The sequence below is a fragment of the Schistocerca piceifrons genome, chromosome 9 (genome assembly GCF_021461385.2).
Source record: "Schistocerca piceifrons isolate TAMUIC-IGC-003096 chromosome 9, iqSchPice1.1, whole genome shotgun sequence".
NCBI lineage: Eukaryota > Metazoa > Arthropoda > Insecta > Orthoptera > Acrididae > Schistocerca > Schistocerca piceifrons.
In genome coordinates this window covers 172882567-172954655 of record NC_060146.1, presented here as the reverse complement: position 1 = coordinate 172954655, position 72089 = coordinate 172882567, and the positions used below count along the sequence as shown (strand labels likewise).

The window sequence follows — 72089 nt, the reverse complement described above, 5'->3', positions numbered from 1 at the left end:
GACAAAAAGTTGAACTTAATTATATATAGTGAAACATGTGAAGTTATCCACGTCGTTACATGATAAATTACACAAATGTAAAGGCTGCGAATTCAACTAAATACTTAATGATTACAGTGATTAGTACCATATGTTGGAATTATGAAATAGAAAATGTTGTGGGGAAGACAAACCGAAGACTACGATGTATTGGCGGAACACATAGGAAAGTCTGCTAAAGAGACTGCTTACACTACGCTTGTCTGTCCTCTTCTGGAGTATTGCTGCGCTGTGTGGGATGCACATCAGATAGGATTGACGGAGGACATCGGAAAAGTTCAAAATAGGGCAGCTCGTTTTGCATTACCGTGAAATACCAGAGAAAGTGCCACAAGATACGATAAGCGAATTGGGGTGCCAATCTTTGAGAGAAAGGGGTTTTTCGTAGGAGCAAGATCTTCTAAAGAAATTTTAATCACCAACTTGTCCGTACGACTGCGAAAATATTCAGATATTCTGTTGGCCCCCCTTCTACACTCCTGGAAATGGAAAAAAGAACACATTGACACCGGTGTGTCAGACCCACCATACTTGCTCCGGACACTGCGAGAGGGCTGTACAAGCAATGATCACACGCACGGCACAGCGGACACACCAGGAACCGCGGTGTTGGCCGTCGAATGGCGCTAGCTGCGCAGCATTTGTGCACCGCCGCCGTCAGTGTCAGCCAGTTTGCCGTGGCATACGGAGCTCCATCGCAATCTTTAACACTGGTAGCATGCCGCGACAGCGTGGACGTGAACCGTATGTGCAGTTGACGGACTTTGAGCGAGGGCGTATAGTGGGCATGCGGGAGGCCGGGTGGACGTACCGCCGAATTGCTCAACACGTGGGGCGTGAGGTCTCCACAGTACATCGATGTTGTCGCCAGTGGTCGGCGGAAGGTGCACGTGCCCGTCGACCTGGGACCGGACCGCCGCGACGCACGGATGCACGCCAAGACCGTAGGATCCTACGCAGTGCCGTAGGGGACCGCACCGCCACTTCCCAGCAAATTAGGGACACTGTTGCTCCTGGGGTATCGGCGAGGACCATTCGCAACCGTCTCCATGAAGCTGGGCTACGGTCCCGCACACCGTTAGGCCGTCTTCTGCTCACGCCCCAACATCGTGCAGCCCGCCTCCAGTGGTGTCGCGACAGGCGTGAATGGAGGGACGAATGGAGACGTGTCGTCTTCAGCGATGAGAGTTGCTTCTGACTTGGTGCCAATGATGGTCGTATGCGTTTTTGGCGCCGTGCAGGTGAGCGCCACAATCAGGACTGCATACGACCGAGGCACACAGGGCCAACACCTGGCATCATGGTGTGGGGAGCGATCTCCTACACTGGCCGTACACCACTGGTGATCGTCGAGGGGACACTGAATAGTGCACGGTACATCCAAACCGTCATCGAACCCATCGTTCTATCATTCCTAGACCGGCAAGGGAACTTGCTGTTCCAACAGGACAATGCACGTCCGCATGTATCCCGTGCCACCCAACGTGCTCTAGAAGGTGTAAGTCAACTACCATGGCCAGCAAGATCTCCGGATCTGTCCCCCATTGAGCATGTTTGGGACTGAATGAAGCGTCGTCTCACGCGGTCTGCACGTCCAGCACGAACGCTGGTCCAACTGAGGCGCCAGGTGGTAATGGCATGGCAAGCCGTTCCACAGGACTACATCCAGCATCTCTACGATCGTCTCCATGGGAGAATAGCAGCCTGCATTGCTGCGAAAGGTGGATATACACTGTACTAGTGCCGACATTGTGGATGCACTGTTGCCTGTGTCTATGTGCCTGTGGTTCTGTCAGTGTGATCATGTGATGTATCTGACCCCAGGAATGTGTCAATAAAGTTTCCCCTTCCTGGGACAATGAATTCACGGTGTTCTTATTTCAATTTCCAGGAGTGTATTTCGGTATAAGTTTTACAGAATTTTCTGAGACGATGTTACTTATGTCTTGCATTGTTGAGTTATGCCACTGTTCCCGCCGGAGTGCGATATTATCATGGTTTCTCGTCACCAGGCTTTCCTGCCCCCCATCAACGACTCTACACCTGACTGCGAAGAAAACATCTAACGCAGGAGTTTCACTCTGGGCAAGAGGGAGATTTCAACTTAATCAAAGTTCAGCTCCTAATGATACTTTTCTTTTGAGTCATCAGTCTTATGACTGGTTTGATGCGGCCTGCCACAAATTTCTCTCCTGTGTCAAACTTTTCATCTCAGGGTAGCACTTGCTATCTTCAATTATTTGCTTGACGTATTCCAATCTCTGTCTTCCTCTACAGTTTTTGCCCTCTACAGCTCCCTCTAGTACTATGGAAGTCATTCTCTCAAGTCTTAATATGTCCTATCATCCTGTCGCTTCTTCTTGTTAGTGTTTTCCATATATTTCTTTCCTCTCCTGTTCGGCGCAGAACCTCCTTATTCCTTACCTTATCAGTCCACCTAATTTTCAACATTCTTCTCCATCACCTCATCTCAAAAGCTTCGATTCTCTATTGGTTTTCTCACAGTTCAAGTTTCACTACCATACAATGCTGTGCTCCAAACGCACATTCTCACAAATTTCTTCTGCAAATTAAGGCCTATGTTTGAAACTAGTAGACTTTTATTGGTCAGGAATGCCCTGTTTTGCCAGTGCTAGTCTACTTTTGGTGTCATCCTTGCTCCATCCGTCACTGGTTATGTTACTGCCTAAGTAGCAGAAATCCTTCATCTACGTCATGATCATTAATCCTGATGTTAAGATTCTGCTATTTCTCATTACTTTCGTCTTTCTTCAGTTTACTCTCAATACACATTCTGTACTCATTTGACTGTTCATTCCATTTAGCAGATCATGTAATTCTCCATAAATTTAGACAACGCGTAATTCTTCACTTTCACTCAGGATGGCAATGTCATCAGCGACTCGTGTCATTGGTATCCTTTCACCTTGAATGTTAATACCAATCCTGAACCTTCCTTTTATTTCCATCATTACTTCTTCTATGTACAGATTTAACGGTAGGGGCGAAAGACTACAATCCTATCTTACACCCTCTTGAACGCGAACACTTCGTTCTGGGTTGTCCACTCTTATTATTCCATCTTGGTTCTTTTACATATTGTGTATTACCCGAAACTCCCTACACCTTAACCCTATTTTTATCAAGATTTCGAAAATCTTACACCATTTTACATTGTCGAACGCTTCTTCGAGTTCGACAAATCCTATGAAAGTGTCTTGATTTTTCTTTAGATTTGCTTCCATTATTAACGGTAACGGGAAATTTGCCTCTCTGGTGCCTTTACCTTTCCTGAAGCCATACTGATCGTCATCTAACACATCCTAAATTTTATTTTCCATTCTGCTGTATATTATGCTTGTCAGCAACTTGGATGCTTGAGCTTTTAAGCTGTCAGGACTTGCAGTCTTCGGAACTGTGTGGATATTTTTCCGAAAGTCAGTATGTCGTCATAGTCATACATTCTACAATCCAATGTGAACAGTCATTTTGTTGCCACTTCCCCTATCCCTTCTGCCTTATCTGATCTCAAGTTCTCCAGACCTCTCTTAAATTCTAATACTGGATCACCTATCTCTTCTAAACAGACTTCTGTTCCTTCTTCTATCAAATGAGGCATAGAGGCCTTCAATGTACTCTTTTCACCTACCCGTTCTCTGATTTTAACAGTGGAATTCCCAATGCACTCTTAATGTTACCACCCTTCCTTTTAATTTCACAGAAGGTTGTTCTGACTTTCCAGTATGCTGAGTCACTCCTTCCGACAGTCATTTCTTTTTCGATTTCCTCACATTTATCATGAAGCCATTTCGTCTTAGCTTCCGTGCGCTTCCTATTTATTTCATTCCTCAGAGACTTGTATTTCTGCACTCCTGAATTTCCCTGAAAATTTTTGTACTTTCCTCTTCATCGATCAACTGAAATATTTCCTGTGTTACCCGTCGTTTCTTCGCACTTACGTTCTTCATACTTATGTTTTTCTTTCCAACTTCCGTGACTGCCCTTTTCAGAGCTGTCCATGCCTCTTCAACTGTACAGCCCACTGCGCTATTCCTTATTGCTGTGTATGTAGCCTTAGAGAACATCAAGTGTGTCTCATGTCTCATCATTCCGTAGTACTTCCGTATCCCACTTCGTTGCATATTCAGCCTACTAATCATGACTTCTACATTATGACGTGGGTCTATGTCTGCTTGTGGATACGCCTTACAATCCAGTATCTGAAATATTCCTTTATTATCCGGCCTTTTCCAAGTATACCTCCTCGTCATGTGATTCCTGAACAGAGTATTCGCTACTACTAGCTGAAGTTTGTTACAGAACTCAATTAGTTTTTCTCCTCTCTCACTCCTCAAGCCCATATTGCTTACTCCTTCCCGTAAAACTGCACTCCAGTCCCCCATGATTATTAGAATTTCATGTCCCTTTTGCATACTGTTTCACACTCTCAATTTCCTCATATACTTACTCAATCTCTTCGGCTTGCGACGTCGGCACGTAAACCTGAACTATCATCGTCGGTGTTTGTTTGCTGTCGATTCTGATAAGAACAACCCTATCACTGAACTGTTCATACTAACGCATTCTCCTCCCAACCTTATTATTCATACGAATCCTACTCTCGTTATAGCATTTTCTGCTATTAGAATTATATTAATACCTTCAGCTGCTAACGGGCGTTGATACACTACAGGCCATTAAAATTGCTACACCAAGAAGAAATGCAGATGATAAACGGGTATTCATTGGACAAATATATTACACTAGAACTGACATGTGATTACATTTTCACGCAATTTGGGTGCATAGATCCTGAGAAATCAGTACCCAGAACGACCACCTCTGGCCGTAATAACGGCATTGATACGCCTGGGCATTGAGTCAAACAGAGCTTGGATGGCGTGTACAGGTGCAGCTGCCCATGCAGCTTCAACACGGTACCACAGTTCATCAAGAGTAGTGACTGGCGTATTGTGACGAGCCAGTTGCCCGGCCACCATTGACCAGACGTTTTCAGTTGCTGAGAGATTTGGAGAATGTGCTGGCCAGGGCAACAGTCGAACATTTTCTGTATCCAGAAAGGCCCGTCGAGGACCTACAACATGCGGTCGTGCATTATTCTGCTGAAATGTAGGGTTTCGCAGGGATCGAATGAAGGGTAGAGCCACGGGTCGTAACACATCTGAAATATAACGTCCACTGTTCAAAGTGCCGTCAATGCGAACAAGAGGTGATCGAGACGTGTAACCAATGGCACCCCGTACCATCACGCCGGGTGAAACGCCAGTATGGCGATGATGAATACACGCTTCCAATGTGCGTTCACCGCGATGTCGCCAAACACGGATGCGATCGTCATGATGCTGTAAGCAGAACCTGGATTCATCCGAAAAAATAACGTTTCGCCATTTGTGCACCGAGGTTCGTCGTTGAGAACACCATCGCAGGCGCTCCTGTCTGTGATGCAGCGTCAAGGGTAACGGCAGCCATGGTCTCCGAGCTGATAGTCCATGCTGCTGCAAACGTCATCCAACTGTTCGTGCAGATGGTTGTTTCTTGCAAACGTCCCCATCTGTTTATTCAGGGATCGAGACGTGGCTGCACGATCCGTTACAGCCATGCGGATAAGATGCCTGTAATCACGACGACACCTTTGGGATCCAGCACGGCGTTCCGTATTACCCACCTGAACCCACCGATTCCATATTCTGCTAACAGTCATTGGATCTGGACCAACGCGAGCAGCAATGTCGCGATACGATAAACCGCAATCGCGATAGGTTACAGTCCGACCTTTATCATAGTCGGAAACGTGTTGGTACGCATTTCGCCTCCTTACACGAGGCATCACAACAACGTTTCACCAGGCAACGCCGGTCGACTGCTGTTTGTGTATGAAAAATCGGTTGGAAACTTTCCTCATGTCAGCCCGCCACCGGCGCCAACCTAGTGTGAATGCTCTGGAAAGCAAATCATTTGAATATCACAGCTTCTTCTTCCTGTCGGTTACATTTCGCGTCTGTAGCACGTCATCTTCGTGGTGTAGCAATTTTAATGGCCAGTAGTGTATACATCAACGGGGACAGTTGAAAATGTGTGATCCCACCGGGACTCGAACCCGGGATCTTCTGCTTACATGGCAGACGCTCTATGCATCTGAGCCACCGAGAGCACAGTGGATAGTGCGACTGCAGGGACTATCTTGCGCATCCCTCCCGCGAGTCCTACATTCTCTCCTTATATGTCCACACACTACATTCGTAGTTTCCCACCCCAGCACACTCGTTACTTATGGAAGACATTCTTTCCAAGTCCCGTAAGAGTTCGGGAAAAATGTATGCATCCGTCAGAAGAAATAGGTCATGGCTGGTGTTGCCAGAACTATATGTTTATATGGATAGGGTGTCTGTTCTTTCCGACATGTCCGAAAGAACAGACACCATATCCATATAACTATATTTTTTGCTATTGTTGATAGTACCCTATAATCATCACACCAGAAATCCTTGTCTTCTTTCTATTTCACTTCAGTAACCCCTACTATATCTAGATTGAGCCATTGCCCTTTTCTTTACAGATTTCTGGCTTCCCTACCACATTCAGGCTTCTGACATATCACGCCCCGACTTGTATAACGTTACCCTTTCGTTGGTTATGCAATCTTTTTCTCATGGCCATCTCCCGCTGTGCAGCCCCCTCTCGGAGATCCGAATAGGGGACTTTACCGGAATCTTTTGTCAATGGAGAGATCATCATAACACTTTTTCAGTTACGGACCACATATCCTATGAATAAACGTTATGTGCCTTTAATGCAGTGGTTTCCATTGCGTTCTGCATACGCCATTGATCACTGCTGATTCTTCCGGGTTTTGGGGGGAACCACAAGGACAAAAGCGTGTGATGAACCTATGTAGATTAGATTCGATTAGTACTTATTCCATAGATCATGAATACTACGCTTCGTAATGATGTGGAACGTGTCAGGTTAATAAAAGGTGTTTATCCAAGATATTACATTATACAAAATATTACATGACACTTAATCTTTTTTTTGGGGTGGGGAGGGGGGGGGGGGAGGGAAATTACCCAGTCACTATACCCAAAAATTCATCTAATGAATAGAAGGAGTTGTCATTTAGAATTTTTTTTAATTTCCTTTTAAATGATATATGTTTATCTGTCAGACTTTTCATGCTGTTAGGTAAATGACCAAAGACGTTTGTGCCAGCATAATTTATCATCCTTTCTCCTAGTGTTGTAGCCATGTACACTGCTATTACTTTTGAATTCGTTCGGATTGTTAATAACAAATTTCATAAGTGAATATGTGTATTGTGAGGCTACAGTGAAGATCCCTAGCTCTTTAAATAAGTGTCTGATGGATGATCTTGGATGAGCTCCAGCAATTATTCTGATTACACGCTTTTGTGCAAGGAACATTCTTTTACTCAATGATGAGTTACCCCAGAATATGATGCCACACGAAAGCAGAGAATGCAAATAGGCGTGGTAAGCTAATTTACTGAGATGTATATCGCCAAAATTTGCAATGACCCTAATAGCATAAGTAGCTGAACTCAAACGTTTCAGCAGATCTTCAGTGTGTTTTTTCCAGTTCAACCCATCATCAATGCATACACCTAGAAATTTTGAATATTCTACCTCTGCTACCGATTTCTGACCGAAGTCTATATTTATTAATGGTGTCAATTCATTTACGGTGTTGACCTGTATATACTGTGGTTTGTCAAAGCTTAATGAGAGCCCATTTGCAGAGAACCACTTAATGATTTTCTGAAAAATATCGTTTACAATTTCATGAGTTAATTCTTGTCTGTCGGGTGTGATAGCTATACTTGTATCATCGGCAAAAAGTACCAGGTATGCATCTTCGTGAATATAGAATGGCAAGTCATTAATATATATTAAGAACAGCAGAGAACCCAAGACCGAACCTTGCGGCACCCCATTCTTGATTGTTCCCCAGTTTGAGAAATCACCAGTTTTTTGTATTTCATGTGAACTGCTTATTTCATCTTTCTGCACTCTTCCAGTTAGGTATGATTTAAACCATTTGAGCGCTGTCCCATTCATACAACAGTACTTGAGCTTATCTGTCCGCCCCTCTGCCCTCTTTGACAAGGTCTGATGACATATCTCTCTCTATTATGTTCCCGCTGTGGTCACTATGGTGTATCCCGCTTGATTTCTCTCTTTATTTTTGTAGCAGATACATCACATGTGGATGTCCCGCAGAGTGGAGAAGTGGAGTGTCTTCGTTCAGTCGGTGCCTGCCTGTCTCGGACAGAGGCGACAACTGACCGGTGATGGGGTGGTCACGGCCATAACAATAACAATGCCATCACTGACTTCTTTTATTTATTTACACGTCTAGTTCCGAAGGACCAAATTGAGGAACAAATCTCCAAGGTCATGGAACGTGTCAATACATGAAATTAGAACAGATAAAATGAAATGTTTATTTCTGGACTCATCTCCTCCAAAAAATGCGGCCCTACGGTAAACGATGCCGTCAACCCGCTTTACACAGTCATCTTTGCAGAATGAAGTGTACCGACAGATGAGCGTGCAGATTTCCCATTGCCCATATTCTGCAGTTCTGCCTGTTGACATGTCCTTGGAGATGGAAATTGGCCTCTTCTGTCCACAGAGTATTCTATGGGGATTCATTGGGAAGTGTACTCGTCACCACTGTTGCGTCTTGTACCATACGAACCAAGGGAGACGATGTTGTTTGGTTGCCAGTATCGTCTTTCTGCAACACAACTGCACACATATCTATTAACAGAGTTCTTTATTTACTTAAACACATAGCTGCTACTTAACTTTAAGAGGGTCCATGTGTTGTGGTACAAGCTCTTCAGTATTAGTCCACGTTAGCCTCACTGCCGGTGAAGTACGTCCCCCTATGCAATGAATCCAGACCCCCAGAAGACATAGGAGGAATGCCTTTCTTCGTACCTTTGCATATCTAGAACTGCTGCAGGGCTGCTGGCGCACAGTCATCTTTCTTGTAAAAGAGCTTTACCAGCAATGCGCGATCATTCACGGAGACAACCATGTTGGCAGTCTCAGACACAAACTGGGGAACAGTCGTGTGGCGCGTGTCATTGGTCTGCATAATCTGAGGCTTACAGTACCACCTACTGTTCAAATTTTGCGTAAAATCGTTTTTCCTCCTGCGCCAATAATACGCTGTCCATGTATTCCGTCATTCTGAGCAATGGTCCTCTTTCTACAGCGTTTTGAAACTGGAACTTAAAATGGAAACCCTGTACAAAACAGCGTTAAACTGCTGATTGCTTCACACATGGATTAATGTGTTAAATATTTGCCTTTGCGCACGCAAGCAGGGAAAACTTTAGGTTTGAAATTATGCTGAAAGTGTGTTGGAAGTCACTAAGTGCTCTCGTTCTCAAATACTGGATGAACGCAGTCTGGATATTTGTATGCCGTCATTTACGATGACTGAAGACAAATACACAGTTCCTAATTATCTTGCTGTGTAAAAATTTAACATAAAATTATACATCTTAATGAGTAGATTATGACAGAATTTTAAACTTTTAAAGCCGGTCAATGCGTATGTGGGACACTGAAAATGAGAGTGTTGTTGCCCTTGGAAACCATAACATAGGACAACTGAATTAATAATAACTGAAATTTAATAATATAGGTTAATGTGGGTTGTATCCCCTCTTCAGCTTTACGTTGCCTTGAACTCTTCTGAGAGCAAGTTCGATGAGCTATCTTTATGTGGAGGAATGGTAGCCCATTCTATCTCATGAGCTGATCACAGAGAAGATAGTGATGCTGGACGCTGGTGTCTGGAGAGGACGTTCTAATTCACCCTACAGGTGTTCCTTTGGGCTCAGGTCAGTACTCTAGGTTCTCACCAATACACTTCAAGAGTGTCACTGTCCACAAATTATTGCCTCACAGAGGCTGGCTTGTGATACTGTGCATAGTGACTGTCCAGTGTTGCCGTACGCTGCCTCGAATGTCACACCGCATTGGCTACAGAAATGTATGGCTTATGAGAGGCTGCTCGACCACTCTACATCATTCTTTCTGATTCCCTACTATAAGGTGGCGTGGTCTCCTGACCTTCATTTCTTACATATTCCGACCTCACCATCGTATTCTATGTATCAAGATGTTTCATTCGAGCCCAAACTCGATAGGGTAGAGACAATTTCACATATTTCCATTTAATCAATATGCAAATCTAATAAATACATCGCAAGTGTGCACCGAGATTAAAAAGTTGAGGCTGGCGTACACAAAAATTCAAGACATGACGGCCGCAGTAGTTTTTGTTCGGTGGAGGCAACCAGCCTGCTGGAAAGTCCATAGGAGGGTGAGTTAGCACGGAGCTGCGCCGGCCGACCGACCGCCCCCTGGCTGACCACCCACGGATCAAAACAGCTTTTGCCAGAGAAAAGGGATAATGGCCTGTGTGTTCATCTTAAAAGTAAAACCCACTGTATTGTTTCGGAGACCCCAGCAAACTACAGATGGGGGATCCGCTCCTGAACTGATTCATAGAGTTGAATCTTTCAAAGGAGTGAACAATCAGTGATTCAGAAAAAAAGAACGGTAGCTCCAAACGTTTCCCACAGCAGAGAGAGAGAGAGAGAGAGAGAGAGAGAGAGAGAGAGTGTGAGCAGAACAGCAGGGCCTCTGCTGGTCAGAGCACACTGCACGCCACACAACACAGCCAGCGCCGGCCTCTGCCCTTCTTCTGCCTTGGCTGCCTGCGTTGTGCAGTGCCCCATTGGATTTTGTGTTTCACATATGCCGTGCGCCTCTGTGCTTTCTCTGTCGCGTGCAGTGTCTGGCGTACCTTAACTTAGCATCGCACTCTGTTGGCGATCGTTTCAGTCGCACGTCCTGCCCTTTGGGCAGCTGATGCGAGCAACAGGACAGAGAGCCCCCTAGCGGAGAACATAAGAACTACTTGCAACAACCTGCTCGCAAGAGAACGGACGATTTGTCTCGGAGCGGGTGACTGGTGGCCGTTCACCGCTCCCCCCACCCTCGGAACTCGCCTGCTCAACGCTCACCCCACCGTTCTCGACTCTAGCCAGAGCGCTGAGCAAAGCAACTCAGGTGTCACTCTGGTCTCTGCGGTGTTAGCTCACGCAGTAATACAGCTCGCGGCTCGACCTGCTTGACTCTGCGCCTCTGCATCGGAGTTCGTCTCTCCTGGATATTGTTCTTCATAGTAATACCGTTATGTATATTACATAATTATGTTATGTATACATCATTTGTTTTTATTTTATTTTTATTTGTTTAAACTGATCAGATTAGGTTCCTGACGGCTCCTCTTACTATAGGAATTTTTATTATGGACACTCGAATTGACGCTTTAATTACGAGCGAACCGATAAACGTATAGCAAAATGTGATACACCAATATTTTCCTTGTTTTATTCTGTGGAAGGCTATATGCAGCACTTTGGTCTTACAGTCAAATTTATATATTCTTATTGTAGTACAGATTTTGCAATTTTAGGCGCCTTCGGAAGGAAACGTTCACTTTAAAAATATATGGCTTGCGATGTATTTGTACGAGGTTAATGAAATTTTAATACATTATAGCCAAATATATTGTTAATGTAAATCTCAATTTACAACATTTTCTGATCACCCAAAAAACCACGATAGTGCAAAATAAATCAATAATCAAAAACTTTGTCATATCGTGGAAATTTCAATAAACAATACAAAATTCTTACTCATTATCTGTGTTACTTCAAAATAGGATCAAATAAGATCAAAATACAGGTATAGTACTGGAATAAATCAAGTTTAAAGGGCAATGTGCCTTCCATCTATTTTCTATTGTGAATGAGTGGTGAGTCATGAAAAAGAGCTAGTTCATTTCAGTGAGTGAACAGTTCTGATCCGGTCTCTGAAAAGAACAGTTTTGCCCGTCTCTACAGCAAACGCATTTCTTGACGGACCTAGTGCACAGTTTCAGAGTCTCACAGGTGGACAGTAAACGCCTAACGCAGATGCTATATATTTTCGGATTGGTCGGCTTAAACAGAGCGCCATTGTCCCCTTTGTAAGAGTGACGCTGATTGGCGGACTATTTCTGACGCAACAAGCCAGAGGAGTGAGGGAAAGACAGTGGATGGTATACCCTTTCGCTTTTTGCACGGAGGGAAGTCGTTCCGGTGATGCTCTCGCAGCGGGAACACATAGTGGGAGCGAGTGCACTCGTGCGTGTACACAGAGAGCGAGGAACAAAGTCCCTACCCAGTACTGCACTGAGAGAGCACCTCTGTTGCTAGCAAATCGGACTGATACTCTATATTGTGTCACTCGCGATTAAGTGTTTGTTCACTGTGTTGGCCGCGACACTTAATGTGCGGTGTGAACACAGACAGAGTATTAGTTAGCGCCTGTGAGCGAGCATTGAGTGGCATCGCGATGGACTGGTTATCTGACCAGTGTACCACGCCAATAGTTAGACTAGGGGCAGGTAGGAGTCCTTGACTTCATCAATGCGCAGTGAGAGTTCGATTGGCGAAGGTCAATCCAGATAGAAAGAGATAGTTTTGTTATTCTTCAGCGGCGAAAGACGCAGGCAGCAGTCGTCGCAGATCACGGTATTGTGCGTTACAGTGTAGGCGAGCCCCATCTTTCCTCTATTAGAAAGAACGTACTTGATTCACCTCACTGCATTACATTTCTCACGCGACAGCCTCGACCGCACTTAGAAAAATTCAATCAGATAGTTATTCACGTTGAGCAGGCGTGGATCTCAGCCATTCTGCCGAGTAAATAACATTCTTAAAGAAAAGGGATAAAAGAGCTTTCCCACACTTTGTATATAAATGTCATTAACAGGATTCCTATCCATAAGAGGTAACCTCCTACTTCAAAAAGAACCCGGAAATTTGTGTATCAGTTTATAAATAAAAGTTCAACTTGATTTTCATAAGTTTTGCAATAAATCATATTTTCCGTTCGTTTAATGTTTTTCTTACACTAACTAGCAATACTCCAGTACCCAAGTATCCCACTAGTTGCGTAAGAAAATAGAATATTTTTGTGTTTTTTCCTTACAGCGGACTCCAGAAGATATTTATTGCTGAAAGTTTTTCAGGCACTTCTTTTTGGTACGTTAGGAGCGTGTGTCTGACTTCTGTAGTAGTGTGGGGTGGAAATTGCATCTTGCAGGAGCCAAAGGGTACTTGTCAGATCAATCTGTTGCGAAACTCGTCAACATAACACCCACACACTGACACTATGTGCAGTGTGCTAGCTAGACTGCTGATTGCACTTTAGAACTCGTGAATGATTCTTTCTTTTGATTTAATCCGACTCTTTACAGTCTCCTCTACAGTGCTTGACGGTTATCGTCCACCAGTACATGAACTCTACCTGGTCGTGGTTTATCTGTGGTTGTTCCTTCACGTCTCCTGTTCACAGTCACATCACCAACGGTCGACCTGGGCGTCTTTAGAAGGCTTGAAACGTCCCCCACTCAGGTGTCATCCAATGACTAGCCCTCGTTCGAAGCCACTCATCTCTCCTGAGGCACCCATCCTGCTGTTACGGCTTCTCTGCTGTCAACACAATAATACTGCCCGCCTCCTTTTGTATCGGCGGGTCTCCCTTTCCGCATTCCATAGAGGTGTCCGTATACTTTTGATCAGATAGTCTACTTGGTTGGGAACGCATACCAGACTCACACTTTTAAACGTTGGCCAGCGACCGCTAGAAAATACCGCCTCTTTGTTCCACCTCATGCTACTACCATTATACGCCGAAGCGTCAAAGAAACTGATATGGGCATGCGTATTCAAATACAGAGATACGTAAACACGCAGAATACGGCGCTGCGGTTCGCAATGCCTGTATAAGACTACAAGGGTGTGGCGCAGTTGTTAGATCGGTTACTGCTGCTACAATGCCAGGTTATCAAGATTTAAGTGAGACTGAACGTGGTGTTATGGTCGGTTCGCGAGCGACGGTACACACCATCTCTGAGGCAACGATGAAGTGGGGATTTTCCAGTAGGACCATTTCACGAGTGTACAGCGAATATCAGGAATCCGGTAAAACATTAAAACGCAGGATTTCGTTAGTTCACGGGCGGCTGTTTAAAAATGTTTTTTGCCATTTTTTCGTAGCAAAACCGATTCACGGATCCCAAGACTGCTATGTACAGCAAATGGCTGAAATTTTGTACGATATATTCCTAAGATCCCGATCTGAAACTGTCTCTAAATGGTCTTCATATGTTTATCCGTATCCGAGATACATATGTCCGAAAACTTCTACAGGTAAAATATGGTATGAATCGAAATGTAAATAATAAATAGCTGCGGCGAATTGCTCAAATCTTAACGGTATATTTCTTAGGAATTTATCTAGAAGGTCCGTCTTCCCATTTTCAAAAATCTTTATTAGTTCGTGGGCGGTTCCTTAGAAAACTCCAAAAAGCGTTTTTTAGCGTTTTCTCGTACCAAAGCGGAGCCGCGTATTCCAAGACGGATATGCACAGCAAATGGGTGTAATTTTTATCGTATGTTCCTGAGATCCCATTCTGGAACAGCTTTGAAAATTTTCTTGCTATCTGTATCCGTTTCCGAGATACAGAGGTTGAAAGTTACCTGGTGACAGTCAAAATCGATCCACGGATTCCAAAACTGCTATGTACAGCAAATGGCTGAAATTTTTACGATATATTCCCAAGATTGAAAGGTTAAATAAATAGCCACAGAAAAGTCTCAGTATTTGACGTTATATTCCCTAGGCATTTATCTAGAAGTGCCATCTTCCCGTTTTCGAAAATCTTTGGCCTTTGTCAAGAAACACTGCAAAAACATAAGTTTTGGGTACCAAAACCGAACCGTGGATTCCCAGGCGTCTATGCACAGACAATACCTGTAATTTTCATGATATATTCCTAAGTTTCTGATCTGGAACAAACCTGAAAATTTTTTTGATATCTTTATCCGGTTCCGAGACACAACGTTGAAGCTACCCTACTTGCACACGTAAAAAGTGCACGTAAATTCCGGTGTGAGCCTGAAGCGAGGCTTATAAAGTGACATAGAATGGAGAAATATGCTGTAAAGTGCCTCTCCTTTCATCAGGAAGTTTCTGGGAACCACGTATTGTGGCACTGAAGCACATACGAAAACTTTCTGCACATAAAATCCGGTCTGAAGTGTGAAATAAGTTTTGCGTTATTTAAATTCATATAAGTGAACTATTAAAATCTTATAGGCCCACAAAGTTCTCTTTTCATACGCGTGATATCCATGCTGGGGCAGGGAAAAGAAGGGAACCAGGTGAAAACTGCTCATATCGGAGCACAAATAAGGAAAATACGTTCCTGTTTCAAAGACTCTGACTGAAAAGTGAGCTACCAGCTACTTCATTCTATTTTCCTCAGCACCTTTAAAAAATTTCCCAAAAATTTTGGCATGCAGAAATATTCGTGTCTTTGTATGCAGAGAGAGAAGGAAACAGTGGCAGGGACGAAAAATTAATAAATACTGGAAGATAAAGCCAGTGGTTGTGGAATAGGAAAAGTGAAGGAGACAATGGCAGTGTGACAGAGAAAGAACAAAACTGTGGCAGTGGAACATAGTTGACGGGAACAGAACAGCGCCAGAAAAAGAGTGCCAGTGAGAGAGGAATAAAGAGAAGGAGAAAATGGAAGTGGGTGAGAGTCAGTGATAATGAGAGACAGGGTATCTGATGATGATGAGACAGCAGCAGTGGGAAGGAATGAGTGAGATAGTAGCAGTAAGAGAGAGTAAGAGAGAGAAAGAGGGAGAGAGTGACAGTGACTGGAGATAGTAATAGTAGGATAGAACGTAGGACACTGTGGCTGTGAGACAGGAGACAAGTGAGGAAGTTACAGAAAGAGACTGATTGAGTGTGAGAAAGGGCAAGTGGAAGTGCACGGGTATGAGCAATTCATAGTGATGGACTGGTGGGTGTGAGAGATGAATTTCGTGTTAAAAAGAGCGCAGATATGTTTGCGTACCAAAATTTTTCGGAAAATTTTTAAAGGTACTGAGGAAGGTAGAATGAGACAACTGATTTCCTCACTTTTCAGGCAGTCTATTACATACGAACATATTCGCCATTTCTGTGCTTCGATTGGAGAATTGTTTCCTCTGGCAGACACTATGTCCAAAGCTAGCATTAAATAAATAAATTTTTGGGGATATTATATGAGTATTTTGGTATAATAGATTTGAGATGTATGGCGGCTTGTTACACATTAATACTCTGTTTATCATCCGAATCACCGAAACGTGCAACACGCAACACAGAGTAATGCAAGAACTGTCAGACATGGGTTTTTCTTTTACTTTAAGTACGTCTGTATGTATGTTATGATTCTCACATTGTTGTATGAAGTTATTTGCAATTCTGTTCTTCAGCTATTGTCGTACTTATTGCATGATGAACGGCGTTTGTTCTTTAATATTTTGTCGTTTCTGTAAGAGTGAATGTACGAAGGTTGCTCAGAAAGTAACGCACCGCATTTTTTGCTTCAACAATTCTTTATTGAACATAATGAGAATTACAGACACGAAAGACTGGTGTTTCATCTACATACCCTCCTTTTCCACGTTCTATGGCCTTCCTCCAGCGCAAAACAAGCGCGGTACCAAACCTCGTCCTGGTGGCGGAGCCAGTGCTTCACTGTGTGAACCTCCTCTACTGATTGGCAAATGCAGCGCCAACTGGCGAGCCGTAATGCGTCTGTCTTTGCGAATGACAACATCGGCTAACTGCAGCATGTCAGGTGTGACAGCCGTGGATGGTCTCCCCGACTGCTGCAAATCTTGGAGATCGCGCCGAATTGCCTTCTGATGACCTCACCCTCGGTGCCCAGCGACTAACTGTACTTCTGTCGACAGCTGATGCTCCGTAGACTTTGCACAAGCGTTTGTGAAGATGCCCCCCAGTTCCTTTCTCTCCAGGGACAAATTCAATGACGGCACCTTGCTTGTAACGTACATCACCGCAGGCGCCATTTTGAAACTGTGCTGCAGCTACGCTATCTGTCGGGAGTGAGGGAAACTTGGCGCGCTGACTCAGGAGACTTCAGATGATACATACGTAACGTTTCGCATTCGTAACATTGTTTCCGGCTGAGGAAAAAAATGCGGCGCGTTACTTTCTGGGCAACCCTCATTTGTTTTTCATAATGTTGCTGCATTGTGCTGTTTGTAATTCTGTTCAAATGTCAATGTTATCACTACTGTCGGCTCTCTGACGTTTCAGTAATTGCGCTTTTATTTTATTTTAAGAGTGTGTTTATATGCTAACTTCGTCATTTTGCGCTATTCTGCTTTTTTGCGATTATGTTTGTTTGGCACTTTATAACCGTTGTTGGCTGTATGGTTCTTGTAGCCAAAAGCCAAAATAAAGAAAAAAAACCCTCAGATACATGCGAACGGTCAGCATAGCCGTCGTGCTGCTTATCTACTGCAATATGAAATGAAATCTGGTGAATTGTAAGATCAGTATTGTGATCCAAACGTCAAGTTTCTGGGGCAGAGCAAGTACCAAGTCCATCGAAATAAAGGTGTCAGAAAACCTAATAAAAAGGGATGGGGGTCTCAAATGAAATAAGGTTTGCGGTCCGGCACTCAGCAATTAAGATCTTAAAAACTGAAGTACCTTCGGCTGCAGATGACGATTAGGTAAATCGCCAAACTGTTACGACAACATGACCCCATGACTCACCTGATAACCTGAGATCTCAGAGATCTCATAAATACGAGGGGTGGCTATAAAATAGCGGGACTATGGCTGTAAAACATGTATTTCAGAAACATTTAATTATTTTTACCCTCAATATACTTCCTCTATCCTTACAATGGTCGATGAGAATTTTCCATTGATGGAAACAGTTCTGGAAGTCTTCCTCTGTGAACTCCTTGATGATGCATGAGACCTTACTTCTTTTAATGCCGATTTAAGAATAGATAAAATTCACGAGGTGCTAGGTCAGGCGAGAAAGATGAGATGCCGTACTTCGCTAGACGACGCGGCATGAGCCGGTGCGTTGTCTTGATGCAGAACCATGACCTGTTCTTCCACAAATCGAGTGTTTTCTTCCTAATTTTCTCACGGACTTGAGCAAGAACCTAAAGGTAGTAATGCTGATTCATACTTTCACCTTCAGGATCCCCGTGAAGACACTATTCCATGAAATGTCGAAGAAAACTCTTTGATTTCCTTTTTCGAGCTTCTTTTGGCCCTTTCCAGTGCTTGGATTGACGCTTATTTTCTGGCTCATAAGTGAAAAACTGAGATTCATCACATGTTATCATACTTTCCGAAAAAATAGGCTAATTTTCAGTGGTATTCTAAGTGCCACTACAATCATTTTCAAGAGCATCTCATTGCTCGATAGTGAGAATTTACGGCAACAGTCTCACGTACAGTTCCCTCATATTAAATTGGTTATGTAACATTTGCCTTACGCATTCATTGTCAGTTCCTATAGTTTCAGGAATCGATCGAATACACTCGACCAATGGTCAGATGGAATCGGACTACATAGTTTTTCAAGATTTTCATCCGTTTTTGATGCTGAAGGGAATCCCAGAAATTAGGAATTATCAGCATCTTGGTCAGCCAATTTGGAAACGCTTGAACCACTGAAAAAGTCGCTTTCGTGATGAACATTCTTCACTATTCTTTCGTTTAGTAACAGATAGGTTTCCGTAGTAGCTTTTCCAGGTTTCATGTGAAACTTCACGACAATACTTTAATCTGTTAATACAACTATTATCTTCCTGGCAAAACAAAATAACAGCTTTTATACAAAAGAAGGCAACGGCCATACTGATTTGTCTACAGATACCAGAGATGCCGCATTCCACTGAGAAAGCTTCACGCTTCACAGCTGTTGGTCGTTCATCTTTGACGCATGCGTACTTTCTCTGTGACAGCAACAGTCACTTTATTTTACAGGCAGAGATTGTAATATATACAACAAATAAGTGAGGACGTCGGATGCACGTGCTGCTTTGAGATTAGTGCAGGGGAGTAATTCTTCGCGGGCCACATCTAGCTCGTCAGAAGACAGGGCTAATAATTCGGGCTCTGCTACTGATATGAATTACCTCGAAGAAAACTGTCTATTGACACACAGTCAACATGGGTTTAGAAAATATCGTTCCTATGAAACACAACTAGGTCTTTATTCACATGAAGTGTTAAGTGCTATTGACAAGGGATTTCAGATCGATTCAGTATGCCTGGATTTCCGGAAGGCTTTTGAAACTGTACCACACAAGCGGCTTGTAGTGAAATTGCGTGCTTATGGAATATCGTCTCAGTTATGTGACTGAATTTGTGATTTCCTGTCAGTTCGTAGTAACTGACGGAAAGTCATCGAGTAAAACAGAAGCGATTTATGCCGTTCCCCAAGGTAGTGTTATTGGCCCTTTGATGTTCCTTATCTATATAAACAATTTGGGAGACAATCTGAGCAGTCGTCTTAGGTTTGCAGATGACGCTGTCGTTTATCGACTAATAAAGTCATCAAAAGATCAACACAAATTGCAAAACGATTTAGAAAAGATGTCTGAATGGTGCGAAAATTGGTAGTTGACCCTAAATGACGAAAAGTGGGAGGTCATCCACGTGAATGCTAAAAGGAATTCTTTAACCTTCGGTTAATCTAAAAGCCGTAAATTCAACTAATTACCTAGGTATTACAATCAGTTACAACTTAAATTAGAAGGAACACATAGAAAATGTTGTGGGGAAGGCTAACCAAAGACTGCGATTTATTGGCAGGGCACTTACGAGAAAAATGTAACAGACCTACTAAGGAGACTGCCTACACTACGCTTGTCCGTCCTCTTTTAGAATACTGCTGTGCGGTGTGGGATCCTTACAGATAGGACTGACGGAGTACATCGAAAAAGTTCAAAGAAGGGCAGCACGTTTCGTATTATCGCGAAACATGGGCGAGAGAGTCACAGAAATGATAACAATATTTAGGCTGGACATCATTAAAAGAATGGCGATTTTCGTTGCGGCGGAATCTTTTCGCGAAATTCCAAGCACCAACTTTCTTGTCCGGATGCGAATATATTTTGTTGACACCGACCTACATAGGGAGAAACGATCACCACGATAAAATAAGGGAAATCAGAGCTCGTACGGAAATACACAGGTGTTCGTTCTTTCCGCGCGCTATACGAGATTGGAATAATGGAGAATTGTGAAGGTGGTTCGATGAACCCTCTGCCAAGCACTTAAATATGATTTGCAGAATATTTCATGTAGATGTAGGGTCAAGCGTTTTGGATAGCCCATGGGCTTGGGAGCATTTGTATAACCAACAGAAGGATCGTCTTAGCATCACTATCCTACACAACAGGGTCAACTTATGAATATTAAACACTTACTCCTCATGAGGCAAATGAACCAAATCATTCGGTTCTTTTCGCATTGCATGTGACCTGCCGTGGGTATTAAGGAGCTTTTCATTAGTTCACGGGCGGCTGATTAGGAAACCCCCAAAAAAGGTTTATTTTTTGCCACTTTTCCGTAGTAAAACCTGTCCTCGGATTTCAAGACTGCTTTGTTGTTGTTATGGTCTTCAGTCCTGGGACTGGTTTGATGCAACTCTCCATGCTACTCTATCCTGTGCAAGCTGCTCCATCTCCCAGTACGTACTGCAGCCTACATCCTTCTGAATCTGCTTAGTGTATTCATCTCTAGGTCTCCCTCTACGATTTTTACCCTCCACGCTGCCCTCCAATACTAAATTGGTGATCCCTTGATGCCTCAGATCATGTTCTACCAACCGATCCCTTCTTCTAGTCAAGTTGTGCCACAAACTCCTCCCCATTTCTAATCAATACCTCCTCATTAGTTATGTGATCTACCCATCTAATCTTTATCATTCTTCTGTAGCACCACATTTCGAAAGCTTCTATTCTCTTCTTGTGCAAAATATTTACCGTCCATGTTTCACATCCATACATGGCTGGACTCCATACAAATATTTTCATAAACGACTTCCTGACACTTATATCTATACTCGATGTTAACAAATTTCTCTTCTTCAGAAACGCTTTCCTTGCCATTGCCAGCCTACATTTTATATCCTCTCTACTTCGACCATCATCAGTTATTTTGCTCCCCAAATAGCAAAACTCCTTTACTACTTTAAGTGCCTCATTTCCTAATCTAATTCCCTCAGCATCACCCGACTTAATTAGACTACATTCCATTATCCTTGTTTTGCTTTTGTTGATGTTGATCTTATATCCTCCTTTCAAGACACTGTCCATTCCATTCAACTGCTCTTCCAAGTCCTTTGCTGTCTCTGACAGAATTACAATGTCATCGGCGAACCTCAAAGTTTTTATTTCTTCTCGATGGATTTTAATACCTACTCCGAATTTTTCTTTTGTTTCCTTTACTGTTTGCTCAATATACAGATTGAATAGCATAGGGGAGAGGCTACAACCCTGTCTCACTCCCTTCCCAACCACTGCTTCCCTTTCATGCCCCTCGACTCCTATAACTGCCATCTGGTTTCTGTACAAATTGTAAATAGCCTCTCGCTCCCTGTATTTTACTGCTATGCACAGCAAATGGCTGAAATTTTTACGCGACCTTGAAAATGGTCTTGGTCAGACTAGTCAGAGCACAGGTGACGACACAGAAAATGTTCCTCACAACTTCCAGATATTTGTCGGCGGAGCTCGCGTTCACACTGCATCAGGCGCCCACAACCGCACGAGCGGACAAATTGAATAGCTGGGCGGCGGCCATTAGAGTGATAAACTGACGCGCAGAGTTCAAATGTTTATACATCGCTTTTGGTTATAGAATGCCTTCCCTTGAGTTAGGTCACAAACATAATGCCTCATTTAAATACGTTACTACAGTATACTTTTTAATTTATGAACAAACAGCAACTAGTCACTGTTTATGAATTTATCTTACGTACTACATGGAATCTGCCGTAGCTAAAAGTTGCGTACTGGACCCCTAGCATTTTTCGTAGTTCATTTACGATAGATGTACGCAAAATGCATCAAAAATACTCGAAGATTTGCCCACTATATTAATAGATATTTTCTGACTCTACCTTGCTTTAGATTTTATGACGAGAAGTGCGTTATATATGGCAATGTGCTTTGGCAACTCACGACCAAATTGTCAAGTTTCAACCTAACCTAGACCATGAAAACACTACAGATCAGCCAACTTTCTTCAAAATGATCAGAACATATAAAATGGTATTCTGTCGGTCGGAAATGTTGCCTCCTGACAGCGTGTAACCATTTTTGTAACACCTATGGTTTTGAGAAAGGAAACCTGCAAATAGATGCACAGACATTATACTAATACCGTGTTACAAAAACATTTATTAAGCAAGTGCACTGACATACAAAACAACTTAAAATATTCACTTACCTGTCAAATGTAATATTCGTTCCTTTCTCGAATTTATTTGTACAATTAATCGCTGCACGACTCTTCACCATTGTACTTCTTTTGGTTGGAAAGTACAGACAGTAGAATTACGAGTAACAAATACTGTATGTACGTCCCAACAAATATACAACGTTGAATCAGGGTCTTCATAAACAACAGTACTACACAACACATCAGATTACAACCACTATAATGGCGTCCAGCCGAACGTTCAAATTATCCCGCAACTGCAGCGCCACCAGTGAGTCTAGTTATTTTTTACAAGGTCTTTGCACTGCATTCACGCGTACATAAACAGGTTCTACATTACTTACGTTTCCGCGCAAAACTGCGTAGAGTTCAGCTCTCCCGCGCACCCTGGCGACGCACTGGCGAACTGACGTGTCCAGCGTCGTGTTTTCCCGTCGCCGCCCGTTGCTTCCGCACTTCCGCGTCGCCGTTGCACCACGTTGCGTCTCATTTCGCGGCCAGCCGGCATCGGCGCTCATGTCTCAATGTGTCGACCTGTTGCGCAACTATATCCTTGTTATCTGATTTCGCAGTGTCTGTTCTTTCGGACATGTGGGAAAGAAACACTCGTTCGATCTATACTTGAGTATTGCTCATCAGTGTGGGATCCGTACCAGATCGGTCTGACGGAGGAGATAGAGAAGATCCAAAGAAGAGCGGCGCGTTTCGTCACAGGGTTATTTGGTAACCGTGATAGCGTTACGGAGATGTTTAATAAACTCAAGTGGCAGACTCTGCAAGAGAGGCGCTCTGCATCGCGGTGTAGCTTGCTCGCCAGGTTTCGAGAGGGTGCGTTTCTGGATGAGGTATCAAATATATTGCTTCCCCCTACTAATACCTCCCATTGAGATAGGCCGCGCAGCCGTAGTAAAGCTGTGTTCCGAACGGCGCACCTGCCTAGCAAACAGGAGATCCCGAGTTCGAACTCGGTCCAGTACACATTTTCATTCATCGAGGAGATCACGAATGTAAAATTAGAGAGATTAGAGCGCGCACGGAGGCTTTCAGACAGTCGTTCTTCCCGCGAACCATACGCGACTGGAACAGGAAAGGGAGGTAATGACAGTGGCACGTAAAGTGCCCTCCGCCACACACCGTTGGGTGGCTTGCGGAGTATCAATGTAGATCTAGATGTAGAAAGAACAGACATGTCTGACAGAGAAGACACCACGCGGAATCCGCAGCTGTTATGTAAACTGAAGGTGGAGAGGGGAAGAAAAGAAAGTAAAGGAAAGGGATCACTGCTGTCGACTGCATCGGGACGTTACACGGAATCAGTGGCGATGAATGAAAATGTGTACTGGACCGAGTTCGAACTCGGGATCTCCTGTTTACTAGGCAGGTGCGCCGTTCGGAACACAGCTTTACTACGGCTGCGCGGCCTATCTCAATGGGAATGTGGACCGCCCGTGAGGCGTGCTGAGATAGTTGCGCAATTGCGCTAATGCAGTGCCGTAGATGGCAGAGTGGTTAACACACCTGCCTAGTTCGCAAGAGGTCCCGGGTTCGAATCCCAGTCTTGTACAGAATTTTCACTCATCGCCGCTGATTCCGCGTAATGTCCCGATGCAGCTGACGGTAGTAATCCCTTCTCTTTTCTTTACTTTCCTTTCTTCCCCTCTCTACCTTCAATTTACATATCGCTCCTGGCTGTTACGGTGTGCTATGTTTGTCACCACTCTTCTGAGGGGTTTGATGTGTCATGTCACGAATTCCTCTCCTGTGCCAACCATTTCATCTCAGTATAGCACTTGTGTCCCACGCCCTCAGTTATCTGCTGCTTGGTTTCCAAACTCCGTCTTCCTCTAGTTGCTTCGTCTGTATGTAATCCTCTTCTGGAGCGGGAAGGACCGCCTGGTCCCCGGCACGGATCCGCCCGGTGGACTTGTGGTGTCGAGGTCCGGTGAGCCAGCCAGTCTGTGTGTGGTTTTTAGGCGGTTTTCCATCTGCCTCGGCGAATGCGGACTTGTTCCCCTTATTGCGCCTCAGCTACACTATGTCGCCGATTGCTGCGCAAACAAGTTCTCCACGTACACGTACACCACCATTCAAAAAATGGCTGTGAGCACTATGGGACAACTGCTGAGGTCATCAGTCCCCTAGAACTTAGAAATACTTAAACCTAACTAACTTAAGGACATCACACACATCCATGCCCGAGGCAGGATTCGAACCTGCGACCGCAGCGGTCGCGCGGTTCCAGACTGTAGTGCCTAGAACCGCTCGACCACTCCGGCCGGCACACCACCATTACTGTACCACGCAAAAAGAGGGGCTACACTCGTCTGGTGTGAGACGTTCCCTGGGGCGATCCACCGGGGGCCGAACCGCACAGTAACCCTGAAAGAGTGGTTCGGTGTGGAGCGGCGAGGGGGGGGGGAGGGGTGAAGTAAACTGCGGTAGTCGTCGTGGGGTTGTGGACCACTGCGGCTGCGACGGAGCCTCTCCGTCGTTTCTACGTACCCAGTTAACATACAACTCTAGTACAGTCGTTCCAAACGTGGGGGCAATTATCCCCTGAGGGGTAAAATGAAATTTCCTAAGGGGTAAAAACAAAAGAATTCGATTGTGTTATGGTTACGAGACTAAACTATTTATTTATAGGTCATTATCATTATTACTACACTCCTGGAAATTGAAATAAGAACACCATGAATTCATTGTCCCAGGAAGGGGAAACTTTATTGACACATTCCTGGGGTCAGATACATCACATGATCACACTGACAGAACCACAGGCACATAGACACAGGCAACAGAGCATGCACAATGTCGGCACTAGTACAGTGTATATCCACCTTTCGCAGCAATGCAGGCTGCTATTCTCCCATGGAGACGATCGTAGAGATGCTGGATGTAGTCCTGTGGAACGGCTTGCCATACCATTTCCACCTGGCGCCTCAGTTGGACCAGCGTTCGTGCTGGACGTGCAGACCGCGTGAGACGACGCTTCATCCAGTCCCAAACATGCTCAATGGGGGACAGATCCGGAGATCTTGCTGGCCAGGGTAGTTGACTTACACCTTCTAGAGCACGTTGGGTGGCACGGGATACATGCGGACGTGCATTGTCCTGTTGGAACAGCAAGTTCCCTTGCCGGTCTAGGAATGGTAGAACGATGGGTTCGATGACGGTTTGGATGTACCGTGCACTATTCAGTGTCCCCTCGACGATCACCAGTGGTGTACGGCCAGTGTAGGAGATCGTTCCCCACACCATGATGCCGGGTGTTGGCCCTGTGTGCCTCGGTCGTATGCAGTCCTGATTGTGGCGCTCACCTGCACGGCGCCAAACATGCATACGACCATCATTGGCACCAAGGCAGAAGCGACTCTCATCGCTGAAGACGACACGTCTCCATTCGTCCCTCCATTCACGCCTGTCGCGACACCACTGGAGGCGGGCTGCACGATGTTGGGGCGTGAGCGGAAGACGGCCTAACGGTGTGCGGGACCGTAGCCCAGCTTCATGGAGACGGTTGCGAATGGTCCTCGCCGATACCCCAGGAGCAACAGTGTCCCTAATTTGCTGGGAAGTGGCGGTGCGGTCCCCTACGGCACTGCGTAGGATCCTACGGTCTTGGCGCGCATCCGTGCGTCGCTGCGGTCCGGTCCCAGGTCGACGGGCACGTGCACCTTCCGCCGACCACTGGCGACAACATCGATGTACTGTGGAGACCTCACGCCCCACGTGTTGAGCAATTCGGCGGTACGTCCACCCGGCCTCCCGCATGCCCACTATACGCCCTCGCTCAAAGTCCGTCAACTGCACATACGGTTCACGTCCACGCTGTCGCGGCATGCTACCAGTGTTAAAGACTGCGATGGAGCTCCGTATGCCACGGCAAACTGGCTGACACTGACGGCGGCGGTGCACAAATGCTGCGCAGCTAGCGCCATTCGACGGCCAACACCGTGGTTCCTGGTGTGTCCGCTGTGCCGTGCGTGTGATCATTGCTTGTAGAGCCCTCTCGCAGTATCCGGAGCAAGTATGGTGGGTCTGACACACCGGTGTCAATGTGTTCTTTTTTCCATTTCCAGGAGTGTATTTTGTAACTCTGTAATAACTGATTAATAAATTATCTTTTAAGGTTCTTCAAACACGCGTATTGGCCCATGACACAATTTGAGTGAGGTTAAAGATTATGCAACGAATGTATGAATATCTTATACTGACACAGTTCATTTTTTACACGCAAACTTTTTACTTTGTGCCACGCAACTATGACAGTAAAACTGAGATATATACGTCACATATACTTTAACATCTCATCAAAATGCCTTCTCTGGGTGTTGTAGGTAGTTCGCACAATTGAGCAGAGATTGCTTCGTTATTCATCTAATTGACGGCATGGCACAACAGTAACTACGTAATGGTTACTAAATTTCTGCAGAGCTTTCACAGTGTTTCTATTATTGGTTGTAGTTATCAGACTTAAAGCTTAGGCAGCCTAAGGTCTTCCACTTTCTACCAGTTCAGAAGAAAGGAGTCCAGAAATCAAGTAATTTACATACAGTAAGTGTAACGCACGCGTTTTAATTCAGTTGCTTTTAAATGCGGGTGTAGAGCGTGTGTGAGGCAAGAGTCTCTAGCGAGAGGAGTGGTGCAGACGAAGCATGCTTTGTAACAAGTGTCTACCCTCAATGTGGACTGTTAGCTTTATTGTTTGAAGAGGAGTTACAGGCAGCACTAGCGATGCACTGCTACGTGATTCATCTTCCTATAAAAATGTTGTTAGAAATAAGCAGAATGCGACTGCTACTGTCGCAGGTTCGAATCCTGCCTAGGGCATGGATGTGTGTGATGTCCTTAGGTTAGTTAGGTTTAAGTAGTTCTAAGTTCTAGGGGACTGATGACCTCAGACGTTAAGTCCCATAGTGCTCAGAGCCATTTGAACCATGTCAAATAAGCAGAACGATTAGTTCACGATATACTAAAACAGCCACAGAAACTATCTTTCGTAATTTTAAAAATAAAAGTGTTCAAACACAATTATTTTTCATTCTACACTGCAGTTATTCACTGATATTGATGATTTTATTTGTTGGGGGGGGGGGGGGGGGGTGCTAGGTAATACCAGCTTGCACTCAGGGGTAACGGCCTCAGAAAGGTTGGGAAACACTACTCCAGTATCATAGAAGTTACTTCTGGCCAGCTTCAGGAGATATGAAAGTGAGCTTGTTTATCACTTTGTCTAACATTACTGTTTTCCATCTAATTACAACTGAGTACCAGTTTACACGTGCTGTGCTTTTTATTTACGTGTACATTCTTTATTTCCTGCAAGGAAACAACGAGGACGAGCCTTATTAGTAGGAAGTCATATGACAGGTTTTGTTTACTTTACTTTTCCTGAAGATGGTTCTGTTGTATCGTATTTTATACCGTTAGTGAGAGGACGCGGATACAACACGACGGTCGACTGCCTCACTTCAGTGCGGATGTCCGCAACCACCTCAGTGCTGTATTTCCTGATCTCTGAATCGGAAGGGGCCTATGCCATGGCCTGCAGGGTCACCTGATCTCAATCCCCTTGGTGATTTCCTATGGGGGATATCTTAAGTCACTTGTGTGTGAGACTCCAGTGGATATGGAAATTGCCGTCCGCTGTGGCCGAGCGGATCTACGCGCTAGAGTCCGGAACCGCGATGCTGATACAGTCGCAGGTTCGAATCCTGCCTCGGGCATGGATGTGTGTGATGTCCTTACGTTAGTTAGGTTTAAGTAGTTCTAAGTCTAGGGGACAGATGACCTCAGATGTTAAGTCCCATAGTGCTTACAGCCATTTGAACCATTTGATATGGAAATGATATTGAAACTTCCTGGCAGATTAAAACTGTGTGCCGGACCGAGACTCGAACTCGGGACCTTTGCCTTTCGCGGGCAGGTGCTCACATCAGCGCACACTCCGCTGTAGAGTGAAAATTTCACTCTAGAAACAACCCCCAGGCTGTGGCTAAGCCATGTCTCCGCAATATCCTTTCTTTCAGGAGTGCCAGTTCTGCAAGGTTTGCAGGAGAGCTTCTGTAAAGTTTGGAAGGTAGGAGGCGAGGTACTGGCAGAAGTAAAGCTGTGAGGACGGGGCGTGAGTCGTGCTTGGGTAGCTCAGTCGGTAGAGCACTTGCCCGCAAGAGGCAAAGGCCCCTAGTTCGAGTCTCGCTCCGGCACACAGTTTTAATCTGCCAGGATGTTTCACATCATCGCACGCTCCGCTTCAGAATGAAAATTTCATTCTAGAAACAACCGCCAGGCTGTGGCTAAGCCATGTCTCCGCAGTATCCTTTCTTTCAGGAGTGCTAGTTCTGCAAGGTTCGCAGGAGAGCTTCTATAAAGTCTGGAAGGTAGGAGACGAGGTACTGGCAGAAGTAAGGCTGTGAGGACGGGGCGTGAGTCGTGCTTGGGTAGCTCAGTTGGTAGAGCACTTGCCCGCGAAAGCCAAAGGTCCCGAGTTCGAGTCTCGGTCCGGCACACAGTTTTAATCTGCCAGGAAGTTTCATATCAGCGCACACTCCGCTGTAGAGTAAAAATTTCATTCTGGAAATGATATTAGTTGCAAGAATTGTATCTGCTCGATAAGGATATTTGTCAGGGTGCGTCAGAATCTTGCTCGCCGGTGTTGTGTTTGCATTGACGTTGATAGTCGTCTGTTTCAGCACATTTTGTAAGACACAGAACAAACGGTACGCTCATTGTGTCAATGATGGTATTTGCAGTTAACTGTAACTTATGTAAATAAAAAGTACACAGTAATGTGATGTTATTCCTATTACCTCCTTGTGCTGGCTTCTCCGAGGCCGGGCTCCCTGCCTCAAATTGTTTAGTGGAGCATCCTCTATGTCCTATAAAATTTTTGCAGGCTCTTACGCAAACACTCTGCATATTCCTTCTGTGTCATATTCTGCGGAGAACCTCCCCGCTCCTTACTTATCAGTCGATCAAAGTTTTCCACATCGTTCTAGAGCAACACATCACAAACGCTTCGATTCTCTTGTATTCCGGTTCTCTCACAGTCCATGATTCGCTACCATAGATCGCTGTGCTGCAAATGTATATTCCTAGAAACTTCTTCCTCAAATCTAGCGGTGTGTTTGATGTTAGTAGACTTCTTTTGTGCATGAATGCCCTCTTTGCCTGTGACAGTTTACTTTTGATGTTCTCCTCGCTTCATTCGTCATGTGTTATTTGGTATCGAAGGTAACAGAATTCCTTCACTTCACGTTCATCAATTTTCATAAGTTGCTTGCTAGTCTCATATTTGCTGCTCCACACTACTTTCGTCTTCCTTCTGTTTACTCTCAGTCCATATCCTGTACTCATTAGACTGTTCATTCCGTTCAACAGATCCTTCAGTTCTTCACTTTCACTGAGGACAGAAATATTATCACTGAATCTTACTCTTGATACTCGTATGCTTTCATCTTGAATTTAAATCTCATTCTTGAACTTTTCTTCTATTTTCGCCATTTCTTCTTCGAAGTGTGGACTGAACAGTGGGGACAGAAGACTACATCCCTGTCTTATACCCTTTCAAATCCGAGCACTTACTTTCTTGTATATCTACACTATTATACAGTATGAAACAAGTTGAATTTTAACATTCTTCCCAAAAATTTCGAAAATTACTTCAAATTTTTATTGAGTACTCTAATAAACGATCGGACGAACAATGGCTACATATTTTTAATATTTATGGTATATAAATATATATGAACAATATAGGAGGAAAACAGTATTGCAAAAATCTCGAAAATTTCTTGTCAGATTTGTTATAAATTTTTAAAAGTTACTGTAAAAACCTTTGGACGGACAAGTGCCACATATTTTAATGTATATATTGTAATGTACATATATGTATCTAGTATATGGTATGTAAATATATATGTACTATATAAGAGTAAAACTTTAGCAAATATCTTGAAAATTTCTTCACCAATTTATTTCAGATTTTTAAAAATTACTGCAACACACGTTGGGACGGACGTAGCCTACATATTTTTTATTATATGTGGCATACAAAGTCAATGGCCTTGCCGCAGTGGTAACACCGGGTCCCGTCAGATCACCGAAGTTAAGCGCTGTCGGGCTTTTTTAGCGCTTGGATGCCTCACCGTCTGTCGAGAGCTGTTGGCAAGCGGGGTGCACTCAGCGCCTGTGAGGCAAACTGAGGAGCTACTTGACCGCCGAGAAGTAGCTTGTCCGGTCACGAAACCTGACAAAGCCGGGAGAGGCGGGGGGGGGGGGGGGGGGGTGACCACCCGCCCATCCGTATCGCCATCCGGTGACGCCTATGGACTGAGGATGACACGGTGGCCGGTCGGAACCGTTGGGCTTCAAGGTTTGTTCGGACGGTGTTTTATGTGGTATATAATTATATACATTTAGTATGTAAGGGGAAACGTAATTGCAAAAATGTCGAAAAATTTTGACGATTTACTTCAGATTCTTACAGGAAATTCTAATAAACATTCATACGAATAAACTGTGTATTTTGTCATGTAATTTACGGGAATGCAGCCGGGTGAGGTCGTACACAACCACATTTCGGCAGGAGCCCACAGTACCACTTTGTGGCAGAACAACAGTCTACAGGTTTTCTGCTGAAACCAACTGCGAGAAAGATAACGCTGTGCTGCGAAATGGCGGTCTCGTTTTCTTTATCGTAGTCCGTTTCAAACTACGATAACAGGGCATTTAAACCATATCTCCCAAAATGTATTCTTTCTCTTTGTATACCTGTATAAATTTTAGACAAAAATTGTATGCACAACTAGATGCTGATTTGTCTTATTTCTCGCAATCTGTTTTAGCCAGAAAGTTGTAATTACGGCTTATGGGCTTATGATTAGAATACTGCTACGGAATCTGAATAATGCGAAACTTTGTAATGCGAAAAGCTGCTACTGAAGTTACTGTACTCCCAGATCCAGCAGCAGGAGAGGTCGTGTATCAACGATCCGAACATATTTACCGAATTTTTTTAAGCAATTTAATTTCGTAAATAAGGCGAACAGGCTTAGCTGGTGGGGTCATGTTACACGCATAGGAGAAGCAAGGTTACCCAACAGACTCATGGGTTCAGCAGTAGAGGGTAGGAGGAGTCGGGCAGACCAGGGAGAAGGTACTGGATGCAGTTAAGAATGATTTTGAAGTAATAGGTTTAACATCAGAAGAGGCACAATGTTAGCACTGAATAGGGGATCATGGAGGAATTTTATAAGGGGGACTATGCTCCAGACTGAACGCCTGAAAGGCATAATCAGTCTAAAATGATGATGATGATGATGATGATGATGAGTTTTCGTTATCTATAACAATAAATAAGGCTGAAGATCACCGAGAGGGGGTAATAGGAAATGGACAGAGAGAGTGGGGGGGGGGGGGGATGGACATAAATAGGGGGAAGGAGAAGATGGGTAAATAGTGGAGGACAAGACAAATGATGATATTTGGTTTGTCGGGCGCTCAGCTGCGCCGGGTCTCAGCGCCCATACAAGTGCGCAATCTTTTCAATGTTCAGTCTCGCCACTTTCTCAATGATGGTGAAATGAAGAGGACAACACAAACACACAATCTACAGAAGGAGGAAAATCCCTGAGCCGGTCGGGAATCGAACCCAGCACACTGTGATTCAGACCACGAGCAGCGGACAGCAGGAAGGAATAGGTGGAGAGAGGTAGGGAGATTGACAGAGAGAGGAAGAGAGAGAGAGAGAGAGGGGGGGGGAGGAGGAGATTGACAGAGAGAGAGAGAGAGAGATAGGGGGAGAGGAGACAGAGCGAGAGAGAGAGAGAGAGAGGAGAGAGAGAGAGAGAAGGAGAGAGAGAGAGAGAGAGAGAGAGAAGGAGAGAGAGAGAGAGGGAGGGAGGTGACGGACATGTAGAGGAGGAGGAGGAGGAGGAGGAGGAGGAGGAGATAAACAAAGACGACGAGAGGAACAAGGAGGGGATAACAGGAAAGAAGAGAGGGCAGAGAGACGGTGATGGAGATGGAGCTCAGAACATACGAGGGCGTGCTGAAAGATAATGCCTCCGAATTTTTTATCCTGTCTCACTACTGGTTGAGTGTTACACATCATGCATGATACTCAGTCGGCTTTCTCGCTTCGCTGAGGCAAGCTGCAACCATCTGCTGCTGCAGGGCTCCGAATTGTACCGTATAACATGTGGGCGTGTAACGTAACTACGACGGTGCTTGAGAAGCAGCGTCCTGGAGTTGAGTTTCTAACGGTCCACACATGGAGCACACTTTCCTTCAGGGTGCCAGTGCAGAACCAACACGAGCGCTGCGCGATCTGCAACAATCCGACGCATTGGACTCGCTGCCATCAACTTCCTAGTGCTGCGAATCTAGGAATTTTCCTTTGTGGTATCAAAGGACACGAAAACTACCAATGAGATCACCCCAGGTTGGGTGCCAAAAATGCGTGAACTTGAGAATTATTCGTGACTTTGTACAACAGGAAATTACCACTGGGATCGTCATGCACTGGGAACCAACTTTTGACTGATATCAATGATTAAATGAAATCAAGAAAAATAGATTTAAGAGGTTAAAGGGTTGATACATGAATGGAACATATTGCTGGGATGATTAAACCATAAAATAAATGTATTTATTATAGTACCGTTGTAAGGGGTTCATTTCTGTTTGCTAGCGCACTGAGCAGATGTAATTTCGATGGATTGCTCACGCGCTGCCTGCGATATGGAATATCTGTGCTACAACACAATCGGAGGTTCAAAATGGATCAAATGGCCTCTGAGCACTATGGGACCTTAACTTCTGAGGTCATCAGTCCCCTAGAAACTTAGAACTACTTAAACGTAACTAACCTAAGGACATCACACACATCCATGCCCGAGGCAGGATTCGAACCTGCGACCGTAGCGGTTCCAGACTGAAGCTCCTAGAACGCTCGGCCACTTCGGCCGGCTGTTAATCTCGATATGCAGTCAGTCTTTAATGGAAGGGCACATTAAAACTTGAAATTTTATTATTGTAAAGAAATTTTTCTATTGGGAACTTAAGCGAGATTTTTCTGTTGGGAGGTTACACCGTTTACACAAAACAATACGAAATTAAACATCTCACGGACGGTTTGACTGGGTCGGTACGGCGCGTCGCCTGGTAACTGTGCGAAGCGAGTCGGCTGCCCTCATCAGAAATCGCGGCGTTGCGGCGAGGCCCATGTATGATCTCCGAGTTGTCTGCCCGATGTCGGTTGCGTGGCCGAAGCTGTGATGTGACGGTGTCGGAAGGCAGATGTTACTGGTAGATGGGAGAGAGTCCATGTCCTCTCGCTTCCGCGTCTTCTCGTCGGCTGCCATCTTCACTCCTCATCCACCTCACAATCCACCGATTTCTCGAAATTTTTCTGCTCTCGACGTTGTCATCGGCGGACCAGATTCTCAGTGCCGCCCAATAACTGGTCACCGTTTCATGGCCACGCCTCCCAGTGATGGTGGGAATTCTTTATAGTGCGTGACTCGTGAATTGGTGTCTTTCTCGCGACTTCGCTTTCTTACCATGCCTTTCTGCATTCCGAAGCTGTTGTGAAACTTGTTTGTAGCCGCTATCTCTGCGTGACGCTTGGACAGACTCATGTTTGAGGTTCGTCTCAGAGTCTGTAAGTAAGCTGTTTAGGTTTTTATGTTGGTAACGCCACGTAGCGCTCTGTATGAAAATCACTGACTGTGCTGTGTGCAGTCTGTGGCTGGTTTGCATTGTTGGAATATTTGCTATTGTAGTGCTGGCAGTTGGATGTGAACATCGCGTAGCGTTGCGCAGTTGGAGGTGAGCCGCCAGCAGTGGTGGATGTAGGAAGAGAGATGGCAGAGTTTTGAGAGCGGACGATCTGGACGTGTGTCCGTCAGAAAAACGAAATTTGTAAGGCTGCATGTTCAAATGGTTCAAATGGCTCTGAGCACTATGCGACAACTTCTGAGGTCATCAGTCGCCTAGAACTTAGAACTAATTAAACCTAACTAACCTAAGGACATCACACACATCCATGCCGGAGGCAGGATTTGAACGTGCGACCGTAGCGGTCGCTCGGCTCCAGACTGTAGCGCCTAGAACCGCACGGCCACTCCGGTCGGCAGACTATATGTCATGAACTGATATACTGTATGTATTATGACTTTTGAACACTATTAAGGTAAATACATTGTTTGTTCTCTATCAAAATCTTTCATTGCTAACTATGCCTATCAGTAGTTAGTGCCTTCAGTAGTTAGAATATTTTATGTAGCTGGCAGTATTGGCGCTCGCTGTATTGCAGTAGTTCGAGTAACGAAGATTTTTGTGAGGTAAGTGATTCATGAAAGGTATAGGTTACTCACGGGCATTCTTTTGTAGGGATTATTGGAAGTCAGATTGCGTTGCGCTAAATATATTGTGTGTCAGTTTAGTGATGGTCAGAATAAGTAAAGAGAGAAATGTCTGAGTACGTTAAGTTTTGCTCAGCTGTTTGAAAATCAAATAACGTAAGGGGTTTACCAGCACAGTAATTCATAAATTTTTCCAGGGTGAGGTTTCAAGTCTGCTGGCTTCCGTGATTTACGAGGAACGTCCTTTTTGCCTGGAAAAACCTTTTTAATAGAAGGCTGACTTCTTTCACGCGCCTCCCTGTGTAAATTCTTCATGCTTTGTGTACCCTCCTTCCAGATGTGGGAAAACTGCGCCCAGTGAAATTTACGCGCAACCAGAAATCTATGAAATCTTCACCCATTACTTGCTCCCTTTGCGTCACGGCTTAGCTACGCCCGGACCGTCGTAATTATTTTAAACTACTTGCTCCCCAGACTCGGCCGAACTGCGCCCCGATAGACCTCCTCTACCATAGCGGCCGACTCTCTGAACAAACAGCCTTAGTACCGCTCTAGTTGTCGTCGAGTTCACACCGTTTGTCTTGTGCATTTCTGTTGCAATGTTTAAACTACCATTCACGTTAAGCTACGTAAGTATGAAGGTTATTCTTACTTAGGGAGAGAACGAAACGCGAAGGGACTGTGACGTGGCGCTGTTCAAGACAAAAAGGAATTAATTGCCGAGGAATGCTAAAAACTATGGATTCGACGGTGCTTTTTTTTACTCGAGCATCAACATGGAGCTCCGCATGATACTCTGATGAAAGAAGACTTAAACCATGCCAAGAAAAGGGCACGAGAGGAACAGACTTCCATTTACAAACTACACTACTGGCCATTAAAATTGCTACACCACGAAGATGTGCTACAGACGCGAAATTTAACCGACAGGAAGAAGATGCTGTGATATGCAAATCATTAGCTTTTCAGAGCATTCACACAAGGCTGGCGCCGGTGGCGACACCTACAACATGCTGACGTGAGGAAAGTTTCCGACCGATTTCTCATACACAAACAGCAGTTGACCGGCGTTGCCTGGTGAAACGTTGTTGTGATGCCTCGTGTAGGGAGGAGAAATGCGTACCATCACGTTCCCGACATTGGTAAAGGTCAGATTGTAGCCTATCGCGATTGCGGTTTATCGTATCGCGACATTGCTGCTCGCGTTGGTCGAGATCCAATGACTGTTAGCAGAATATGGAATCGGTGTGTTCAGGAGGGTTATACGGAACGCCATGCTGGATCTCAACGACCTCGTATCACTAGCAGTCGAGATGACAGCCATCTTATCCGCATGGCTGTAACGGATCGTGCAGCCACGTCTCGATCCCTGAGTCAACAGATGGGGCCCTTTGCAAGACAACAACCATCTGCACGAACAGTTCGACGACGTTTGAAGCAGCATGGACTATCAGCTCGGAGACCACGGCTGCTGTTACCCTTGACGCTGCATCACAGACAGGAGCGCCTGCGATGGTGTACTCAACGACGAACGTGGGTGCACGAATGGCAAAACCTCATTTTTTCGGATGAATCCAGGTTCAGTTTACAGCATCATGATGGTCGCATCCCTGTTTTGCGACATCGCGGTGAACGCCCATTGAAAGCGTGTATTCGTCATCGCCACACTGGCGTATCACCCGGCGTGATGGTATGGGTGCGGTCACTTCTTGTTCGCATTGACGGCACTTTGAACAGTCAACGTTACATTTCAGATGCGTTACGACCCGTGGCTCTACCCTTCATTCGATCCCTGCGAAACCCTACATTTCAGCAGGATAATGCACGACCGCATGTTGCAGGTCCCTTACGGGCCTTTCTGTATACAGAAAATGTTCGACTGTTGCCTTGGCCAGCACATTCTCCAGATCTCTCACCAATTGAAAACGTCTGGTCAATGGTGGCCGAGCAACTGGCTCGTCACAATACGCCAGTCACTACTCACGATGAACTGTGGTATCGTGTTGAAGCTGGATGGGCAGCTCTGCCTGTACACGCCATCCAAATTCTGTTTGACTCAATGCCCAGGTGTATCAAGGCCGTTATTACGGCCAGAAGTGGTTGTTCTGGGTACTGATTTCTCAGGATGTATGCACCCAAAATGCGTGAAAATGTAATCACATGTAAGTTCTAGTACAACATATTTGTCCAATGAATACCTGTGTATCATCTGCATTTCTTCTTGATGTAGCAATGTTAATGGCCAGTAGAGTATATTCAGAGCAGCTGGATTACCTGCATACGCGTGCTTATGATTTTGAGCCTGATATGCCAGAGCAGCAAGCAACTAAGCGAACTTTACGTTACCACCGGACAAAATCACAGGGAAACGAGAGAGATCCGCGGGCAGAGGAAGAAATGAACCTCAAGGCAGACTTAGAAGTTATGAGTTTTCTTTTAAGCGACGACATATTAGGAAGAAGGATAACAGTTTTTAGCGGAAGAGTAGGGAGCGAGGCTCTAAGAAGTAAACAAGACTTCCTTATGGACAGTACTTTCAAGTGCAGCAGCAAACAGTTTTCGCAAGTATACACCACTCACGCCGACTTTGGGAGAACCAATAATGTGACAAACATATATCCAGTTGCCGTTGTATTATTGCCCAACAAAATAAGAGAGACATACATCCGTCGTTTCCGAAATTCGGTGGAAAATATTCCAGAATGGAATGACCGCGGATTTCGAATCAGCGATTTCTGCGATTGAAGTTGTACTACCGTCAGCCGAAACGCATGGACGTTATTTCCACATGAAAAAGTCTTTCTGCAGAAAAGTGCAGTATCTGGGACTTATTCGTAAGTACAAGGAAAATAAAGACGTAAGACAACAGTTTCACATGTGTACGAAAGCTAAATCTCTAACGATAAGCCGGCCTTAGTGGCCGAACGGTTCTAGGCGCTACAGTCTGGAACCGCGCGACCGCTACGGTCGCAGGTTCGACTCCTGCCTCGGGCATGGATGTGTGTGATGTCCATAGGTTAGTTAGGTTCAAGTAGTTCTAAGTGTAGGGGACTGATGACCTCAGATGTTAAGTCCCATAGTGCTAAGAGCCATTTGAACATCAGACTGTCGTTTACGCAGTGGCGTAGCTAGGTAGTTTGGTACCCGGTGCAGATTTAATTTGCCACCCCCCCCCCCCCCCCCCCCCCAAAAAAAAGGAAGCTGCCAACTCCAGAAAGCATAAAATGCAATATTTGTGTGTAGAAAGTTTCAGTATGCGCGATTATGTAGTCAAAGTATTATATTAACTACTTCGGGAACAGTTTTTTATGGGCGAAAACGAGTAAATAAAAGTGCATTAAAAAACGCACACACACACACACACAGTTAACTGATTGTTAAGAAAGCAGAACAAGTAACCGAAAATTTCCTTATCGACAGGTGACTAGTACTTAGCTTACAGTTTCTTCAGTCTCTATCGGCTTCAAATTTTGAAATTGCCTCATCAATATCGATATCTTTAGCAAGTGCAAAATTCAAATGGCTCTGAGCACCATGGGACTCAACTGCTGTGGTCATCAGTCCCCTAGAACTTAGAACTACTTAAACCTAACTAACCTAAGGACATCACATACACCCATGCCCGAGGCAGGATTCGAACCTGCGATTGTAGCAACAGCGCGGCTCCGGACTGGAGCGCCTAGAACCGCACGGCCTCCGCGGCCGGCTAGCAAGTGCATTTTTATTGACTAACTGCTATATCAGACACTCATGCCTTACTCGCAGGGGACTGAAGATAATTGTTAATTAATTTAACTTCTGAAAAAAAAGACTTCTTTTACATAAGTGTATTGAAGCACACAAAATTAAGAAAAATCTTACAGCCAAAATAAAGTTGGTAATAGTGTCAGAAAAAAAATCATCTTAGTCGAGAAATTCGTGGAAGGAACCTCGTAATAACTGTCAACTGAAACTTCCTGGCAGATTAAAACTGTGTGCCGGACCGAGTCTCTAACTCGGGACCTTTGCCTTTCGCGGGAAAGTGCTCTACCATCTGAGCTACCCAAGCATGACTCACGCCGCGTCCTCACAGCTTCACTTCAGCCAGTACCTCGTCTCCTACCACAGATGCTAGAGCACTTGCCCGCGAAAGGCAAAGGTCCCGAGTTCGAGTCTCGGTCCGGCACACAGTTTTAATCTACCAGGGAGTTTCACATCAGTGCACACTCCCCTGCAGAGTGAAAATCTCATTTTGGAAACTGTCAACTGGTTTTTGTATTGTCGAGGGAAGTTTCGTTTCTGAAGTTGAAGTCAAATGACAAGCATCTGAAACCGCATGGTTCTGCAACGTGTACCGAATTCTTGTCCACTCTTAACATTGAAGTTATCAGTTCGCAGCGTTCTATATAGTACTGATTGAAAATACGAGCCCGGAAACCTCTAGGTAGCGTCCGTAAGCTCTTCTACCTCCCTGGGAATCGGATTAATGGGCCCTTGCTCGACCCTTTCTGGCCGCAAATTTCACTGGGCCCAAATTTGACTGGGTGCAGTTTTTAGTTCACCCTCCTCCCGGGACCGAGCGGGGTGGCGCAGTGGTTAGACACTGGACTCGCATTCGGGAGGACGACGGTTCAATCCCGCGTCCGGCCATCCTGATTTAGGTTTTCCGTGATTTCCCTAAATCACTCCAGGCAAATGCCGGGATGGTTCCTCTGAAAGGGCACGGCCGACTTCCTTCCCAATCCTTCCCTAATCCGACGAGACCGATGACCACGCTGTCTGGTCTCCTTCCCCAAACCAACCAACCAACCAACCTCCTCCCGGAACCTGAGGGGTGTTGGAATTGTGTACATCTTCTTTCTTTCTAGGGCGGGCAAAGCGACTCCTGCCAGGCCAGAGAAACGGTTTTACGAGTGAATACTTGATGTTCCATCATCAGTTTTCGGCACGCTTCTCAGTGACCGTCAGCCTCTTCGCACCGTGTCCATCCTTAAGCAACGCGAGGGCGATCTCTCGCCTGCCCCCTGCGTGCTTGTAGGATGGCTCCAGCGACAGCATCTCTGTGCGGCGGCCGCATGGAGTCCAGCCGGCTTTCTCCTGGGCCACTGGCCGTGTGAGTCGGCGAGTGAGGCCCGTGGAGAATGTATCACGCTACGTACAACACCGACTTGGCCCTCAACGAATTTTCATGTTTCCAAAACTTCAACAACACCTCCCAGGACTTCACTTTGGTACTGATGAATCGGTAGAAGCAGAGGTGAGGTTGTGGTTCCGTCAACCAAGTCAAACATTCTACAGTGACGGTATCAACAAACTGGGCTCTCGTTGGGAGAAATGTATCAGCCGCCAGGATAGCTATTGCGAGAAATAAATGTGTAGACATGAACAACAAAGACGTAGAATGTCAATAAAATTTGTTTTATTTAAAAACCTTTAAGAGTTTTCACATAAAAAATTCGGAGACACTACTTTTCAGCGCGCTATCGTCTATCCAATACTCATACATTTTTAGCAATTTCGAAGCATGGCCGAGTTTGTTGGTACTGTACAGTTCCTGTCTTTCCCCATAGCATTTACCTATTTCCTGATGCCTTCGAGCATCTTGCAGCATTTTACTTTATCGAAAGCTTATTCTAGTTCGACAGATCCCACGAACGTGTCTTGATTTTTCTGAAGCCTTGCTTCCATTATCAAGGGACGCGGTAATTTTGTCTCTGGCGCCTTTTTTGGGTCATCAGTTTTTTGACTGCTTTGATGCGAACCGGCACGAATTCCTGTCCTGTGCCAGTGTAGCATTTGCAACCTACGTCCTCAGTCATTTGCTGGATGCATTCTGTGGTGTCACCGCCAGACACCACACTTGCTAGGTGGTAGCCTTTAAATCGGCCGCGGTCCGGTAGTATACGTCGGACCCGCGTGTCGCCACTGTCAGTGATTGCAGACCGAGCGCCGCCACACGGCAGGTCTAGAGAGACTTACTAGCACTCGCCCCAGTTGTACAGCCGACTTTCCTAGCGATGCTACACTGACAAATACGCTCTCATTTGCCGAGACGATAGTTAGCATAGCCTTCAGCTACGTCATTTGCTACGACCTAGCAAGGCGCCACTATCAATAGATATTTAACTTGTGATGCCTGTACCGGCACACCGATGTTCTCCAATTGTGGATTAAAGTTAAGTATTCCAAGAACTACGTTCTTTTCTTTATAGGATAATTATAGGATAATTACTTTACCTTGTTCCAGACCTCACGCCAATCTACGTGAGCTTAAAAGCGTGCATTTCGGCCTCCTCTAGCAACACGGTGTTGGCTCTTCTGCCAACACTTCACATTCTAATGTCCGTCTCCCTCTACAGTTTTTGCCCTCTACAGCTCATCAAGTACCATGGACGTCATTCCCTGATGTCTTTACATATGTCCTATCTCCCCGTCCCTTCTCCTTGTCAGTGCTTTCCTCTGGTGCCTTTATCTGTGCTAAATCCAAACTGACCTATCTAACAGATCATAAATTTTCTTTTCCGTTCTTCTGTGTATTATTCTAATGTATTCAGCAACTTTGTGGAATCAGATGTTAAACTGATTGTGCGGTAATTCTCGCAATTTGTTTGCCTTTACTATTTCAGAGGATGTATGAATGATGATTTTTTGAAAATGTGATGGAATGACTACGCTCTCATAGATTCTATATACCAACTTGAACAAACGTAGGATGTCGACATCCCCCAGCTATCGTAGAAATTGCGAAGGAGCGTTATTAATTCCTTCTGCCTTATTTGATCTTTTAGAAAGATCTGTTAAATTTTGATAGCACATACTGTATTTCTTCGACATGGACTCCCACATCCTCCCCAACCACGTCATCAAGGAGGTCCTCCCGGTCGTAGAAGCTTTCAGTCTATTCTCTCCGCCTATCCGCTCTCTCCTCTGCGTTTAACAGTGTAATTCCTATCGCATTCTTAATGTTAGCACCTTCGCTTTTAATATCACCGAAATGCTTGATAAGAAGTCACTATTCCGCACGCATTTTAGTTTCTGGATGGTTACTTTACATTACATAAGCGTTTATGTTAATGTTAGGAATAGACGGAACTCCATAGCAACATAAGGCAGCCGGCCGAGGTGGCCGAGCGGTTCTAGGCGCTACAGTCTGGAACCACGCGACCGCTACGGTCGCAGGTTCGAATCCTGCCTCGGGCATGGATCTGTGAGATGTCCTTAGGTTAGTTAGGTTTAAGTAGTTCTAAGTTCTAGGGAACAGATGGCCTCAGAAGTAAAGTACCATAGTGCTCAGAACCATTTGAACATAAGGCACATGATTATGTCTGCACCTTCACTTTCGAAAAGTATTTGATTCGCTTATTAATGGAAGTAGTGTCATTTGGAGCATCTGTCGTAATTTGTGGGTGGACTGAGGATTTGTTGGTAAGGAGGACACAACACGTTATCTTGGATGGAATCACTGACAGATGTAGAAGTAACTTCCCCAGGGTAGTGTATTGGGATTCTTGATGCACTTCCTGTTATACATTAACGGCGCGGGATGCAACATTAATCGTAACCTCAGAGTTTTTGCAAATGATCCAGTTATCTATAATAAAACAGTCTGATAAAAGCTGCTCACGTATCAAACCAGATTTTGATAAAATTTCAAAGGGTTAAGGAGAGTTGCAAATTGCTTTGAACGTTCAGTTATCTATGACTATTCACGTCATGAAAAGAACATAGTATCTTACGAATACATTCTCAAAAAATAGATCAATTCATAGAAATGCATGGATGTAAGAAGTTGTAGCGGTAATAGAATAATCACAAAAGTTAAGTGGTATGTAAAGCAGGTGGATGATTTCGATTCATCAGCAGGATCCTGGGATGATGCGGTCTAGAAAGAAATATCTTAGAATATTGCTCAGGGATATGAGGACCGTACCAACAGGCCTATAAGCGGATGTTAAATGTATGCAGGGTGTTTCCGTAAGAGCGTGCAAAAATTTAACAGGACATACAGGATGCTCCACTGAACAATTTGAGACAGGAAACCTTGGGTCGGAGAAGCCAGCTTAACGAGATAATAAGAATAAAATCACATTACTGTGTACTACTTTTAGCTACAGTTAACTGCAAAAAACATCGTTGACACAATGTACGTACCATTTGTACTGTGACTTACAAAATGTGCTGAAACTGACGACCATCAACCTCAATGCAAGCATGACATCGGCGAACAAGGTGCTGACGCACCCTGACAAATATCCCTGGAGTGTTTCGAATCACACCACAGATAACTACAGTTCTGGCAACTAATTCCATCTCTATATCATACATAAGTGATTTTAGATATCCCTATAGAGAATAATCAAGGGGATTCAGACCAGGTGACGTTGCAGGCCACGGAATACGACGTCCCCTTCCAACCCAGAGACCGGCATCTCAATGATGGTTGCGGACATCCACACTAAAGTGAGACGGTTGATGCATGTTAGGAAATGGTTCCTGTAGAGCCTTTCAGCAGTGAGAGCATTACAACGTACTTCCCCATACACAAGGTGCATTCACTGAGTGCTGCTAAACTCTATTGGTACTGCTCCATCGTATTTTACTGTACGTCTCTCAATAGCACTGAGTAACGAATGGGTCTGTCGTTGAGTCAAAACACGTTCTGTCATGGGACAGTGTAAATTCGATACGACAGAGCAACCTTATGGACAAGTAAACTAAACAAAACCTGCATCATGACTTCCTAGCAATCAGCCTCGTCGTCCTTGTTTCCTTGCAGGAAATAAGAAATGTAAATGTAAATAAGCTGCGCTGTACGTGTAAACTTGTACGCAATGTAGTTGTAAGTAAGCTGGAAATGCTAGACAAAGCGGTGGACAAGTTTACTTTCCTATCTCCTTAAGATGGCTTCTCCGAACCAGGTTTCCTACCTCAAATTGTTCAGTAGAGCATTCTCTGTGTCCTGTTGCAAAAAAAATGGCTCTGAGCACTATGGGACTCAACTGCTGTGGCCATAAGTCCCCTAGAACTTAGAACTAATTAAACCTAACTAACCTAAGGACATCACACACATCCATGTCCGAGGCAGGATTCGAACCTGCGACCGTAGCGGTCGTGCGGTTCCAGACTGTAGCGCCTTTAACCGCTCGGCCACTCCGGCCGGCTGTCCTGTTGCATTTTTGTACGCTCTTACGGAAACACCTGTAGAGAGAAAGGCAGTGCATATACCCAGAGAGAAGTTTAACACACAGGAGAACGTCACAGAGAATCTGAGAAGCCTCAATTGGCAGATGCTTCAAAACACACGGCAACTATCCGGCAGGAGTCTACTTAAAAGTCTTCATGACCCAGCATTAAATGAAGAACATCGGAAATATGAGACCGGAGTTTCTCCCAGCTTATACAATGTTTACGTACCTAACGGCAATGCCTTGAAAATGGCAGGGAGTGCTCCTGTCGAAGTGCCGGCGGTTGTCAACAATGTCACCCGCCTGCATTCCCATGAGTTATTTCACCGCTAGGATATACTTCAACCCCTAGGTATCGACCCAACAGGTTCTCGCGAAGACAACATTGGACTAAGTACAGTGAGCGCAGAGGCATTATAAATGGTCATGTTCCCTGCATTCCGTGAGGCAAATCGCAGAATATACGAGAGGAAGTCAAAAAGTAAAAGGACTTCTGAGAAAAGGAATATTTATTCTAATTATAGAAAACTGCAATACACACACATCAAAAAAGTTTTGCGTCACCCCGGTTACCAGAACACCTGAAGATAGACGTTGACTGTGGATACTGTATCACAGACACACTACCTTTGACTGTTCAGAGATGTCACTAAACCCGCCCAAAGATGTAAACAACCATGCATGAGCAGCACCTATTACACGGACTCGGTCCGACAGACGATCAGTTCCAGTCATTCCACCAGGATGGAGGTACATGGCTCGTGTTGTCTGTAGTTCAACCATCCCTAGACGGTCAATACCGCGTTTTGATCGCGTCCGCATTGTCACTTTGTTCCAGAAAGGGCTCTCAACAAAGGAAGTGTCCAGGCGTCCCAGAGTGAGCCAAAGCGATGTTGTTCGGACATGGAGGAGATACAGATAGGCAGAACTGTCGATGACATGCCTCGCTCAGGCCGCCCAAGGGCTACTACTGCAGTGGATGACCGCTGCCTACGGATTATGGCTCGGAGGAACCCTGACACCAACGTCACCATGTTGATTAACGCTTTTCGTGCAGCCACAAGACGTCGTGTTACGACTCAGATTGCATGATGCATCACTCCCGACGTCCATGACGAGGTCCATCTTTGCAACCACGACACCCTGCAGCGCGGTACAGATGGGCCCAACAACATGACGTATGGACCGCTCAGGATTGGCATCACGTTCTCTTCACGATGAGTGTCGCATATGCCTTCAACCAGACAATCGTCGGAGACGTGTTTGGAGGCAACCCGATCAGGCTGAACGCCTTAGACCCACTATCCAGCGAATGCAGCAAGGTGGAGGTTCCCTGCCGTTTTGGGGTGGCATTACGTGGGGCCGACGTAAGCCGCTGGTGGTCATGGAAGGAGCCTAACGGCTGTACGATACGTGAATCCCATCCTCCGACCGATATTGCAACCATATCGGCAGCATATTGGCGAGGCATTGGTCTTCATGGACGACAATTCGCGCCCCCATCGTGCACATCTTGTGAATGTCTTGCTTCAGGATAACGACATCGCTCGACTAGAATGCCAGCATGTTCTCCAGACATGATCCCTATCGAAAATGCCTGGGATAGATTGAAAAGGGCTGTTTATGGACGACTTGACCCAAAAATTACTCTGAGGCGTCTACGCCGAATCGCCGTTGAGGAGTGGGGCAATGTAGATCAACAGTGCCTTGATGAACTTGTGGATAGTATGCCACGACGAATAGAGGCATGCGTCAATGCAAGAGGACGTGCTACTGGGTATTAGAGATACTGGTGTACACGGCAAACTGGACCACCACCTTTGAAGGTCTCGCTGTATGGTGGTAGAAGATGCAATGTGTGGTTTTCATGAGGAATAAAAAGGGTGGAAATGGTGTTAATGTTGAAAAAAAAAATGGTTCAAATGGCTCTGAGCACTGTCGGACTTAACGTCTGAGGTCATCAGTCCCCCAGAACTTAGAACTACTTAAACCTAACTAACCAAAGGATCTCACACACATCCATGCCCGAGGCAGGATTCAAACCTTTGTCCGTAGCAGTCACGCGGTTCCGGACTGAAGCGCCTAGAACCGCTTGGCCACCGCGGCCAGCTGTTTATGTTGATCTCTATTCCAGTTCTCTGTACAGTTTCAGGAACTCTCGGAACCGAGGTGATGCAAAACTTTTTTTGATGTATGGACATTATTTTTCTACATAATTTCCCTGCACATTGTCCAACGTTTCACATGTTTTTTGATTCCGTCGGAAAAAAAGTGTTTGGGTTGCACCTGTAACCGATTTTACACCACATTAAAGACTTCTGCATCGGTTGCAGGTCTTCTTCCCCTGATCGCTTCCTTCAATGGTCCAAAGATATGGAAGTCGCTTGGAGCCAGGTCTGTACTGTATGGCGGGTGTTCCAGCAATTCGAATGCCAACTCCTTTATTGTTTCGGCCGCAGAATGTGGCCGAGCGTTGTGTTGCAGCAGGATGGCACCTTTTTACAGTTTTCCGCGACGTTTGAATCTGATTGCAGGTTTCAGTTTAGTTGGCGACGTATCACAATAGTTCTTACTGTTTGCCTGTTGGGGTGAAACGCACGGCTACCACACCTTCCATGTCCCATAATAGTGTTAGCATAATCTTACCAGCGGATGGTTGGCGTTTAAATTTCTAACCTTCTGGTTATGACTAGTACCGCGCGCGCAGCCGTTCTTTCCTGTTCGTGAAAATGCTCCCATGCTTCGCCTACAGCTGCAAAAATCCATCTCCTTCGCCATGATAGCGGACCAGAGGCATGTCCATCCTCTGCGCTGACAGTTCTTTCAGTACCCACCTAGCACACACTTCCCGAAAATTTAGCCTACCGTGTAAGATGCGATACGCTGAATCATGGCTGATATGTTAAGTAATGGCGATTTCGTCCATTGTGATTCGCGTGTTTTCCATCACCATACACTCAAAAACTTCCAAATTTTCCTTAGTTGCTGACATCGATGGCCTGCCTTCCAAAATTGAAGCGATGTATCCATTCGTAGATGTTTCTTCGCGATAAACATCTGTCACCACACTGCGTTTCCATTCAACGACTACTTTCTGCAGGTTTAACATCTTCCGCAAACGAAAAGCGAATCACTGCATTCATTTCTTCTTTGGAGCACAGCGACAATCGAGTGAGACGTGTGGAATTGGTCCAGACGACAGTACTTCAACCCTGGATAGTCCGCAGCTCGTGGTCGTGCGGTAGCGTTCTCGCTTCCCGCGGCCGGGTTCCCGGGTTCGATTCCCGGCGTGGTCAGGGATTTTCTCTGCCTCGTGATGACTGGGTGTTGTGTGTTGTCCTTAGGTTAGTTAGGTTTAAGTAGTTCTAAGTTCTAGGGGACTGATGACCAGCGATGTTAAGTCCCGTAGTGCTCAGAGCCATTTGAACCATTTGAACCAACCCTGGATACTAGCACCGTTATCAGGAACTACAGTGAGAAATTGCAAAAGTCCCACTACCTATTTCTGCACGCAGCAAGCCACCTTATGGTGCATGAAATTAGATTTCACAGCACAGTTGACTTCCTTCCCACTCAAGGGAGTTTCCCGCGCCAGTAAAATGCCTGGCTGCGTTGACGTTTCGGACCAGAAATCCGTGTCCTGCGAACCATGGCTGCTACGACAGATGGACAGGTGACGTGGAGCTATATGCTCGGAGTGGAATGTAATTGTACATTCGTAGTTTTAAATTTGGTGTACTTTTCCTCAGTTTTATCCCTCAGTTGTATACGCACTAAACAAATTAGCGAGAAATCTAAAATTACTGACAGCTATTCGGTGCTACTTACGTTTAAGTTGTGCTTAAGAAACTCCATTTGGCAGGAAGAAAGTGTCTGCTGCTATTTTTGTGACCCCATTGTACAAGTAGACTTAAGATTAAACGGTAGTCAACGTTAGTTGTAAAGTACATGGTCAAGATAATTATCATTATGCATTAAATATTGAGAAATGTACTGAAGCTTTCCTAGCAAAATTAGTAGAGCAAGTCCATACCATAAGCTAGTGGGATAATGTGGTTTATATTAAATACATTTATACAGATATTTCAAAAAAATGGCTCTGAGCACTATGCGACTTAACTTCTGTGGTCATCAGTCGCCTAGAACTTAGACCTAATTAAACCTAACTAACCTAAGGACACCACACACATCCATGCCCGAGGCAGGATTCGAACCTGCGACCGTAGCGAGATATTTTAAATGTAAATATTAATCTACGCCCATAAATTACTTCAATGTTGAATAACTGTTTGCCTAAACCAAGTAAAAAGATCAACTAATTTCATAACGCTTGGTGTAGGACACAAAACACATTTTTCTATGCATATGTATCATTGGTACAGGTATTTCGATGACATCTTCATCCCAGTGAAGTTAAAACTACGAAGATTTATTCAGTCTAAAAGTGAAAGGTAGATAACTACCATATGTAGGGTCATGACTTTGCCTATTTTTTGTTTGCTTTGAAGATAAGCTTTTTAAGCGTACAGTGGTAATATAATTAATGTTGTAAATCACTGAAGAGGGTGGCCTATGTAATCGTCATGTGTTCAGTATTAATTTGATAGCTCTTGTTGTTTTCGTTTGCCACAGGAATATTGTTAGTGCGTGTACAGTATAGTTTCCACAGAGACTAAATAAAGAAGAAATCGTTAGCAAATGAAATTATAGCATGTTTGGAACTGTTTTTCATTTTCTGTGGTTCCTAATTTGTCAAGGATGAAACCACTTTTAATAGCTTGCTATATACCTGCTGAGTGTGTGCCTACCATGTCAATAGTAGATCAAGGTGTGTGATTAGCCACCACTGACTTTGTGATGGAAAATGTAAACAGCGTCACCTTCAGTGTTGCTCTAGATGTGAATCTCATGTGAAAAAACAAATATTACGCATGGTTTCTTTACTGCCTCAAAGGGTCGTATCCTGAGGTAACTTTGCAGTAGCTAAACGAGTCCTCAGAATACCATAAAAGGTCAGTAGAATCATAAAGAAGCTAAACGTAGCACCTCCTGTAAACCCCTCTTTAAGAGTTTAGCTGTTCTACCTTTACTGTGTGTCTACATTATGGAGACTTACTTTTTTTTTTAAACTAACATAATAGGTAAGGAATAGCGGGATATTTAAACACTGACAACCAACACCGTGACAATGTTGTTGTTGTTGTTGTTGTTGTTGTGACGACCTTCAGTATGGCCCGCGCAGAATACCGTGACTGGTATATGCGCAGACGGCAGGTCATGTGTGGGAAGAGCGGCAGTGGTGGGGAAAATTTTGGAAATTTGTGGTAAGGACTAATGGGACCAAACTGCTGTGGTCATCGGTCCATAAGTTACACACTACTTAGTCTAACTTAAAGTAACTTACGCTAAGGACAATACACACATCCATGCTCGATGGACGACTTGAACCTCCGAAGCCGGCCGCGGTGGTCTAGCGGTTCTAGGCGCTCAGTCCGGAACCGCGCGACTGCTACGGTCGCAGGTTCGAATCCTGCCTCGGGCATGGATGTGTGTGATATCCTTAGGTTAGTTAGGTTTAAGTAGTTCTAAGTTCTAGGGGACTGATGACCACAGATGTTTAGTCCCATAGTGCTCAGAGCAATTTGAACCTCCGACGGAGGGAGCTGCGCGAACCGTGTCAAGACGCCCAAGACCGCGCGACTACCCCGCGCGTCAGTGGTGGGGGCTATAGGCAGGTGCTGTAGGGGAAATGACGAGTGCTGGAGGGGAAGTGCCGTTCTAAATCTGGGGCCTACTCTCCCATTTTTTTAAATATTAAGTGGTGTCCCTCCACGCCCACACTTTGATGGCGCCTATTCAGGAATGTCTCTCACCTCTGCTTTGGTTAGTATCTAAAAAGAATTCCGCCGGAAATTCAACGATTTATTTTCACTTGGCTTGTTAACCATTTGCAACCTTCACAGAATTGTCACGACTGGCGAATCTTGAGTGAAACCTACACATTTCTCTGGTTGCCATCTTAAAATTTGCTTCTTTAACCAGAACGAAGCGGAATTTGCACAGTTTTACCTCACTAAGACGGAGTGCAGAACCAATTGCGTCGAAATTCTGAAACAGCGGTTTATTATGCGAGGAACTCAGGAAAGGTAAGGTCAGTATCTTATGGAAAAGCACATTCTCGGTACAAAATAAACGTGTGATGTCTTGTGAAGCTGTGGGGACGCGTAGTGAGTCGTGCTTGGGTGGCTGACATGAAGTCCGCCTTTCGCAGCCGTGCAGTGCGGACGTGCTGTTGTTTCCGCCTGTGGAGCTCGCTCGCTCCCTGCTGTTTACCTTTCAGCGGCCGTCACTTACGTGTAGTACAGGGGCGGGCAGGAATCCTGCACATGTGCGGTGCACTTGCACGCGTGCAGTTAACAGGTGTTCCGCGAGCACACAGGGGCAAGCTGGCCACCCGCTTATCTCCCATCACCACCATACCTTCTGTCCGCTCCTTCCTCTGTAATGCGTTTGGTTTCCTAGCTTGCTTTATTGAGTGAATCAATAAGGTTAGTGGGAGTGCTTGAAAGAAATCATGGTTTGAAAGAGTACCTATTACCTACGATACGTTTTATTTAATTATCACAGGTGGAGTTTACAATACATTTAATATCTGGAACAAAATTTCTACACACAGACAAAAACACAAACAGTTACGTAAATTATCATCACTGATGTTTGCTCTTAACCGAGACTTATTAATTCAGCAAATGGTTTTCCAGCTCTCGCTATATTAAGCGCAGTCTTATAACTTGCACATACCGCTGGGCTATTACTGTTGTCGTCCTGAAAACTTGAAAACAGTGCTCCATAAAATGTTAAATCAGTTAGATGAGAGACATGACGAGAGAAAGTCGCAAATCTGTCATGACAACAGCAACTACGACAAATTCAAATGGCTCTGAGCACTATGGGACTTAACTGCTGTGGTCATCAGTCCCCTAGAACTTAGAACTACTTAAACCTAACCAACCTAAGGACATCCCACACATCCATGCCCGAGGCAGGATTCGAACCGGCGACCATAGCGGTCGCGCGGTTCCAGACTGTAGTACCTAGAACCGCTCGGCCACTCCGGCCGGCCAACTACGACAGATTCATCTGGTAACGTCAGATCGCTCGTCAATTCCCCATCCGCTCAGAATCCGACAATAAATTGTACTCGTCCTTGTGAAATTTATTATAATGGCCTTCAATACTAAACCTCCGTTGACCAGCGAGAATACTGCCACATATTAAACATTTCGAATTTTCACGTTTTTGCACAAAGAAAAAATGATTCTCCCATTACTTTTTAAGAGATAGCAAATCTCCACTTCTCCGTTTCTTGAAATACAACGTGCACTTCGTAGTGGTCGCTTCGCATCAACGTCCGCAGCTTAGCCTGGCACTACGCTGCCGCAACCTGCCGGCTGTCGCCACAGCCCCGGTCGACGCCAGCACGCGAGCAGCACACGTGCAGCGCTGTGCGCTCATGAGCCCCGTGCAACGTTTGCCCGCCCCTGGTGTAGTAGATCCCTGGCCAGCAGTTTTAGAAAGCCAACACTACGATTCAGATTCTGCAACGTCTACACACGACCGAAGGCCTCGCAAGTGCAACGCTTCCTAGGCGACGTCGCTAAGATCCGCCGACCGGTGTGGCCGAGCGGTTCTAGGCGCTTCAGTCTGGAACCACGCGACCGCTACGGTCGCAGTTTCGAATCCTGCCTTTCTAGGGGACTGATGACCTCAGATGTTAAGTCCCATAGTGCTCAGAGCCATTTGAACCATTTTTTTTTTTTGCTAAGATCCCAGCTTCCGACATCTAGGGCATCCATTTGTCCATATTAAGCAATACTGCGTACGTCTAAGTCATCAGTGACATGGTGTGCGAAAGAATACTTCATGACACCGAACACGGACTACGCTTTTGCCAAATGTCGGTGCGGTCAGTGACGGCCACGCAGCCATGGGAACTCCCGTTCGAGCTCCCGGCGGAAGACGTTATCGCGGCTTTCCGCACCTATGGCACTGTACACGGCCACACAGCCGAACGCTGGGAGCAATTCCAAACGTACCCCGTTCTTGACATCAACATCGATCTCTATCGCCACGTGCCATCCTACCTGCAAATCAGCGGGCGCCGTTCGGTCGTCATATACGACGGCCAACCCAAGACCTGATCCGGGTGCGCCAAAGAAGGCCACTTCACGTCTCAGTGTCTTAATTGCTTCGGCAGTACATATACTAAAATTGGAACGACACAGAGGAGATTAGCATGGCCCCTGCGCAAGGATGACACGCAAAATCGTGAAGCGTTCCACATTTTTGATCTCCCACTAGTATACTCGTATAACGATCTTGATTGTTCCAGGAATGTAGCGGCTGCAGCAACTGGGATACATCGCCATCGCTTGCCACGGTAATGGTGCATGATATCCATACTAACAAATCCAGCCTTGCATGAACTATCGCAGCTAGTAAGCTACTACTGCTCTCACTACCCATCCCACTGTCGCAGAGGTTTTTTCCCACGGCACGAGCCTTGGCACTTTTTTCCCTCTGCTCTTCAAATCGCTACCCTCACTCGCGTTTCGTCCACTGTCTATCACCTGATGGACCGTGTTAATGCGTAGTCTTACCCAGACGGACGGATAACATCACAGCCCAGCATCCTGTGGACCACTTACTACACTCCTGGAAATTGAAATAAGAACACCGTGAATTCATTGTCCCAGGAAGGGGAAACTTTATTGACACATTCCTGGGGTCAGATACATCACATGTTCACACTGACAGAACCACAGGCACATAGACACAGGCAACAGAGCATGCACAATGTCGGCACTAGTACAGTGTATATCCACCTTTCGCAGCACTGCAGGCTGCTATTCTCCCATGGAGACGATCGTAGAGATGCTGGATGTAGTCCTGTGGAACGGCTTGCCATGCCATTTCCACCTGGCGCCTCAGTTGGACCAGCGTTCGTGCTGGACGTGCAGACCGCGTGAGACGACGCTTCATCCAGTCACAAACATGCTCAATGGGGGACAGATCCGGAGATCTTGCTGGCCAGGGTAGTTGACTTACACCTTCTAGAGCACGTTGGGTGGCACGGGATACATGCGGACGTGCATTGTCCTGTTGGAACAGCAAGTTCCCTTGCCGGTCTAGGAATGGTAGAACGATGGGTTCGATGACGGTTTGGATGTACCGTGCACTATTCAGTGTCCCCTCGACGATCACCAGTGGTGTACGGCCAGTGTAGGAGATCGCTCCCCACACCATGATGCCGGGTGCTGGCCCTGTGTGCCTCGGTCGTATGCAGTCCTGATTGTGGCGCTCACCTGCACGGCGCCAAACACGCATACGACCATCATTGGCACCAAGGCAGAAGCGACTCTCATCGCTGAAGACGACACGTCTCCATTCGTCCCTCCATTCACGCCTGTCGCGACACCACTGGAGGCGGGCTGCACGATGTTGGGGCGTGAGCGGAAGACGGCCTAACGGTGTGCGGGACCGTAGCCCAACTTCATGGAGACGGTTGCGAATGGTCCTCGCCGATAGCCCAGGAGCAACAGTGTCCCTAATTTGCTGGGAAGTGGCGGTGCGGTCCCCTACGGCACTGCGTAGGATCCTACGGTCTTGGCGTGCATCCGTGCGTCGCTACGGTCCGGTCCCAGGTCGACGGGCACGTGCACCTTCCGCCGACCACTGGCGACAACATCGATGTACTGTGGAGACCTCACGCCCCACGTGTTGAGCAATTCGGCGGTACGTCCACCCGGCCTCCCGCATGCCCACTATACGCCCTCGCTCAAAGTCCGTCAACTGCACATACGGTTCACGTCCACGCTGTCGCGGCATGCTACCAGTGTTAAAGACTGCGATGGAGCTCCGTATGCCACGGCAAACTGGCTGACACTGACGGCGGCGGTGCACAAATGCTGCGCAGCTAGCGCCATTCGACGGCCAACACCGCGGTTCCTGGTGTGTCCGCTGTGCCGTGCGTGTGATCATTGCTTGTACAGCCCTCTCGCAGTGTCCGGAGCAAGTATGGTGGGTCTGACACACCGGTGTCAATGTGTTCTTTTTTCCATTTCCAGGAGTGTAGATAACTAACATGTTGACGGAGATGACATTAGAACTTTTGGTTTGGTCACCACGTTGGTGCGGGCGTGGAGGGGCCCCATCTCTATTTCTCAGTGTCTTCAGTGATGAATCACCGAACTGCCAGCCGCTACCGTGGCGCCTCCGACTCCAACGACCGTTTTGCCGATCACCTACGCATCGGCGCTCTCTTATTCTCACACCAGCCGCCATACGTCGGACCACGTACCGGTGACCCTTCCTGCTGCTACGGATACCGCCTGACGCTACTCCGGCGCCACCACCAACAGCGACGACTTGCGATCCCCATCCGGCCACTTATCGTTCCAACCTCTCCTCCCAGACCGCAGCGACTCCCTCCCATGTGCCGACACAGAGGGACGAACAAATGGTTCAAATGGCTCTGAGCACTATGGGACTTAACATCTGTCATCAGTCCCCTAGAACTTAGAACTACTTAAACCTAACTAACCTAAGGACATCACAGACATCCATGCCCGAGGCAGGATTGGAACCTGGGACTGTAGCAGCTGCGTGGTTCCAGACTGAAGAGCCTAGAACCGCTCGGCCACCAGCGGCCGGCGGGGACGACCACACATACAACGTTCACCTAAGAGGCGCCGTACGGTCTCGGAATGAGGCAGATCACCTCCCGCTGAGGGCACATTGATAGGATTTACGTCTCTCGGGATCTCACACCTGCAGTCCAACGTGCGAAACTTTGGCCCTTGGCCTTTTTGGACCACTGTGCCTGCATCTACAACATTCTCCTGCCGCAACAAGTGGTCAGGCGCAGTCCGTGCACCGTGCAAGTTAAACACCTCCCATCTTCATGATCCCGAATGCCTTCAACGTGTTACCGAGACATGGGCACCTGTGAACGTCGCTTACCTAAGTGCTACACAACCTTGACTTGGTGGCTGGAATGCGCCAAGCCTGCCATTCGACGTACCCTGCTTCAGTATGGCAAGGAAGTAGTCGGCACACTGCCAACTATTTGTACGCCGTTCTCCGCTGCCCGGATGCCCAGATACCCACCCCTGAAACGCAGAAGGAACGCAGCAGGATTAAGGCTCAAATTATAACGTTGACGCGCCGTAGACTGCAGTGGGTCATGGTGCAGACCCGACGTCAAGATTTGGCGGAACAAGAACATCTCACCATGCATCATATCACCTCCAACAGGAAACTCCGACGACAACGACTTGAAACCTTCCCGTCTCCTCTATATCTCTTTTGTTACGCAACCTTCCCTTCTACAATAACCTATGGAACCTTCACTTACGATTTCTATCTCTTGCTTAATAATAACAAACGAAATCTTCCCTTTGAAATTAATTCTCTTTCTCAATAATAATAAGTACAATCTTCGCATACAAATTTAAATGGTGCTTATTAAAAGTTATTTTCTGATTATTTCGACGAAACATAGAATGTGTCGTCGTCGTGGCCCTCAGTCGTTACCTGCAATAACCCAAAAGTGTTCCTTACCTTTTTTACTGTTACTGGATCGCCATCTGACCGCTACACCCAACTCCGACATGACTATACTTACTCTGTTTTACTACACTCTATTAGCTGCTGGTGGGCTGTCGTATTAAGTGGCTGTATTTATTACCAAAGCTGACGTTATTCTTTAATAGCAAAGCTAACGTTATTCTTTAATTAATTTGACTCAAGTTACGTCATTCATAGTTCAACTTTTTCTTGAAAACAGTAAAATATGGCAAAGTTTTACGTTGATGGTTTTTGGGATGCATTATAACCAGTAGTGCAATATTGCTGGCAAAATTAATTATATTCTGGAAACGATTCTTCAAGTATTTACTGTTGGTAATGAAATGATTTTACAAACGTTCAAACGGGACTTACTTTCTACAATAATCTTACAATTAGCATTGCGTAAACATACCTTCAGTAGTCTTGAGTTTCTCAAAATAATAATAATAATAATAATAATAATAATAATACGTCAACAGCTTGCCTTACAACATAAACTTATAAAACAACATGTTCCCACATACAAGTATGCACCACAAAATGTACTGGAGAACGATGAATACAGGAGAAAAAAATTGACAAATACATCCAACTGGCTGAGGAAGTCAAGGACATGCGGCATCAGGATAAAGTTGACATTGTACCAATTATACTATCAACTACAGGAGTCATACCACACAATATCCACCAGTACATCAATGCAATACAGCTACATCCAAACTTATATATACAACTACAGAAATCTGTAATTATTGACACTTGTTCAATTACCCGAAAGTTCCTAAATGCAATGTAACATATACCGTATAGTTAAAAGGAAGTCATGCTTGATGAAGGTCCGCGTCACTTTCCATTTTTAACCAGACATAACGTCTGAGAAAAGAAAGAATAATAATAATAATAATAATAAATAATTAAATATTAGTTCCTCTTATGATAATAATTAGCTGATGTGTCTGTACATCCGTTTATAATCTCTTGTAAATCATAGCTGGTGGCTGGCAGGCACACCGCTCCTCTCAACCTCTCGCTTCAGACCTGCTGACTTCCTACGAACGCTAAAGTGCGGTCTCTCTCGCCAACAACTCTTTCTGGTGCAGACAATCCCTGCTACCATTACAAAATGTATCAATGCGCGGTCTTTCCCGCTCTTTTCTTAAAAGGTATCCATACGCGGTCTCTCCCGCCCTTTTTAAAATTATGTCAATGTGCGGTCTCTCCCGCCAACAATACTTTGGTGCAGACATTCCCTGTTACCACAATTATTTCCAAAATGACAAATAGTAATTATTACTACTTAATCCTATTAATAAAATATAAACATCTTTCATAAATTGTGGTTTGACAACAGACAATAGAAATATACACGTCTTACAGACTCATCACCGAGGTATGCACCTGTCGCGCCAGGCAAGTCACTGCCTTTGCAGACCACTACCACACAATGTACCAGGAGGAGACCACCAACAACCTCGCTGAGGAGTTAAAGTAGTTTTTTTTTTTTTTTCGTCTTCAGTCTACTGACTGGTTTGATGCGGCCCGCCACGAATTCATTTCCTGTGCTAACCTCTTCATCTCAGAGTAGCACTTGCAACCTACGTCCTCAATTATTTGCTTATTTGCTTGACGTATTCCAATCTCTGTCTTCCTCTACAGTTTTTGCCCTCTACAGCTCCCTCTAGTACCATGGAAGTCATTCCCTCATATCTTAGGAGATGTCCTATCATCCTGTCCCTTCTCCTTATCAGTGTTTTCCACATATTCCTTTCCTCTACGATTCTGCATAGAACCTCCTCATTCCTTACCTTATCAGTCCACCTAATTTTCAACATTCGTCTATAGCACCACATCTCAAATGCTACGATTCTCTTCTGTTCCGGTTTTCCCACAGTCCATGTTTCACTACTATACAATGCTGTACTCCAGACGTACATCCTCAGAAATTTCTTCCTCAAATTAAGGCCGGTATTTGATATTAGTAGACTTCTCTTGGCCAGAAATGCCTTTTTTGCCATAGCGAGTCTGCTTTTGATGTCCTCCTTGCTCCGTCCGTCATTGGTTATTTTACTGCCTAGGTAGCAGAATTCCTTAATTTCATTGACTTCGTGACCATCAATCCTGATGTTAAGTTTCTCGCTGTTCTCATTTCTACTACTTCTCATTACCTTCGTCTTTCTCCGACTTACTCTCAAACCATACTGTGTACTCATTAGACTGTTCATTCCGTTCAGCAGATCATTTAATTCTTCTTCACTGTCACTCAGGATAGCAATGTCATCAGCGAATCGTATCATTGATATCCCTTCTCCTTGTATTTTAATTCCTCTCCTGAACGTTTCTTTTATTTCCATCATTGCTTCCTCGATCTACAGATTGAAGAGTATGAGCGAAAGGCTACAGCCTTGTCTTACACCCTTCTTAATACGAGCACTTCGTTCTTGATCGTCCACTCTTATTATTCCCTCTTGGTTGTTGTACATATTGTATATGACTCTCCCTATAGCTTACCCCTACTTTTTTCAGAATCTCGAACAGCTTGCACCATTTTATATTGTCGAACGCTTTTTCCAGGTCGACAAATCCTATGAAAGTGTCTTGATTTTTCTTTAGCCTTGCTTCCATTATTAGCCGTAACGTCAGAATTGCCTCTCTCGTCCCTTTACTTTTCCTAAAGCCAAACTGATCGTCACCTAGCGCATTTTCAATTCTCTTTTCCATTCTTCTGTATATTATTCTTGTAAGCAGCTTTGATGCATGAGCTGTTAAGTTGATTGTGCGATAATTCTCGCACTTGTCAGCTCTTGCCGTCTTCGGAATTGTGTGGATGATGCTTTTCCGAAAGTCAGATGGTATATCGCCAGACTCATATTCTACACACCAACGTGAATAGTCGTTTTGTTGCCACTTCCCCCAATGATTTTAGAAATTCTGATGGAATGTTATCTATCCCTTGTGCCTTATTTGACCGTAAGTCCTCCGAAGCTCTTTTAAATTCCGATTCTGAATCTGGCTCCCCTATCTCTTCTAAATCGACTCCTGCTTCTTCTTCCATCACATCAGACAAATCTTCACCCTCATAGAGGCTTTCAATGTATCCTTTCCACCTATCTGCTCTCTCCTCTGCATTTAACAGTGGAATTCCCGTTGCATTCTTAATGTCACCAAAGGTTGCTTTGACTTTCCTGCATCCTGAGTCTGTCCTTCCGACAATCATATCTTTTTCGATGTCTTCACATTTTTCCTGCAGCCATTTCGTCTTAGCTTCCCTGCACTTCCTATTTATTTCATTCCTCAGCGACTTGTATTTCTGTATTCCTGATTTTCTTCCTTTCATTAATCAACTGAAGTATTTCTTCTGTTACCCATGGTTTCTTCGCAGCTACCTTCTTTGTACCTATGTTTTCCTTCCCAACTTCTATGATGGCCCTTTTTAGAGATGTCCATTCCTCTTCAGCTGTACTGCCTACTGCGCTATTCCTTATTACTGTATCTACAGCGTTAGAGACCTTCAAACGTATCTCGTCATTCCTTAGTACTTCCGTATCCCACTTCTTTGCGTATTGATTCTTCCTGACGAATGTCTTGAACTTCAGCCTACTCTTCATTACTGCTATATTGTGATCTGAGTCTATATCTGCTCCTGGGTACGCCTTACAATCCGGTATCTGATTTCGGAATCTCTGTTTGACCATGATGTAATCTAATTGAAATCTTCCCGTATCTCCCGGCCTTTTCCAAGTATACCTCTTCCTCTTGTGATTCTTGAACAGGGTATTCGCTATTACTGGTTGAAACTTGCTACAGAGCTCAATTAGTCTTTCTCCTCTCTCATTCCTCGTCCCAAGCCCATATTCTCCTGTAACCTCTTCTTCTACTCCTTCCCCTACAACTGCATTCCAGTCGCCCATGACTATTAGATTTTCGTCCCCCTTTACATACTGCATTACCCTTTCAATATCCTCATACACTTTCACCATCTGTACATCTTCAGCTTGCGACGTCGGCATGTATACCTGAACTATCGTTGTCGGTGTTGGTCTGCTGTCGATTCTGATTAGAACAACCCGGTCACTGAACTGTTCACAGTAACACACCCTCTGCCCTACCTTCCTATTCATAATGAATCCTACACCTGTTATACCATTTTCTGCTGCTGTTGATATTACCCGATACTCATCTGACCAGAAATCCTTGTCTTCCTTCCACTTCACTTCACTGACCCCTACTATATCTAGATTGAGCCTTTGCATTTCCCTGTTCAGATTTTCTAGTTTCCCTACCACGTTCAAGCTTCTGACATTCCACGCTCCGACTCGTAGAACGTTATCCTTGCGTTGATTATTCAATCTTTTTCTCATGGTAACATCCCCCTTGGCAGTCCCCTCCCGGAGATCCGAATGGGGGACTATTCCGGAATCTTTTGCCAATGGAGAGATCATCATGACACTTCTTCAATTACAGGCCACGTATCCTGTGGATACACGTTACGTGTCTTTAATGCAGTGGTTTCCATTGCCTCCTGCATCCTCATGTCGTTGATCATTGCTGATTCTTCCGCCTTTAGGGGCAATTTCCCACCCCTAGGACAAGAGAGTGCCCTGAACCTCTATCCGCTCCTCAGCCATCTTTGACAAGGCCGTTGGCAGAATGAGGCAGACTTCTTATGCCGGAAGTCTTCGGCCACCAATGCTGACTATTTATCAAAAATCAGGCAGTGGCGGGGATCGAACCCAGGACGTTTAGATTACGAATCAAAGACGCTACCCCTACACCACGGGTACTGTTAAGTGGTGCCACACGTAACTCGCGCCCTCGCCAGCGACGAAGCGGACGAGCTGATGAAGCCAGTTACGCCCGATGAAGTCCACGATGCGGTCAACAAAGGTGCTCTGAAAAAGTCACCTGGTGCCGACGGATTGCCGAAAGAATTTTATCGCGCCTTCCACGCGGTAATGGCGTCACGGTGGACGACGATATTTCGCGAACTGATGACGATGGAGAACGCCGTACCGCCGTGCTTCGTCACGGTAACTGGCCATTAAAATTGCTACACCACGAAGATGACGCGCTACAGACGCGAAATTTAACTGACCGGAAGAACATGCTGTGATTTGCAAATAATTAGCTTTTCGGAGCATTCACACAAGGTTGGCGCCGGTGGCGACACCTACAACGTGCTGACATGAGGAAAGTTTCCAACCGATTTCTCATACACAAACAACAGTTGACCGGCGTTGCCTGGTGAAACGTTGTTGCGATGCCTCGTGTAAGGAGGAGAAATGGGTACCATCACGTTTCCGACTTTGATAAAGGTCGGATGGTAACCTATAGCGATTGCGGTTTATCGTATCGCGACATTGCTGATCGCGTTGGTCGAGATCGAATGACTGTTAGCGGAATATGGAATCGGTAGGTTCAGGAGGGTAATACGGGACGCCGTGCGGGATCCCAAGGGCTCGTATCACGCAGTCGAGATGACAGGCATCTTATCCGCATGGCTGTAACGGATCGTGCAGACACGTCTCGATCCCTGAGTCAACAGATGGGGACGTTTGCAAGAAAACAAATATCTGCACGAACAGTTCGACGACTTTTACAGCAGCATGGACTATCAGCTTGGAGACCAAGGCTGCGATTACCCTTGACGCTGCATCATAGACATGAGCGCCTGCGATGGTGTACTCAACGACGAACGTGAGTGCACGAATGGCAAAACGTAATTTTTTCGGATGAATCCAGGTTCTGTTTACAGCATCATGATGGTCGCATCCGTGTTTGGCTACGTCGGCATGAACGTAAATTGGAAGCGTGTATTCGTCTTCACCATACTGGTGTATCACCCGGCGTCATGGTATGGGATGCCATCAGTTACACGTCTGGGTCACCTCTTGTTGGCATTAACTGCACTTTGAACAGTGGACGTTACATATCAGATGTGTTACGACCCGTGGCTCTATCCTTCATTCGATCCCTGCGAAACCACACATTTCAGCGTGATAATGCACGACCGCATGTTGCAGGTCCTGTACGGGCCTTTCTGGATACAGAAAATGTTCGGCTGCAGCCCTGACCAGCACGTTCTCCAGATCTCTCACCAATTGAAAACGTCTGGTCAATGGTGGCCGAGCAACTGGCTCGTCACAATATACTGGTCACTACTCTTAATGAACTGTGGAATCGTGTTGAAGCTGCATGGACTGCTGTACCTGTACACGCCATCCAAGATCTGTTTGACTCAATGCCCAGGCGTATCAAGGCCGTTACTAAGGCCGGAGGTGGTTGTTATGGGTACTGTTTTCTCAGGATCTATGCACCCAAATTGCGTCAAAATGTAATCACATGTCAGTTCTAGTATCATATATTGGTCCAATGAATACCCGTTTATCATCTGCATTCCTTCTTGGTGTAGCAATTTTAATGGGCAGTAGTGTATTATACCCATCCACAAACCGACACTGAGAGTGACGACAGCACATTACCGTCCCCTCACTCTGCTTAACGCCGACCATATAATTTTTATACGTCCTGCCGACACGATGCCGCAAGATCCTACCTACAGTTCTATCCCCGGAACAGACATTCCGGGTGGCTCAGGTAATATACAAACGGCCACAGGAGAATGTCGTGGTCTAATTGTACTGGCAGCGACGTGAAGACTCTGCGCTGCGGTCGTTGCCATTGTTTTTGACAGTGCGTTCGACAAGAGGCGGAATTGTTTTCTGTTCTCAGTAATGAGCTGAATGGGTTTTCCACCCGTCTTTATCGACGTCATACAGCGTCTGTGCGGCACCACCGGATCGCTGATACAGGTCAACGGCCGTGTGGCGGGACCAGTGGCGATCCGGAGTTCCGTACGGCAAGGCTGCCCACTTTCGACCCTCCTCTATGCCATGAGCCTGGAGCCACTCATCGGGAGTCTGACGAGTCACCTTTCTGGTCTCACTCTGCGACAGCACAGTTTTCGGTGTCGTGCGTATGCGGACGACCTCCTCTTCTTGGTCCGCTCACGGAATGAAACACAAACGGTGCTCGATTTGATATCAACGAAGGGAACTGCAGCGGGCAGTAACATGAATGTGGCTAAATCCATGACGATGTCCATTGGACGCGGCCTCTCACACGACGACTTAGCACCTCTACCGTGCGTACAGAAACTATCATACCTTGGTATCATTTTCACCTCCACTGTGCGCCGATCCGCTGGCATCAGTTCTCGGCGTGCACTCCAAAGTATGAGCACGGCGGTGAGACAAAATTTCCTCCTCCCACTCGATTGTTTACAACATGTCTGAACCGTAAAATTACTACTGGTTCACCAAAGGTTATTAATCACAATTACTACACAAAATGTAAATTGGAAGTTGGTGCCAAAGAATAACTGGTGAAATTTCACACAATTTTCAGTAACACTTTTTATTCAAATTTGGTGCAAGACTTTACGATATTTTAAAAAACACCACCAATCATTTAACCAATAAGTCACAATTTACGATAGGGAGGACTTTTAAATTATTAAATTATTATAAAAAATTTCACGCCAGTAAAAGGCAAGTACAGGCAAGCTATTTAACGGATACAGCGTGACGCTGTATAATATTTCAAGCTCAGCTAAATTACAGGTGAATTTCATTCCATTAATAAATGAATACAATTTGAATATATGGCTTCACTTTTGGGCAGACAAATTTCCCATTGGTTACAACAGCCGTAGCTACGGCCGCCCACAACAGTCTGACTTATTAAATGGCGCAGAATTCGAACCTGTCTGCAACAAATAAAGACAATCCTGTTTACAAAAGTTCTCAAAATAGAAAAACCAAAACGCATGAGTCATGCACACGGGGGGAACACTCACAGTTAATAACATTAACATTTCCAAAATATATAAAAAACAAATTTTACAAATTTCTGCCACTTAACTTACGGCAAACACACACGCTCGCGAGGTAGGACTTGCGAACCTTTACAACATTCTCATTTCAAGGCAACAATTTCTACTCGTAATGAAATGGAAAGCTTTTGCATGGCAAGAAAATACGCTAATAACCAGCTACCTGTATAAAACACATAAGCACGTTTAGTAAAAGCCTTAAAAGGTATTGAATTAGAAAACACGCAACAGCTTTTGCTGACTAGAAACAATATAAAAAAAATACACTACGGCGTACATTAACAACCTTGCCTGATTATAGCCAAATATACATAAACACAAATTTACGTAAGCTACAGCTTCCAGATGAGCAGGAATTCGTTATGCAATTCACTAGTTCTTATCACGAGGTAAAAGGAATTTTTCTTCTTTCTTAGAGTACCTTTTACACGTGAGTCTAGTAATACTAGTTATTGCAGGCGAGAGAATGGATCAGGTCTTAGTGCCTTGCATTTTAAACAGTACAGTCATTGGTGCCTTAGACTTTCACAGACATGGCAGAGGCTAACAGTGGAATAAACCCGTAGGTAAGTTGGGAGGGGAAAGAAGCAATCCGAACCACAGATTTACTCTGACTCCTCCCCCTTTCGTCCTCAGAAGGGGACAAACGGACCACCCTTTCTAATATTACCACCTTCCCGCGGGTGGGCAGACGAGAATGAATGGCGGGAAACCCCCCAAAAAATACGGCTGGTATAATTAACAAGAATAAGTAAATTGAATGCAATTAAAGTTCATAAAAACTGTCAACAATGAATACTCAACTTCTGGTGCGTTACGGCTCCCAGGACTGAACCAACGCAGCACCTCCAAATGCTCTGCCGAGCAGCCCGCTGCCAGCCGTTTCAACGGACGCAGGAAGGCGCGCCGATTTTCAGAATCTCCAGCATACGGCCGAACTGCAGAGTAGGCCCCTCGCGGACCCACGCTCGGGAAGATTCCTTTCGCGACGAGCAGTTAACGCCCCACACTACGGAGCCGCTGCTCGTGTCGCTTACGCTGAAGCCGGGGTCTGCGCGCTGTCCCTCTAGCACCAGCAGAGAAGTCGCTTCTCGATGCCCCGACTGCCAACTCTCCACGAGAGCCCATACAGCCACTTCTTGAACCCACGCGAACAGCCCACTTTTCCCCTTTCCCGCTGCAGGGAGACACCGAAGCCTTCAACTGCGACAACGGCGCCACCGCCAGAAAACGGAGGGCGACTGCTTCACGCTACGCCCTGCGGCGCGCTTTTCAAAGCTAACTTTACTACGGCTCAATGTCCAATACCTCAATCAACATGTGACGTCCAGAATGGTCCACATCGCACAACACTCCCGCTGCCATCGACTATTGGGCGCAGCCTCCAGGCTGCTTTCGGATACTTTCTTACGGCCGGTACTCACTTTGAGATCCGTTACGAAACGCTCACCCTCCCCCCGCGAGCGGGATGCCTCGACCTTGTCAATATGCGACTCCGTGCGGCGTCCTTGTACATGTCCACCATGCACAAGCAGTGGAACGGGACCACCTCCCATACGTGCAGCTTTCTGGAAATTCTTGTGTCCGCGACCATAACGCGACCAGTACCAGTCGGACACATCAAGCACCATCTGACCCACATTTCCGATGTCATCGTCGACTTCAGCTATGCTCAAACACACTTCCAGAAGACGCTCTCCGACTGGAAGATTTTTACACCCCACTGCTTCGTTACATATGCAGCAACAACATCGAACTCAGGCATCCATCGAAGCGGTGGCCCACGGTTTGGCGTCATATCCACCAGCTTTTCCTTCCCTCCAACGTCTGGACAACATGGTACCAAGTTGCACCTGGAAAATTCGCCACAAATCAACGTCTTCACACCGTCGTACTAACGTAGTGCCCGGACAGTTCAATTTGCCATCTCAAGGATGACGATGTCCACCAACTGACTTGTGCGGCCACCAGCGACGTCTGGAAGTTCGTTGCCGGTAACCTCCGCTTTCCGCCAGACTCGATCGACTCCATCCTGAGGATACTTATTTCTCCACCACCACAAATGATGCGGTTGTATGGGTCAAGAGGTGGACGATCACCTACATGTATAATGACGGCGACAAATCGCAATTTGTCCTCTGGGCGTGCTTACAAACCGCCCAAGGTGTAGCCGAGCACAGACCGCGCTACCGCGCCTTCTTCACCAACTACCTACACGCGATCTTTACGTCTCTCCCTCTCAGATGGATGGTGCCACGCGGACGACACTCCAGCCCCCCCCCCCCCCCCCCCCACATCTGAGACTCTGCGCGCTACTTTCTACACTACTGGCCACTAAAATTTGCTACACCACGAAGATGACGTGCTGCAGACGCGAAATTTAACCGACACGACGAAGATGCTGTGATACGCAAATGATATGCTTTTCAGAGCATTCACACAAGGTTGGCGCCGGTGGCGACACCTACAACGTGCTGACATGAGGAAAGTTTCCAACCGATTTCTCATACACAAACAGCAGTTGACCAGCGTTGCCTGGTGAAACATTCTTGTGATGCCTCGTGTAAGGAGGAGGAATGCGTACCAAACGTATCTGACTGTCATAAAGGTCGGATTGTAGCCTATCGCGATTGCGGTTTATTGTATCGCGACATTCCTGCTTTCGTTGGTCGAGATCCAATGACTGTTAGCACAATATGGAAACGGTGGGTTCAGGAGGGTAATACGGAACACCGTGCTGGATCCCAACGGCCTCGTATCACTAGCAGTCGAGATGACAGGCATCTTATCCTCATGGCTGTAACGGATCGTGCAGCCACGTCTCGATCCCTGAGTCAACAGATGGGGACGTTTGCAAGACAACAACCATCTGCACGAACAGTTCGACGACGTTTGCAGCAGCATGGACTATCAGCTCGGAGACCATGTTGCGGTTACCCTTGACGCTGCATCACAGACAGGAGCGCCTGCGATGGTGCACTCGACGACGAACCTGGGTGCACAAATGGCAAAACGTCAGTTTTTCGGATGAATACAGGTTCTGTTTACAGCATCATGATGTTCGCATCCGTGTTTGGCGACATCGCGGTGAACGCACGTTGGAAAAGTTTATTCATCATAGCCATACTGGCGTATCACCCAGCGTGATGGTATGGGGAGCCATTGGTTACACGTCTCGGTCACCTCTTGTTCGCATTGACGGCACTTTGAACAGTGGACGTTACATTTCAGATGTGTTACGACCCGTGGCTTTACCCTTCATTCGATCCCTGCGAAACCCTACATTTCAGCAGGATAATGCACGACCGCATGTTGCAGGTCCTGTACGGGCCTTTCTGGATACAGAAAATGTTCGACTGCTGCCCTGGCCAGCACATTCTCCAGATCTCTCATCAATTGAAAACGTCTGGTCAATGATGACCGAGCAACTGGCTCGTCACAATACGCCAGTCACTACTCTTAATGAACTGTGATATCGTGTTGAATCTGCATGGGCACCTGTACCGGTACACGCCATCCAAACTCTGTTTGACTCAATGCCCAGGCGTATCAAGGCCGTTATTACGGCCAGAGGTGGTTGTTCTGGGTACTGATTTCTCAGGATCTATACACTCAAACTGCTTGAAAATGTAATCATATGTCAGTTCTAGTATAATATATTTGTCCAATGAATACCCGTTTATCATCTGCATTTCTTCTTGGTGTAGCAATTTTAATGGCCAGTAGTGTATGTCGTAACCCACTGTGGAGTAGGCGCACGGACACGCGCCTCCTTTCTTTTATGCGCTCTACCAGAGGACTGTGGTCATTGCTCCTAACTCTACTGCTCCCTCCTCTTTGGCTTCTACCCTCCTTTCGGGCGCCTATTCCCATTAGTAGTGCCAGGGACACTTTGGGCAGGCCTCACATGTTGAACCCTGCCCACTCTGTCTCCACGCTCCATCTGCCGGGCAGTTGTGTGCAAGTCATACCGCCCCACCTTTTCCGTTTTTGTCTGTTGCCTCACACCTCTTAGCTGACTTTGGTATTATAGTTATTATTTTTTCAGACTCCTTGTTAATAAAAACATTTGCTCGCCTTGTTTGAGTGTAATGTATCGTGTTGATTCCGCCGGTAGGATGGCACTTCTGTTGTATTTATGCTTGTACAAATAAAGATATTTTGTTTACTTACCCTGTCCCCGATCAAAAAAACTAGAGGGGAGTGATTCAGGGATGGGAAGGAGCAGGCATCGTGGCCAGGTCTCGGGTTTCGACACCAGCCCACCCTGTCTCCACCAGCTCAATACTGACCACTCTACCATAAAAATAAAAAAAAAGTTTTAGAACACTTCCCCGCGAAAGGCAAAGGTCCAGAGTTCGAGTCTCGCTCCTGCACACAGTTTTAATCTGCCAGGAAGTTTCATATCAGCACACACTCCGCTACAGAATGAAAATTTCTTTCTGACTACTGTCTCACAATCTAAAAAATGAATTACTAAATTACATTTAAAGCAAATTTACCACTGAATAAATAGTAACTGCGAAATCCTGCCTTAGAATTGAGTGGAGCCATTTCTGCATCATTACATCGCATTTACGATAATTGAATATATGAACCTTGTTTCCAGCTGTGTAATTCAGGCCGGCCGGAGTGGCCGTGCGGTTCTAGGCGCTACAGTCTGGAGCCGGGCGACCGCTACGGTCGCAGGTTCGAATCCTGCCTCGGGCATGGATGTGTGTGATGTCCTTAGGTTAGTTAGGTTTAATTAGTTCTAAGTTCTAGGCGACTGATGACCTCAGAAGTTAAGTCGCATAGTACTCAGAGCCATTTTTGTGTAATTCACATTACCTTTTGGCACACAACGTTTCATACCGTAATAAAGAAGAAGATGAAACTGCACGAACTTATGTTGCGCTAAACTCAAGCAAACACGATTTTCTAACACGCAATACGATTTCTGTGTACATAAATATCAATCTCATAACGACCGCATAGCACAACGAGCCTTTTATACACAGCGCATTGTTGATAACAACGCAAGACAACTTGACTTTCGCCGTTTCTGGCTGACAACTTCGCTTTCTCTCAGTTGTTCGGCCTTTATATCTAGGTGGTGTTGCTTCCAGCTACGTTTGCCAACTCTGTCTTTCAAAAATCTGAGAAGTACAATAAGAAACCAAGGAAAATCAAATATTTTTTATTTAAAATTACATTTTTTAACGCTGCGTGCGCCTTGGAGAGGCACTGGATTAACTGCAATAAAATCATCAAACACTTTACAGGTTAATTTGAAATTAGTGACCACCTGTATTAAGGATTTAACATGGCGCTCATCTACATGTACATTTACTTTTATACTCCGCAAGCCATCCAACGGTGTGTGGCGGAGGGCACTTTACGTGCCACTGTTATTACCTCCCTTTCCTGTTCCAGTCGCGTATTGTTCAGCGGGAAGAACGACTGCCGGAAAGCCTCCGTGCGTGCTCGAATCTCTCTAATTTTACATTCGTGATCTCCTCGGGAGGTATAAGTATGGCGAAGCAATATATTCGATACCTCATCCAGAAACGCACCCTCTCGAGACCTGGACAGCAAGCTACACCGCGATGCAGAGCGCCTCTCTTGCAAAGTCTGCCACTTGAGTTTGCTAAACATCTCCGTAACGCTACACGCTTACCAAATAACCCTGTGACGAAACGAGCCGCTCTTCTTTGGATCTTCTCTATCTCCTCTGGCAACCCGACCTAGTACGGATCCCACACTGATGAGCAACACTCAAGTATAGGTCGAACGAGTGTTTTGCTTATGAACTACATTTTCTAAGGACTCTCCCAATGAATCTCAACCTGGCACGCGCCTTACCAACAATTAATTTTATATGATCATTCCACTTCAAATCATTCCGTACGCATACTCCCAGATATTTTACAGAAGTAACTGCTACCAGTGTTTGTTCTGCTATCATTTAATCATACAATAAAGGATCCTTCTTTCTATGTCGATTGCTCGTTAACAACGGTAAAAACACGTTCAGCGGTGACGTTTCAAAAAATGGTTCAAATGGCTCTGAGCACTATGGGACTCAACTTCACAGGTCCTTAGTCCCCTAGAACTCAGAACTACTTAAACCTAACTAACCTATGGACATCACACACACCCATGCCCGAGGCAGGATTCGAACCTGCGACCGTAGCAGTCCCGCGGTTCCGGACTGCAGCGCCAGAACCGCTAGACCACCGCGGCCGGCGCGGTGACCTTTGCAACGGGGTATATAAAATGAAAGTGACTAGTTTTGTTTTATTTTTTTTCCAGAGTCATCTTTACATTTTTTTTAAAATTTACGTTCTTTGTTTTACTCGCCACAACTTCACGAACTTCTCATAGAATACAGTGAACACTGTACAATTTATCCCCATTTACCGATAAGTTAAAAGAAACACTCAGATCCTGTAATTCTTCACGCTCAGTTTCTTCACTCATTGTCAAAATGTTCATTTTGTCGTGCCACTTATTCAAATAAGCCAAACAACGCTCCAGATATTTGTCTGCAACTTCTTCAAAAGCATTTTGATCACTAACCGTCAACGTCCTCACGTATTGCATCGCTGACTATCTATAAAACTTGTCATTTTTTTCTGTTAGTAATTTTGATTAGCAGTTCTGTCAGAATCATATGTAATTCAGTGCACGTAACATAGTCACTTCCCAGTTTTTTAATGGAGATTTCAAGAATTTGCGTTACGTTGTGAACAAGATAATGGAAGAAAGGTGTCATGTATAAACGCCTTTCAATTTACTGCTCCACATTCATCTCCGACTTCATTAATAGAACAGTCCCTCAAAACTGGCCAATTGAAAAGAGGTCTGTCTAAAGCTGGAAGCAAGGAGAGCCTCCGTGCGGGCACATGGCAAATAACAGATTTGAACTCTAGATGAGCGAAATCAAAGAATTCCTTAAGCTTCGCATTTCGCTTCGCCAGTATGGAAAATTCGGTATAAACTTTCAGTACCAAGGATTCCACAGCCAACTGCATGACTTTAATGCATTTTTTAATTATGTAAAATGTGGCACTGATAATTCGCCTTCAAAATCTTTGGACCTTCTGTTACGACCTTTTGAAAAACTGAGTCATGACTCTCGTAGTTGACTGTAGCATTATCTGCAGATAACGAAGGTACTGATGCCCAGGACAAGCCGTTTTCCAGTAAAACTTCACAGATATGTATTTTGATAGCGTACTAGTTTCAGCAGACTCTTGATAATTGCCAAGTAAATTTAGTTTCAGACCACCTCTCAGTGAAAAAAAAAAAAAAAAAAAAAAAAAAAATTGGAAATTTGTGCTAAGTTCCTATGGGACCAAACTGCTGAGGTCATCGATCCCTAGGCTCACACACTACTTAAACTAACTTACCCTAAGGACAACGCGCACACCCATGCTGGTGGGGAACAGTGAGTCAGTGAGTATCCCGTCGTCCTCGCTATTGGCAGGCGAGCATGGACCACTCACAATGAGCGGCGCATTGTGAGTTGTGAAACTGTTCACGTAGATAATTTTTAATATACTGATTGTTACAATGTCTGTGCTTATAAAGTGTATCTTACATCGCAATGTCTTGTTTTGACACTTACAACTGCTACACATATTACAAAAATTCGTGATCTGCATTACTACACACACACACGCACACACACACACACACACACACACCCATACCCATGCCATGAGCGAGGGAAGACTCGAGAGCCTCCGACCGGGGGAGGGGGGGGGGGGGGGGCGCGATCCATGCAAGAGGCCCTAGACTTTGCAGCTATCCCGGGCAGCCTCAGTGAAAAATTTAGCACTCTAACCGGAAAACTTTTAAAATTTTCTTTGTTAGTAGGATCTGTGCCAGCTGAGAAGTACGTCGTATCATGCAGTTCGATAGCAGAGTTACTTGCGACATTGGGACTATGACATTTTCACAAACAGATGTAGCTTTAGTTGTGAATCAGGAAATAACGTAGGAAACGACTTATTATTACAGTCTTAACTTGAGAATTGTGGTACTGTTTAACGGCACGATATACCGAAATAACTTCTGCGGCAAGTAAATTTTCTCCTGCGAATGTTTTTCAAGAAACAACTAGAAACTGATGGCATCGTAGTTTTGTCTTTAAGACGTAAATAACGTTTTTTATTTCCTAATTCACTATCAGAGCTCTTTTTTTGTGTTTCACTGTCATATCGTTTCTGCATACTTTACATTCAGCGGTGAAATCATCTCGTTTTTTAATGCAAGCACTAAAGAGAGTATTGTGCAAGAAACTTTTGTCAAAGCTTGTGTAATCGTTGACTTCCCACTTCGGTTGTGTGCGTTGGGCTTTCCGAACCGGTTATAATGTTTTACTTAGAATATAACAGCGAAAATACTCACGTCAATGCTTCCAAATACACTGACGGGAAAAGGTCCCAACACCAAAAATAATTAACGTAGAGTAATGAAATTTCGATACTGCGTGAAGAGTTTGACAGAGCACTGAAAGATCTGAGTCGAAACAAAGCCCCGG

The 72089-nt window shown here is 45.4% G+C and overlaps 1 non-coding gene across 1 annotated transcript; it reads left to right on the top strand.

Moving 5' to 3' along the window:
• Positions 1–52282: 52282 nt before the first annotated feature.
• On the top strand, positions 52283–52385 carry LOC124717550. Its single transcript, XR_007005806.1, has one exon. It is a non-coding gene; the product is annotated as a U6 spliceosomal RNA (small nuclear RNA).
• Positions 52386–72089: the final 19704 nt, after the last annotated feature.